A 71270-nucleotide genomic window follows, 5' to 3' on the forward strand; every position below is an offset into this window, starting at 1 on the left:
TCAAACTAGGAAGTAATAGTAAAGGCTAATCCAAGCCCAAAGACCAGGTCAACATTTTGTTGTTGTTGTTGAGGGTGATTTTGGTTGGTTTTATTTAAAGAGCAGGGGGGAACATATGGTGCTCCCTGATTTGCTCAGTCCCCAGACATATGGATGCCTTCCAGCCACCCCAGTGGCAGAGTGGGCTGGGAACAGGCTTGGTGCCAATGCCATAGGCACACTTGAATTCACAGACTCCCCTCTGCTCTGGGGGGATCCCTGTGGGGTACCCAGGTCAGCACTTCCAACAAAAGGTGTCTTGAGGAGCCCCCCAGAAGACAGCAGAGAAGTGTCCAAAAGATTAGATGTTATATATGTAAATATTTGTTGCTGTCACCTTCTGTAGATTTTTGTCCTTAAGCTGAAAGGTTTTGGCAAGCTGTGTGATCAGTGTTAAACTCTGACTCTGAGTAACCAATAATGAACTATTTGCTGTCACCAAAGATTAATTTATAAGTGTAATAATAGTTATATGCTTACTATTAAATATTTCTAAATGGAACCTGCACATATGGAACAAAGTCAATTTTGTGGCATCTCTTAACTCTGGTCCAGTTTCATTAACTTTTATTTTCTTCACCTGTTTTTCCTCTGTCATTACTGTCAGCCTTGGGGCAGGCATTTTTGAAACATTCATTTTAATTACAGCACAATAAGAATGAAGCCCCTTGTGATATTTATCAGCAGAATTCTCAAGAAATTTTTAATATATTGAAAATAAATCGTGTTTATAGCACACTGCTTTGCCAACTGTAGAAGATTTTAACGGTTCATATATCATCCATTTACCACCTTTTTAACATTTAAACAGAGCCTGGAATTTATACCCTTTGATGACTCACCAGTCCGTGCTGCTCAGATGTAATCCTCATTCAATAAGGAGTGGAAGTCCTGAGTGAACACAACTTATGCTGCAGTGCTGACTGGGGTGGCAGAGCTCAGCAAAGTGGGTTAATAAATTCCAGCATGATCTATTCCTAGCAACAGACATGGTCTCTCCAGAACCAGCTGTATCTGATCAATACATACACAAGGCCAGATAATAGAGAAAGTGGCACTGCTGGGTGCTGAGTGAAAAAGCTCATTGCAAAAGTTTATGGTAGACTTTTAATGGGCCCTTAACGCTTGAGAAATGCAACTTTTATTCAGTGAATGATTAACCATTTGCTGGGAGCTTGGGGAAATGGAACAAATTATTTGTAGAACCTGCATGAGTAGGCTTTGGCACAGAGGACCATCTCTGGCTGGCTAACTGTACCTTATTAAAGTAGGAAATCCCTCCCAGATCCATTAGCAAGGAGGTGTTCACGGAAAAGACTAACTCCTCACTTCTGGGAGCTATTAGCACATAACACTACTAGCCTTTTCCTCTGACATGTGGAAGGGTTGAATATCACAGCCAAATCCTTGGCCTCACAGCTCTGCAGTCGATGTTTTTTGCAGTTAAGCAGAGGGGCTGATTGTTTGTGGGCCTTAGCTGTCACTGAGATCAGGCTGCATCTTGGTATTTCACTGACCTCGTGGGCATCTCCAGTATCTCCTTTACTGTTCTGTGTGATCCCACTGCTTTGGCACTCACAGTGTGTCACAGTTGATGTGTTTAGGAGGTGTGAGCTGGTGTGGTAGCAATAGGCTGTAGGTTGCTGAAAGGATTCCCACTATTGTCTGTTGCCAGCCAATCTGGCATTGGGGGTGTCTGCAAATCCCCCCAGCTTGCCTGGAGGCAATTGTGTGACTCCTTGCACTCATGAAACTCAGCTGCTCAGAGTTACTGGCACTGAGATATATAACTGGTGCAGCTTAAGGGACCCAATTTCAGCAAGGTTATACCGATTTATCCCTCTTTATGATCTGACCATACATATTTATTTAAAATTCTGTCAGATTCAAGGTATCTTATATGCCTGTGTGGCCTATATTGCCTTTAGGATGAAATAGTGTATCAAGTGACACAAACCTCAGTGCTTGGTACATGGTATTTATGTGGGGTGTTGTCTCCCTCAAATGGATGCCTGGCAAGTGAAGCAAGGTGGCTCAGGGATGAAAAAGTTTTTTAGGAACCATAAAATTGTAACATATCATCTTCTCAAGGCCTCACACTGCCTAGGTGTCTTCAAGCTGGGATGTGAATCAAAGCCTATCAATGGCAGAGGCCCCTCCGCAGGCTGTAGAAAGGCAAGAAAGGGGAAGATGCCAGTTGGCCATAGTCAGAACTTCTTCCTCCAAATCCCACTCCAGGGCTACTCAGTGGTGCCAATGTAGGATCACAGAATTTATTTAATGTGTATATTTACACACACACACACACACACACACACACAGATATATACATACACACACGCGAGCATGTGTCACTGTATTCTGTTTTCCATTCCCCTGCCCACAGCCTTGTCTGTTTTAACACAGCCTTGTTGGGTCCAGGGCTCTCAGCATGCAGCCATGTACATGCCGTGAGCTCACAAAATAGATTTCTAATCTCAGATGGCTCTTAAGCTTAAACTGCCACAAATATCAACACATGACTTCAGCTAATAGATATCAATTAGTGCCAAGGCCTCAATTTTTAACTCTGAACACTTTACTTGCCTGAAAGACCAATTTGTGATAACAGACAGATTGAAGTATGGAGTGCTGTAAACTCCTGGAAAACCCTTGTGTTTATTTGTGAAAGCAATTTTTTAGAAAGGCTCCAGGACAACATATAGAGTTGCAACTATGGGAATATGCTGCAAGTAAATAACTTTTCTTAGCTATTCTAGTTAGGATTCACATAATCAAAAAAATTAGGAACATAGTCTGTGGTGATCATTTGTATTCTCTCCATAGAAAGCAAAGACAGACAGACATTCTCAGAGGCTGATTCACCTTAGGTGTCAAAGACCCCCTAACAGATGGCTCCACAGATCTGCTCTCCAGACAGTTCAGAAAACTGAATCCTTTCCTTAGTAAAAACATTCCTTGAAAGAGAAAATAAACTACTCTTTCAGGAACAACTTCTGTTCTCTTCTCCTACAAACCAATACAAGATCTACCTGTGTCACTTCCATATCTGTGTTCCACATTCCTTTGCACTTTATTCTGTCTCACACCATTAGAAGACTGCAGTAAAGATTATTGCTACCTCTGTTAGAATTGAAAACCAGTAAGACACACATCCTCTACATATCATAGATTTTAAAAATGCTAACACAGTAGCATTTGTTTTCAGTACTTGCTCGTTAGCCCACAGACCCACTCTCAAGCCTTAAAAGTTGCTCTTTCTGCAGGTCCATGTTGTGGTAACCTGCAGGATACCCAAGTGCTGGCCATCCTACTTGAAGTCAAAAGGAGCTGAAACTTGTAAGAGAGCAATCACATTGAATCTGTATATTAAATTATTTTAAATCTTTTTGACTGTGTTTTTTTATTATCAGTTAGCTATTCCGGTTAAAATATTTTTTATTGCCTTCTGCTGGAGACAATTATCAGTGTGCAAAGAGCAAGCAATGCATTTTTTCAGATTAAACAGAGAAAGCAGAACGAATCACTGCTTCAAACAGTCTTTTATTTATTTTTTGAAGGAGAGCCAGGAGAGACATTGATTTAAAGAGTTAAGTAATTGGCACTTTGAGTTTTGATCTCACATACAGGAAAAAAAAGTTCAAGAGAACAGAATATTAATCAGAATTGATCCAGAGTGAAAAGGTACAGCAGAACTTCTGAAAAGCCATGTAAAATAAAGGTTAATAAAAAATTTTACCCTGCCAAACTAAACCAGATCCTGCCTCTGGAAGAAATGAAAAAAAAAGGAGTTTGGTTGTTTTTTTTTTTTTTATTGATTTGGTTTTGTAGTCTGGGGTTTAGGTTTTTTTGTTTTTTATTTTTTTTTTCTGATTGTTTTTCCTGTTTATTTGTTTTCCATTTTATTCAGGTTAAAAAGAAGTTGGGCACACTGGATGAAATTTACCTGAGAAACTTCCTTGTGTAGTACAGGCTTTACCTTTGCAAAGTTTGCACTTACATTAACCTGCAGGAAAAGGTCCAGATTGGTTCATTGTAACAAGCGTCTTTGTTTTATTCAAATGTGGTTGGATCAGGTACAAGCAGGCCAATTTCTAGGATTGAAGGCTCTGCTGTGCTAGCAATTGCTGACCTTCAAGATGTGCTAAAACAGCACAACATCTGTTTACCAGGCTCCATGAAGATGGAGGAAGCATTTCAGTCATGAAACAAACTAAATGCAAATAAAGCATGCCAACAAATTTTCTGCATCTTAAAAAAAAAAAAAAAAAAAAAAAAAGGGAAGGGAGAGAGTGTCAATAGCAGTGGAGTCTCTCCACAAAAGCAGAGCAAGAAATAGTATGGAATGGTTTACATTAGGAAGGAAATTGTAGCTTCTTAAGGTGAGAAATGCTTTTTTTTTCCTAGGTTTTTTATTGATCATATTCAATTGAACCAACCAGCTAAGAAATTGGTTGTAAAGATTCAACCTGGCAGTTCTGTTCTTGGCTGCTGAGCTGTGGTATTGCTCACACCTCTGAACTTAGTTGGATAAGACCTTTGTTATCAGAGCTATGCCAAGATTGCATTTGTTACTTTCCTCTTTTCATAACTTTATTTTTGCCTTTGTAATCCAAGACTTAACTTTTTCCTTGGGGGAGTAAATATGCAAGGCGGCTGCTGAAAGCTTATCTTCGGTGAGGATGAAATTTTACAATAATGAAACACCCTGCTCCTCCAGTGGCCACCAGTCGTGTACCATGGCTGTGAAGACACCCCACTCCAGAGGCAGAGAACAAAGGAACACCAGCACAGAAACTCTGCCACCCCCACAGATTAGCTCCACAGCCATCACTGTGCCAGGGAAGAGGCAAAAATGCAAAATCCTCACTTCTGATACCAATATACACACATATTTATTTTTGGGAAACAGATAGATTACTATTTCAGATGGGAATAGGGAAATATATATATTTTTATTCCTTTAGTAAAGGAGTGAGTTACTTAATATCAACAAAGATAACTCAGACCACTGGCTGTAGGTGTATAAACTGATGAGATTGTAAAAACACTGTTTTCAAAGCAGGATACTGGATAAATCCTCTGAGATATGGTGACTGTCCAAAAGATTGAACAGAGAAGACAGGAAATAAATTTTTCAATGTTTCTAAAGGATAATGTGCTGAAAAACTAACTTTAGGTCTGTCAATTTAATGCTTACCCAGGGCAAAATCTTAGGAAAGCAAAAGAGGATGTGCTCAATAAAGAATTAAGGGTGAACAGCATAATTAATACCAGACAACACGGCTTAATGAAAGATTAAAGTTTGAATAGGTAGGAGTTGCATTTATGGTGGGATTTCCAGTCTGACAAAATGTGCATTTTTTAAAAGAGAAGAGTTATACAAGGCCATATGACTTTCTTATATAAAAATAAAGAACTACTCAAACTTCAAAGTCTAGATAAGAAAATTGAGAATTTGCTAGAGAGACTTCAAAATAAAATACTAAATGGAAATCATCGTCAAAAATAACATTTCTGTTAGGGTTTCTTACCCAAATATAGTTCAAGGGAGTTCATGGATTGGGAGGGAAGGAAAGAGAAATTGGTGGTAAAGACTGTGGTTGGTGCTAACTGAATGAGAGATAAAGAGAGCTCCTAGAGAGAGGTCCAGGCAGCAGGAAAAGCTGGCTTGCCTTCTTTTAATTAAGGAGCTAAGTGCAAAGATCAAACAGCTAGGAACAGGGAATGGGGGCTCAAAGTGAAATAAAAAAAATGAATTAAAGTTGGCAAGAAATAAACCCACTCTTTTTAATGAGAGTAGATCAGAGAGAGTTCAGAATGAAATCCCTAGAATGGTTTGAAATTTGGAAAGTCTTTAATGCGAGACTGAAGAACTTCAGGTGAATTTTCTCATTTCAAGCTTCCATTTCTACCCAGTGACAGCCACAGTGAAAGCTCTCACCTCTACTAACAGTGTCAGCATCAGCTGAATGCTGCCCATGGCTGCTACAGCATCCAGTCCTGCTCAGAGCAGGGTCACTGATGGCAGGTTGCTCAGGACAGTCCAGGGATGTGAACTCAGCGGCCTCTCTGGGCAACCTGTGACACTGCCTGATAAGCCATTAAAAAAAAAAAAAAAAAAAAAAAAAAAAAAAAAAAAAGGCTTGTGTGTTTAAATAGAATTTTCTGTATTTTAACTTGTGCCCATTGTCCTGTTGTTGGGCACCTGAATTAATGTCCTTCACCACTCCCCCCCAATATTTACTCACATGTATGAGACCCCTCTGAGCCTTGCACTCTGCAGGCTGAACAGTCACAGCTCTCTCAGTCTGCTCTCTTATCAAAGATGCTCCTGCCCCCTCACCACCTTCATAGCCCTTTGCTGGATTCACTCCAGTGTGTCCACATTTTTCTCGTCCTGGGGAGCCAAGCACTGGACCCAGCACTCCTGATGTGTCTCACTGGGCTGACCAGAAGGGAATTATCACATCCCTTGACCCACTGGCAATGCTCTTCCTAATGCAGCTCCATGCCAAGATGGAAAAGGATGGGACAAATAGGGGACATGGACAGGAGATAAGAAAACACATTGGTCTGTCAGACAGGAAAGAGAAATGATTGCAAAAGCATAAATGTTACATTGAAGCAGCAAATAGTATTGTTCCCATTTTTAATTCCAGAGGATATAGCAGATAAATAGGCTGTTAAAGCAGTCAAGGGTACTAAGGAAGAACCCATGGATAACAAGAAAAGGGAAATGATTGGAGGCAATGAGGAATAATACCTAGAGAGGGAGCAGAAGGGATTTCTGCCAGACAGTTTGTATTCCAGGAGCAAAAGTAGAGAAAACAAGTATCTGGAGGTGTGAAGGAGTCAATGTGAGTGAGCCACTAGGATCATAGAGCCATGGAATGGTTTGGGTTGGAAGGGACCCTAAAGATCATCAGTTCCCAACACTTGCCATGAGCAGGGACACCTTGCATTAGACCAGGTTGCTCAGAGCTCCAAAGACTGTGATGGGGAGCAGAGCCATGGCATGGCCCACAGCAGTGACATCCAGCTCCTGGAACAGATAAAGCCACGTTGCCTTCTCATTTCACATGAATTTCTATTCTTTTGCATAAAGCAGAAGAGTCAACATAGCCTGGGTGCTGAGAACTGCTCTAAAGAACCCGGTAGTTAAGATGTTCTCCAAGACAGGAGACAGGGATTTGAATTTCTTGATGCAGAGCCGTGAACTGAACATGGATGAATACCATAAAATGTAAGCTATGGATTAACTCCCTTTCTAGTAGCTTATAATACTCTGCCTTAGTGTCTGAGTAGTGGGGCACATACCAAAAGGAAGATACAGTTACACCAAATCCCATTGCATCAAAGTCTTTCTTCAAATATGGATTATTTTTAGAATAAAAACTAAACAAAACCTGTAAATTGAATTAAGCAGTCAAAATTCTGCACTTTAAGAAAAAGAAGAGTCTCAGGAGCAGAAACCCATAATTTACCAAGTAAATGCTTAAAAAAATTCATTAACAGTTTTATGAAACTTGGCAAATTTACACTAGGAGTCAGGAAGGTATTTTTAAAAGTAGGAATAGATAAACCATTGGAACAACATAACAGAGAATCAGGTTTGTAAGTCCTTAAATAAATGCTACATTTCTTCATAGGAAGGTACTTTCTGATTTAGACAGACCATAAAATCTAAACATAGGACTCTTGCTGTCAAGTTATATTGGAATTCAGAATAGCTGATCATAATGGTTCAGTCAGTTTGTTAAAATGAATTTGACTCAGCAATGGAAAAGCAAGGGGATTTCCTCTTGCAACTTCCAGACACACGCAATTCCGTGCTGGAAGGTTTTTTTCTAAAATAAACAAGGAGATCATCAGTACAAATTATATTGTTATCAACAACAATTTAAAAACAAAACAAAACAAAACCCCAAAACTCTCCATTTACTGTTATGCAGAAATAAAATCTGGTATTATGCAACAGTACAAAGATAATTAGTTTGGTTTGTGTAAGTTGTAACTAGAGAAACTACTTGAGTTTGAAAATCTTTATCAAATGTTTACTCTAATAAGCAAATAGAAAAGATGCCCAGCTACCCCTTCCTAACTCTCAACAAACCTGAAGCTGTTTTCCCCCTCTACCACCACTTTATTTCATTATAATGCCTTTAAAGACATGTCATAACATCCCTTTGCTCTCAGCCTTACAGTTTGGGCAGGGTATGTGTGTATGGAGGCGGTAATTCTGAGGTACTGGAAGCTTTCCAACAGGATAAGCACTGCTTTTTCCAGACATCCTGCTAACATCAATTTGTGGATGGATGTATCTTCTTATCATCTCCATTGCAGGGCATGGCTGTCAAAGACACTTCCTGGACCACTGTTCATATAGATTTGTTTGTTCTGTTCAGAAAGATAGGGGAGGGAAAATTCTGATATTTCTCCATTAAAAGGGCTGGAATAGTTAATGTCAGAAATAGTTTGTAGACAGCATTTCAAAAAAGAGATTGAAATGCTGGATAAGAGGAAGCACTGTGAAGACAGCCAAAAGAAAGCAAAAAAGCTTAATGGAAGAGGTTATTCAAGGTGACCTGCCATCACTGCTCCTGAATGTGAAAGTAGCAGGTTAATAAAAAGCTCTTTTTCATGTATTGAAACATAGCAACACAGACTGAATTTCAGCTTGTTGGGGACAATGGTGACTTCCCCTCCCACTCAGCCTTTGGGTTCACTGCTTCAAAAAGACCACCTACAAATATGAGTCCCATTAGAGTACAATACCAGGGTCTGACTGCAGCAAAGACATTTCCATTGAAATATATCTATATGCATGTATATATTGCTCACTCTGCAGATGTTTAGTCCCCGCCCTAAAATCTACCAAAGAAGGCCATGTGAGGGATTTCTTGGAGGCAGAGGTAAATTTAATTTCCAAAGAAGTCCAATGACACAGCCAAATACTACTTGTTATACAGTACCACTGTGTAGGTATGGAAAAGTCTTCCCAAGGAATCTTCCCAGAAATTTTTACCTAAAAAAAGGCTAAACCAGAAAATATTGCCAAATCTCCAGCATTCCCTATGAACATCAGCTAGCTAGCAGCATGAGAGATTGGAGTAATAGTTTGAGCCAAAGACAGCTACAGAGTGTCCCACAAGGGACAGCAAACATCGCAACATCCGTGGCTCAAAAAAACCTTCAGGTGACTCATTATGAAGTTTCCATATTGCAAGGGTGATGGAAAAATATCATGCCTGCATGCTGAACAAAATTGTTCTGGAGACCTTTAACTCAGCCTAAGACAAAATTGCAAATGCCACAGATACTTTTTCTTTTCTGCGTGGTTTATGTAATATGCACTGTGAACCCTTCTTTTATACTAGAAGTACCTTGGTCATATATGATGACTTTTGAAAAGCATTAAAAAGTTGTCATCTGTCTCAGAGACAGGGAGACACAAATTAAATTCCACTGGACTAGAGGGACAAAGAAAAACAGGAAACTGAAGCTAACGCTGGAGTAGTGCTCCCCACTCCTGTAATAGATGTTACCATGGTAAAACAGACAAAGAGAAAAGACACCACATTGTACCACAAAAGATGTGAAGAGATCAAATACATTTCAGTTTTATTTCAAACTTTATTTCTTTCTTTCATGTTATGTATTTTTCTAAGAACCTATTTAAAAGATACTGTCTACAATGCACATTTTTCTTCTTGCGTGTCTGCTATTGAGTACAAAGTAAAATAATTTCACAAAACTTCCACAAGAACAAACAGAAAACAAACAAACAAACAAAACCCCAGCAACATTTCTCCTTCTCTTCCCAAAAAATCCCTCTTTACCTGCTTTTTAAGATTGTCTCTGAAATGTTTTGGTTTTTTTGTTTTGTTTTTTTCTGGGTAAAGAGCAGCAAGTAAACACATATATTACTGCAGTTTCTGCAGTCACTTTGTCTTCTTTTCCAGAGATCATGAAGACTGGGATAATTACATTCTCCATGAGGCAAAACAATTTATGAAAAAAAAAATTATACATATTCTTATTAAAAATTAAATAGGACTTTCATAATCAGCTGTTTCAAATATGTATGCATGAATAATGACAGCTAGAAACCAGTCTCTGCAGATTGCTCATGAAGACAGTGTGCAGCTGAAGTCAGGGTAAGAAAAGAATCACAATAAAGAGCAGTTTCTTGGAGCTTTTACAAAGTCATTTGGCCTAGGCCAGATAAAAGTGAATATTTCTGCAATACCCTGTAACAAGAGGGAGAAAAAAGAATTAAAATTTATCTTTTACAACAAAAACAAAATTCAAAGTCAACTTCTCAAGGATTAATTCCACTGGAAAATAGTGTTCCCTTTCTTCCAACAGGTTTTAGCTTTTAATTATGTAAAGCCTTCATGAAGGGATTTCTATCTTTTTGTAAATTTAATTCACAAAATGTTCTAATTATCTGCAGACATATTAGTAACTCTTTGAACAACATATTGACATAGCAGGCTGAAATGTGTTTTGAAAACAACAGAAAAACAAGGCTTAAAAATACACCCATCCATATTTCTTGTACAGTTCACATGTAAATACGTTATTGGTATTATACCAATAACAAAGGATTCAATGTGTTGAAGTCCTTCAGCTGTCCACAGCTTACAAAACATAGTAGAACCGTGGACTGCAAAAGATAGCCATTTCTGCCCCTCCAGGGAATTGTCTTTATCTACACATTGCCATTTCCTGAGTGAATTTGAGTAACTTTTTAATAAAAATTTTACTTCTCAAAAAACTGAAAAGACAACTCATGGGAAGCCAACAATATAATTTAGATACTGTCTTCAGAATAAAGCCCTGCTGTAAAAGGACTAACATAACTGTTGGAGTAGCAAATGATGAAGAAAGTCTCAAATCTAGATTTGTGGGGGAAGGGTTGGAAGCAACGGACTTTTAAAAGTTTGATTACTTTAAATTCCTTTTCATAAAATGCAAGGTCTCAAAAAAACCCCCCAAAAAACCGAGTTATGTCAAACCTAACTGCTAAGGAACAAATAATCTTTGTCAGTTCCCGAACTTGCTTCAAAAGTTCCAACCCTGTAAGTACAGGCTCTGCAGACATAGTTGTATCTGAATTGAGGATTAGAGTAGGGAACCCCTTTCAGAAAGGAACACAGATGCAGTGAGTCTTAAGAAAAGGACATCTTAAAGCAGAGGGCCTGATTTCTCTGATTCAGTAGTGGTGTTTTACTGACAGCCTCCACTGATATGCAGTTTCCCTTTTTGTTCATGAGCAATGGTTGGAAGAACACAGCCCACAACAGTATCCCTTTCACTTAAGAACACTGAAAGTTTACTAAGTCACCTCCTGCACTCCCAGCCACATTCAGCTTTATCTAGGCAGAGTCTATGATGCAGAGAACATGGCTGTAGTGAAGTTTTAGCCTAAATATCAAGGCACTCCCAGAAGATGCCATCAATGCCATCATCAGCTTTTCTTACCTGCAATTCTTCACAAAAATCATGTTTCAGATTAGATATGTGCCATTGCAGGACTCCCAAACACAGAGTTGGAATGCATTTCTTTTAAGATCCCTTCTCATATTGTTTCAAAATTAAACTACAAAAATTGTCATAATGAAATGTCAAATTCAAAACTAAATTATTACTGACATTGGTTCTAAAAAAAACAAATTATTCTTACCTTGCTCCTCCTTTATTCCAAGTAGTTTGACTCTTGGATAAAAATAAAAAATGCATTAGTACAGTACAATGTACAATGTGCAATACAATTGCATATTCATGCAAGGAATTATGGTTATCTAGTTGTGTGGTGCTTTCTTGATTATTTGAAGTCATTTTGAAACTCCACTTAAAATAACAAGCAAACTCTTCTCCAAGATTCCAGTCCTAGAACAAAACATCTTTGATTTGACTTCTAAATAAATAGCAGGATGTATTGACTCAAGAGATAAACATATCTTGCTTCTGCTAGGAGAAAAAAAGATAAATCTAGAAGTATTTCAAATATCTTCAGATTCTTAACCTCACACAATTTGAAAGAGTGAGAAGCTTCTTCTGTTCCTGCCCAGACTGCCACTATTCTCATGTAGGATTCTCAAAGCAAAGAATGACTGAGCTCAAGATCAAGGCAGGGGAAACACATCTGCATACGATGTCTGACAGCCTTGCCAGAGCTAAGTCACTAAACTGAGCTACAGCCTGCCTGGACCTACTCATCTGAGGTCCCTTTATTGATGCTGATACTTCTGCTAAGTAGTTTCTATATTTTCTGCCAGGAAAGACAGGTAAGTTACTTTCAGTAAAAAGAAAAAACCCAACAAGCAAGAAAACAACCATTTTTAGGTAGTTAACTAATAACCTTTTCAACTCAGATTGTACATAGACTAACCAAGTTAAAGCTAAGTTAGCAAATCACATTATTCATTTAAACAAATGTAACCATTGTGGATTGCATTCTGGAACCTTCTTATATAAATATTCTTTTCTCAATATTCCCATGTTAAGTAAAAGCCTTTTCTTCGTTCTGGGAAAGCAGCATTTTTAGTGCAACTTGATCCTTCTGAAAGTATATTGAAGACAGATTGTTTAGAAAAACCTGTGACATGCATGCTGGCCTTGTGACTTCAGGGGCCTTTGAGCTGGGGCTCCTTTTGCTGTGCAACAGTAAACTTCATGACTTTTTCCCTCTTCAACTGGTCACAAACAGCATAAATCAAGTGCTGGCTGAGACTCCAAAGAAACTTTCCCATGGGTCATGCTGCAAGAACTAAACAAAGTGCAAACCCACAAACCATGTTTATTCAAAATAGTTTTATCCGTAAATCATATTTCCTCAAAACAAATTTATCCAGCATCTTATTCAGTTCCTGTTCTGCACATGGGAAAGGAAGAGAATGGGGTTTCCTGTCCCACTACACCTGTGTATTCAGGGCATAGCTGCTTTGCACAGCAAGTATCTAGTATTATGCATCCACTGAAAGAGCAGAGTCAGCGCTCGAGGGAGCATTTCTCATTCTTATGCATCACACTGGATATAATGGAGACATGAGACAGGAGGATGTAATATGTCACCTCGCCTTCTAGATTCTGGGTTTGCTATGGCTCAGAGAGTTTCAGCAAGACAACTAGTATTTAATTGAAGAAGAGCAGACCTATAAATTTCATACGTTCACAATGTGACCTCTCTCCATTTACAGAATAAACAAAAGGGTACTTGACAGTGACCCATTTTCATGCAAAAAATTAACAAGGTCTCTGTTACAGGCTTGTCATGCATTAGCTTTTGGTCTCTGCAAATCCCTACATACTTGGATATGGGCAAATCCCATGAGGCATTGAATAACAAAATGCGCAACTGTTTAAAAGTTATTCTTTTGTAACAACAAAAGTGCTTTACTGATCATTTGTGCCAAAACAGTGAACAAATACTGTCTCAGTTCTAAGTCCCAGATGAATCATGATTAAATTAGGAAGAAATTCTTTACTGTGAGGGTGGTGAAATACTGCAGCGGGTTGCCCAGAGAAGCTGTGGATGCCCCATCCCTGGAAATGCTGAAGGCCAAGTTTTCTGGAGCTCTGAGCAGCCTGATCTCGTGGAAGGTGTCCTTGCCCATAGCAGGCAGGTTGGAACTAGATGATCTTTAAAGTCCCATCCAACCCAAACCATTCTATGATTCCATTATATGATCTTATTTATTAAACTTGGATTTTGAAAGGACTATGGTAATTTTCTTATTCTCCTATCTTGAAAGGTTTATCTTTATGCCAAAGGCAGTGCAAAGGGCATTAAAACTTTCTTGATAGCATACAGCAAGACTCGGGGCTTTCTCAAGGGTGCAGTAGCTCACAGATAGAAGTGGAACTTCATTATGTTGTTTCCCCATTAAAAATGGAAACTACAAAGCCACCCAGAGAGTGCCCTGGCATTTATAATCAAAAAGGCAGGAGAAATTACAGTCATGAAGATCCTTCTTGATAGAACAGCTTATAAATATTCCTAATAAAACACAAAATGTCTGGAGGGGATTTGAATTAATGAAAACTCATTTCCTATTGCTTAGGGGACAATTGGACACTGTAACTGCTCTCCTGCTCTCTTCTCAGACGTACACAATATATTCAGCCTCCTCCCTTTTTCTCCATGTCATTTGTGATATCATGTCCCTTTCTGAATCCCCTAGCCCCCAGGACATCAGGGCAGAGCTGCAGCTGCTCTTGAGCTGTGCCCACGCTGATCTGCCAGAGGGCTGCAGTCAAACAATGCAGAGAATGCACCACCCCTCAGAGTGGGCACTGTTTTAGGCTGTCTCCTATGCTAGTCACTGCTTTTCACAAAACACACAGAAATTTAATTATCTCTGAGACTTATAATCCCTTTCAAATTTGGCTAAGATTGGCCAGCAGCTGGGAAATCTTATTACATGCACACAGACAGCGTGATCGTACAAACTTCATTTCTTTAGGAAACCAGGCTAATAGAACCAACAGTGAAAAATAGAGTCGATACATCAACAATAGAGCACAACATTCAGTTTCTGTTAAGTGTGAAGTTGTTGTGACTGTAAAGAGTTCAAACAGGGGAAAAAAAATACAAGAGGGAAAGAGAACAAATGGCACCCTTTGGTGCCATTGTACAGATGGAAGAGGCTCAAAAATTACCTTCATGTCTTTACTTTGGGAATTTTTTTACTTTCTCTTAATCTTAGTATATAGTCGGACCTGTTTCAGTTAGCTTCCTTGTAATGTAAAATGCCTGGCTGCAGACTACATGACTTGTAAGCCCTGCCTGGAGTTCAGCTCTTTTTTTTTTAAATCCCAAAGGAAAGGAGAAAAATCTCGGTATAATCAAAGACACTAAGATTGCTGCCTCCAGCCTATCTTTTGAGAGATTATTTTTCTTTCTTGTACTTGTTACCAATACCCATTTTTTAATTCCTATCCATTATGACATATTCTTTCATATTTTAATCTTTTCCTTCTCAGTTTAGTCTTCAAATCTCACGTTATAGCATAAAGGAAAAATAGATCTAGCATTACCCAGCAGAAGGCATGCTCTTTGGGAGTCACTCAGTAAATAACAGAGTAGGACATCTATCACTTCCATACACAGGGTTTTATTGCATTTGTATTGATGCATTAATTCAATTTACATATTAAAAAAGCCCTCACATAGTCATCTGTTGTTAAAACTGTGCCTAGGCTGAGCACACTCATTTGTGCTCAGTGATACAGACTGTGAAAGAGGGTGTGTGCATCTGACTAAAGGCAAAGCCCTGCCACCTCTGCAGACAATGGCAAGGTTTCCAGGGGTGAAGGCAGGTGCTCTGATGGAGATGCTTGAGAAAGATGTTGGGGATCTTGGCTGTGTCACACATTTTCCTTGGAGTTTATCAGGAAACAGTACACTAATGGGGATAAAATACACAAAGTGCCCTCGTTGCCTTTGTTAACCAGACACCCTCTATCAGACTTCATCTTTTGCACTTTCCCTGTATCAGGTGGCTGTGTCCTGCCTGCAGTCTCTAATTCTGCTATCTGCAGACATGCTGTCCTTCAGGAGGTGGCTCAGGCCTGCTATACACTGTGCTCTCTTAATCACACCCTTTAACTAGCCTGGACATCTGTAACTTGGCTTCCATCAGCTTCTGCACTGCCTGATGTGCTTGGTGTTTCAGATCAGTAAAGCTGCTGATGTCTGCCCACAGACCTGATGGGAGCTTGAGCTGGCATGTCCTGTCTCCTCTCACCAAGACCAAGAACCTCCTGAGCCCAGGGCTTGCCCAAGGCTTGTAGTGATGAAGACACCCTTTTCCCACTTCCAGTACATGGAAAATCCAGTGGCAAGAATATCTGCTTTTTAACCATGCCTTGACTTTGGAGATGCTTGAACTGAACTCTTTCTGGTATTCACTGGCTAACATACACATCCTGACCAACTAATCCAATTCAAGCTGTTATATTTTATCAACTAAACACCTTCCTCTACACTGTCACACACACTAAATTCTCTTAGACTCTCATCATTTTGCTTCTCAGTCTTCCTAACTCTTCAATTCCCATACTAGGGTCCTTTCATCAATAGAATTTCAGCCTAATGAAAAATTCCATGATGGGGAATACATATATTTACCTTTTTTTTATACTGAAAATTCTAAACAACAATAACATTAATGTCTCATTAGGACAGTTGAAAAAATGAATGGATATTTAATAGTATTCAGCCTTCTTTGTCATAATTTTATATAGGTAAAAAATGAATAGCTGTACCTGGAAAGATATAGGTAGACAGATAGATACAGATATAGAGATGGGATTTTTTCCCTCCAACTTCAATACCATATTAAAATATTTATAGCATATCTGAGCATCTTTAATTTAAAGACTTTAAAAAATCCCTAATGATTTCACTACCCTTGTTCTGAACTTAAGGAAGTACCTTGGATGTGGCTCCTTGCAGTGAGTACCTCACACACAAGGCCACTGAGTTCTGCTGCAAGAGCAGCTGTTCCTCTCTCCTTCCATTTGAAAAGCTTATATTTTAGACAGAATTTCTTCTTGAAAGGTATTCAAGAATTTCTCCTTGAAAGGTACTAAGGACAGCCAGCCGGGGCTGTAAGTTCTGTCAGGCAGACTAAAGACAGACACACAATAGTGTCTGGAGAAAAATTCAATATTTGAACAATCTCATTGCTTCTCCATTCTGTACCAAAAAACTTACCAAGGTGCCATTATTGAGGTAGTCCATTATATCCAGGGTGGTAGATGTTATTAGGCTGTGTTCTGTTCTGAAGTCGGTCCAGGAAAGCATTATTTACCCTTAAAGTACAATAAAAAATGAATAATGATGGAAGGCAGCTGAGAAGTTCACAAACTACTGATATTAAACATTCTGTGAGTGGCTCTCCCTTCCCATCTGTTCAGTGCCCATCTTCCTGTGTTTTTCAAGCAGCATAACCATGGATGGGCATGAGATCAGGTGGACTTAATTTTCAATTCACCAGATGCACCCTTATCCTGGGATCAGCCTGTTGGGAGTAAGAGGCATACCTTGGCTGCTGTTCATAATGCACCAAAATTCTCCATAGAAAGATGACCTGTGTACCACCACCCACCTTTTTAGGGAGGTTACATATTTTGACAAGTCACCTTAGGTAATCTTTCAGCTTTCAGTGCTCAAGGAAAATTTCTAGAAGTACTGATTTCGTAATAAAAAATGGAAGAACACACTTAAGCTTGTTACTAAGAGAGACAATTTATGCAGCTGACAACTTTTCCTTCCATCCAGCTGTGAAATTCTAGCATTTTCTTGCACTACTCTACCAATCTGGAAAGCATGGACAAATACACAGTTTTCCTCAATCTGTTTTAAATATTTTCACATTGGGACTGTTCAGCATGCAGAGGAGAAGCCTGTGGGGTGACCTTACAGCAGCCTTTCAGTATTTAAAGTGGGCTACAAGAGAGATGGAGGGGGACTTTTTACAAGGGCATGTGATAAAGGGCAAGGGAGAATGGCTTTAGACTGAAAGGGGGTAGACTCAGATTGGATATTAGGAGGCTGGCACTGAGGCACTGGCACAGGTTGCCCAGAGAAGCTGTGCATGCCCCATCCCTGGCAGTGCTCCAGGCCAGGCTGGATGGGGCTCTGAGCAGCCTGGTGGAGTGGAAGGTGTCCCTGCCCACAGCAGGGGGTTGGAGCTAGATGACCTTTAAGGTCCCTTCCAACCCAAACCATTCTGTGATTCTCTGGAAAACTGTGTCTTTTTCTCCTTGATTACTGCTTAGGACTGACACACGCTTAGACATGGCTGTTGTTTTAATGTTCTACAATGGTGTTGGTAAGAATGAGATAAAAAGGAAAATACTGGGTTATTTCTCTCTATGCTTATGAGATGGACTGAATCAAAAATCCTTCATTAACTTCTATGGGTAATTATTTCAATCTCTGCTAGAGAAAAAAAAGAAATGAAAGCAGTCTGAAGAGTGGTTGTCTACAGAAGTAGGCATTTTTTAAAATATTACATAATGATTTAAAAAAAAGAAACAAACATTGTTTTTACTTTGGAGCCTGAGCATTGTTTCTTTTTACCAGTAGAACACAAAGCTGAGAATAAAGCTGTGCTTCAGGATAATGAAAAGTCCTTTAAGTGACAGAAGTGGAAGATGAGAAGTGTGGAGCACAGAGAGGTCACAGCGACGGGGCAGAGCCTGGGGCACAAAGAAATGCAGCTGCAGAAGGCCTTGCTGCACTGCAGGTTCCATCTGAATCAATACCAAAACCCAGGTTTAGCTCTGCCTGCTAACCTCAGAGACAGTCCGCCACAAGATGCAGCATGGACAAAGTAGACCGTTCTAAAAGAAATAAAAATATAGATATAAAAATATATAGATATCTAGGTTCATATACAGATACACAGATAAAGTGTGTGTCCTCCATAAAACTATTAATTGCTTCTACTCTATGCTGTGTCCTATGCTGATAGGACGAAAAAAGTGAGAAAGGCACTCTGGGTCATTCTGCATGCAGTGAACAGCTGTAATAATGGATATTAGTGGCTCATAGTGGAAAGCAAAGCTAAACCAGAGATGAGGTCAGGGATCCTCATTGCAATAGTCTTCTGAAACATGAGTGCCTGTATTTTGAGACCCTTTCCACGTGGAAATTCAATTCCAGTGTATTTTGCATTTTTTTTGCATCTTACCTCCTCTGTTCATTTTTTAGTGTTCTTGTCCTGGTTTCCTCTTCCTGCTTTTGTTTAAATTCCAATAATTCAGCCTGGCAATGATAAAAATAAAAAACAAACAAATAAATAAATAAATAAACTAACTTACTTTTAATTAACTTATGCTGCAAACCTTATTAATTCTACATGATGTTAACCTCAGTTACAGTCAGAACTTCTCTCAGCTGCATTTTCCTTAGTGCAACAGCACTATGTTAAAAACTGAGCTGGTTTTTCTGTTCAGCATGTGGATAGTTTTTTGTTTGTGCCTTGAAAAGTGGGAAGTTACAGGATTCAGACATTTAGAGTCCTACATTTAAAGGGGCATGCCAGACACCAGTCTGCTTCCCCATGTCCCAAAACACAGATTTGAATTTCCCAGTGGGTCAAAGGGGGATGAAAGCCAAAGTGAGGAGCAGACACAGCTGTCATGCCCACAGAGGAAGAAGGAGCCATGTCCTTCACCTCCTGCCTCTGCAGAGTGCAAGCGGAAGATGAGATCTGGGCTATGTGACATGGTGTGTCACCTCCAGCTCCCTGGGGCTCCCTTCAGGGTGAGGAGGGAAAATGGAGCTTGGTGAAAATGGTGTGCTGGGAACATACACAAGCCCCCAGCATTGCAGCCTTACGTGGTATTAAGGTGTATAAACAGTGTCAAAGGGAATTGGAGGAGAGTTTGCTCATGCAATTTTAGCCAAAACTGTGAAGGAAACATAACTGGCATGACTGTGGTGTGTATGTGTGCTTGTTTGTCCAGCTCCTTCTGCCTGCAATGCACCCAAGAGATTACAGATCTTTGTGCAAAGGAGATTTGGGCTTGCAGGGCAAGGGGGAAGGCATAGGAACAGACCTATCCTTCATATTTTCCATAGCAACTGCACAGCAGTAGGAATAGAAACTAAAATAAAATGATGTACTTAGATAAAAGCTTCAATAACTGAATGGAACCACATGACTGGGTTTTTTTTAAAATCAATTTAAGTGGAACATTAAGTAAAAACTATGCAATAAATGTATGGAGAAAATCAATAACTGAGAATGTGTTGTGTATCAATATTTGTCTAGCCCTAAAAGAAGAAACAGGATTAAGAAATAAAAAAGCCAACCTCAATTTTCACTATTTTAAATAACTATTCAACCTGAAAATTAAAACTCAGTATCTGACTTTCCAATATGCCGACTCCTCTCTCAGAGTAATGTTCTGAAATATATTGTGTGTATATGATGCGGTGTTCAAAGTGTACTGAAAATTTCTAAATCAAGCAATACATACTAAAACCTGTTCTGAAGAAAAAAAGGGAACTGACAATACCTACACATTTTATAGCTACACTGTGCTAGGAGGTACACACAAGACAGAATTCACAATTACTTTAATAAATATTAGTTTGAAGTAGAAACGAGCCAACATATATCTGAGGGACAATTATTGGAGCCCTTAAAATCCATATTATTTACAGTGGGTTTGTAAGTAGTGCATTACTCTGCACAATAGGTAGCAGCAACTGTGAAGGCAAGGAGACCTTAGAACCACATAACAAACAAGAGCAGCCTTAGAAGCAGCCAACACCTCCTTAGAAACCCATGGAAATTGCTGAAGAGTCTACAGCTCTACACAAGTCCCTTAAACCAAACCCATAAATTAGGGGTGTGCTAATTTACATCTATAGTCATTTTCTCTTTGGAAGGATCCATGTACAGACTACAACAGGAACCAGCCTTAGACCCATCCAGGCTGGTTTTCAAAAATTTTTCCTATGTATAGGTTCTGAGAGCAAGTATATACCTGATGGGATAGCAATGAAGAGACTCTCTTGTGCTCCACTTTTTTTCCCCAGTACTATAGTTATTAGAATACTGTGAAATGAGGACACATCCCCAACATGTAAAGAAAGATATCAGTGACAGGGAATAAGTAACTTCTCCAGTTCTAGAAGTTATGGAATTTGTTGTATGGTGTATGGAATTTGTTGTGCTAAAATTCTCCCACTGGGGAAGAAGCTTAACATTAATTTGGATGTTAGTAACAGCAGAGGCACAGCAAGTGGCTCAGGACTTGCTCACATATTTTCAAATTATTTGCTAGATTTTCAAGTGCTGCCCTCCCTGTACTTTCACAGTCAAACCCAGAGCCAAGACAGGTAACTTTGCAGAGTGTCATCACCTTTGGTAGATGGACTTTATCTGGATACGGTACCCACATCTATACCAGAGGGACTACACATTTCAGGCAATGCATGATGCATACACAGAATATGGAGTTCAAAGTTGCACTTATGGAATGCCTGCTTTTTAGACAATTCAAAACTCTTTAGTTAGGTAGTCAGAAAGGGCACAGAGAGGCATACTATAGTTAACAGGAAATCTGAGCATTTCCACATCCCCATTTGAAAAAGCAGGGTCCATGGCCCTCAATTCTCTAGAAAGAGACAATTCAGAAAGATCATCCTAAATTCCTCAGTAAGACGACTTCTGCCTGCAAGAGAGTAAGCTGGTTTCCTTAGCCTATGAAATCGGTTGCCGTGGTCAAAAAGCCCTCTGCACAATTATTCAAGTGAAGAGGTGAAAAGGAGCTCATTTTCCAGATGCAAACAGCCTTGAACTCAGAAGATAATTGTCCTGTCCCTGTTCAAATTTTACAGCTTGACTCATCTCTCTCACAATATTTGAAAACAGTGACTGAATCACTTTTACTAAAGGGAAGCTCTGTGCGTAGGCTACAAGTAATCAGTGTATTTAATTGGTTTCACAGCATGCAAAAATGATACAATATGTAAACTGTTAATGTATAATTACCTTCCTCTGTTGTTCTTGCTTCATTTCCTCTAATCTTCTGTTTTCATCCTCTCGAAGAGCTTGCTTATAAGCATGGCTTCTTTTCTATTGTTCAGCAGAAAATAAAAATATATTAGTGTGGTGAGAGCAGGGCCAAACTCCCAAACCTTATTCTCAAATTGTTATATGGGTAATTAACAAACACAAATGGTTGAATGATTCCAGTTACTTAAGAAACAGATTAGTCTCAAGACTAGAATTTAAACAAGAACTGGCCTAGAGCCTCTCAGTCATTCAGTTTGGTTGAATGTCCACCTGTGCGTCACACCCAGGTAGTTACAGCAAGTGCTATTCTGTGTCCCAGTGACAACCATAAACATATCCTGAGCAGTCAGAAAACACAGTCAGGATACATGCTAATGAGATGGGGTATTCTGGGAAGAAAGAAAAGTAATGAAAATATAACCAAGATAAAAAAGCAGAATGGAAGCCTTGTAACAGAGGGAACACGGGACTTTTTTTGTGGAGGTAGGGCAACAGGAGAGATCAAACCTGCTATTATTTGTGAAGCATTAAGAAAATTGAAAATGTGAACTACACATCATGAATAATGTAATAACTGTGCAACAGGTTTTCATTACAATAACTAGCCCTGGTCTTTCACAAGTTGTAATTGTTTGCAAAAAGCCAACCGACAATTAGGGTCTTAGAGGATCCTTAGGATATTGTACACTGGAACTTCTACTGTAAAGTCTTTGAGCAGAGATGTAGGGTAGCACACTAAAAAATGAGCCAGTATAATTTAATACAAGAATTGTGCAGTTTGACATAAGTGAGGGATTTGTTACAGGTCTACAGACTATTTCCAAAATTTGATATATGCATGCAGAACGACACCATTAAAACAACACGCACATAATTTGCTAAAAAACTGAATAGAGAAAGCAATTATTAATAGCTCAATTTTGAGCTGGGAGAAGCTGCTACATGTGTCCAGGGAGACTCATTCTGGGTCCGATATTATTCATTACTCTCTGTAATGGTTTGGAGAATTGTGTGGAGAATATGTTAATCAAGTTGGAAGACAATAAAAATCTACACAGGATTGGTCACACTTTGAAAGACAGGATTAAAATTAATTATGAGCTTGAGTAAATAAGCAGGCCCAAAAAGTCATCAATGACAGAGACTCTCAAAAGAAGTCAAATTTGTTCATCAATGTGAAGTAACATTTGGCAAGGATAGTTGATCTAGGTGTGCTAAATTAACATCACTATCCAAGAAATGATGTGAGGGGAAAAAAACTCTGATCTGCATCACATTGTCCCAGACTGTTTTCAGAACAAGTTTTTCAAATTTAAAAAAATCACAAACATGTATGTATATTCCCCCTTTTAGCATGCATTTTAGGCACGTCATAAGTTTATCACACTTCACTATTTCAAATACATTGTTCCTGAATCTTTTAATTACTTCAGACAAAGGACATGTTCAAGGTAACATCCAAATTAGAGTCCTAGTTTTCCTACTGGTTTAGCACTTTGGTGCTATGCCAAGTTTATTTAGATAAGAACTCACGGGTTACATCCTTTGGATTCCTGGCTCAGAGGCTGTGCCTATACCTATAGACTGGACCTCATCCAAGGTGATTGGGAAGACTTGGCTAACGGCATTGCTGCATTATGATTCACAAAGCTACAGAAATGCAGCCACAAAAAAGACAAGTATCATGTCAGCTACTACTAAAGAACAGTACAGATAAATGATGTATTTTATCTGCTAGGACACTAGCAGAGTGAAAGATGAACTGTGGGATGTAATTTGACACAACTCTTTGAGAAACCTGTCAAAACATGGGATAAGAAAGCCACACATAGGTAGGCGAAGCAGAGGGCCAAGGCTAAAAGTAGGACCTGTACAACTGAAACAGTTCAGCGCTCCTTCAGCCATCCACCCACTTTGGTGTGGATGTGAAGACAGCACACCAAAATACTGAAATCCAAGTCAGTCACGGGGACATGAGCTCACTCGTCTTCCCAGTTCAGTGCTCATATCGTACGAAAGCTGCAGAGCTAGGCCTTCCCTACCAAAGAGCTAACTCCCACTGTTTGAAGTGTTGGATGCTCCAAGAGGGAGGTAGAAGTAGTTTCAAGACATCTTTTGTCCCTTTCCATATCCCTTCATCTTGGTTGTTCACCCAGGACTACCAAATACATTCTGAAAGCCACTCTCCTATGATTGACATTCTGTCCAACAGTGCTGGGCAGAAATTGGCACTTTCTAGCTACATACCTGCCCACACTTGCTAAAATGTCCTTAGGGTTTTCAGAGACACAAGATACCCTGAAGAATTAAAGGGGAATGAGACCTATTTTCAATATCAGCTTCCTTTTCCTGAAATGAAAACCAGGAAGAAATACTAGAGGCAAGACAAATGTGTCATATATCCTGTTGGCATCCATTTCTATAAAGGGACAATTTTTTTTCCATTTCTAAGTCATCTGAAGAAATATGGAGGCAAATCTTCCCTTCCTGTTACCCAACAGTTGGTGCTCAAGACTGTATACAACAGAGGGCTGCCCAAATACTTCCATACTTCTGCTCAGTTGCTTCCAATGTTAATTTCCGTCTGCTTGGCTCCCTGTTCTCTATGCTTCCCCAATTACAAACCTCCCTACAGGAGAAATACTTCTCTTTCAGGGTTAATACTCCTCACTGAAACATTCTACATTAGTAGGAAAGCTTGGTTTAGACATGAAGAGACTAATTATATGTGGAAAAGCCTCTTAGAGTCAATAAGAATAATGAAATTGAAGCAATACTTTATCTATTTCCCAATCACACTAATACTTACCAGACTACTTCAGACTGGGACAAAGACCCCAAGCAGTGTATGGAATCACTTTTAGGATGCAGTGAGAAACAAGCTTCTCTTTTGACTGAATTTTTAATGCAGTAAAGCATCTGCTGACATTAACTTATTGAGATTTCATAAAAGCTTACCACCAGTGGATGGGTACAGGGCATACTTAAGATTCCCAGCTAACTTTAGAATATAAATCTGGTTCTCATTTATCAGAAGGAGATCTGTGAGTAGTCCTCTACTATGTGGAATACCCTGCCAGTGTGGAAGAGACAAGGTAGGCAGACTCATTCACCCAGAAAGGCTCCTTGGTACTCACTGAGTTAGGTCTCAGCAATTAAGCTCAATTAGGATATTTTAACATTACACTATTGACAGCACCTGGAAAGCTGATAGAAAATACAGCACACACTATGATTTTGCTTACCCATGCTGTAGATTCTGGGCCAGGATTAGCAATCTGACAGGAATCACTCTTTGGCAAACCCATGTCCAATCTGTTCAGTAATTCATTGGTTTTGCTATGAAGAAATTCAATCCAAATAGAATTGTTAGTGCCTCCATAAAAATAAACACAGCTTTTTATTCCACCCTTGGAATCTAGCCTAGACATTTTATCATGTGTCTGCTGAAAAACATCACAGGTAGAAAAAAAAAGGTTATGGAAACAGACAAATGGGACAGAGGATACAGAACGCACACTGTGGATAAGACATTTGCTGGGATGATTTTTTAAACAAACAATTATGGTCATTTGCATATTTGGGTTGTACAAGGGCTATGCTTTCCTCATTGTAAAGCTTCTGTACAACAGACTCACATATCACTGGACTTCATGAGGATGCCAACTGCTTCACGGAATTGTTGCAAATCCTTCTACGAGATCTATAAATCTCAGCTAAGTACTTTAAAAGATTATTTTCAGGCATTTTCCTTCACAGTTAATACAATGCAGCCTTACAACAGATTACTTTATCAAGCAGAAAGGCTTTCAAGCATTTTGTTACAAGAAAAAAAATGCTTGTCTTTAGTTAATGCACAACATTTTCATTTCTTATTCTGGCAAGGGCGATTATCTTTTTCCAGCTGCATGCCTAACGAACCCAGAGTTTTTAAGTAGCATCACATTGCTCACAGTTCTACCAAGTACAATTAAACTAGGTCACAAACAAAAACAAAGGATGGGAGTTTGTGTGCTGTGGTGAGGAATCAGTTTCTTAACCTGCACACCCAGGCACGTATATTGAAGCCTTTTCTCACTCAAAGGAACAGAGTTAGAGTAAAGAGGCAATTTTATTTCTGTGTACAGCTTTGGAAAACATGAAAGCACTGAAGTGAGAGCAGAAAAAGTGCTTCAACAGACATTGAAAGCAAAGATTTACTCTTCTCACAGGGCACCCAGCTAGCTCTGTGCAGGGGAAGATGCCACTACCAAAGACTTAAACGTAGAGAAAAAGCATTGGCTGCTGAAGACTGATTTTGATTAACAGCTGAAACAGACTACCAAGTGGGTTTTATATTTCACTCCATGATCTAAAACTGTGAGTAAATACTTTATTGGTAAAATGTCCTGCTGGTCAGTGAGGAGTGATATATTGAGAAGTTGGGAAAAGGAACAAGAAACCACAAGCTCTTCTCTGCTACTCTACACAATACAAAACCATGTTACCACTTCAGGTACAAAGTACTTGCTCAAATTCTAGCAAGTCAGGCTTTTAGAGTCTCACCACTCCCAGTTCACTCCCTTTCCTCCATTACCTGGGTAGTTAACAGACCTTGGACAATGCACAATAAGGAAAGAACCAGATGAAACACTGTTTTCCCTGATCTACAAAGTACTTGTACTTAAAGGTTGAACAAATTAATAGTCTTCTTATACAAGTGTTAAGCACTCATTTTTTTTATCCATGAAAGATGAGTTATTAAGTGGTAAGATTGCACAGAGTAATTTTGGGAACATGAAGATTTAAATTGCAGATTTTGTGTTTCTCTACCTATGGTAAAACTGATCAAATAACTATTTCTATACCAGGAAGACTAAGAACTCCTACAAAAAATCTGGAGTATATTTGAAAAGGTTGAAGCTCTGTGAAAAAATATGGGGCAACTTGGTGCTATACCTAGTTGCTCTAATTCCTTATTGATGACAAGAGAATTAAATGGAGTATGTGGAATTTCTCATTATTTGCATAAAAATGTGGTGGAGGCCATTGAATTTCACAGATCAGCAGACTGACAGGTGAAAAGCTTACTCAGTTTTAGTATCAGAAAAGACGATTACAAGAGTGGAAGCAAATAAAGTTCCTCAACAAGACTGTGCATTGCCTTTGAATAGAGAAACACCTGATTTCATCAAATAAAGTAATACATTACTGAAGTGTTCCTATCACAAGAAAGGAACTCAGATTTCTGAATTTTCTGATGGAAGACAAGTGAGGTTATATATGTTATATATGATAATCTGTTGTGTGTCATCTCTGTGGAAGCCTAGCAATGCACCTAGGGTTGCCAGACAAAATCTGAATAGTATTTTTCATAATACTAAACCTGCAGTCATAACAATGCAGAGTGTAGCTTAAACCAGGCTCCACGAAAAGAGAGAATTCAGGGAGAGGACTGTTCAATTCATGTTCTAGAAAGGAAAGCAGTATCTCCAGAGGGAAACCAGCATATCAGTACACAGACAGCTGGAGCAACATCTCATTCACTTGTAAAAACTTCAAGGTCTAATCAAAAATGCTAAAAAGTGTTCCTCTAAACTTAGTAACATTAAGGAAAGAATAGCATGAGATGAAGAAATTTACTTGAATACAGCAGAATCCTGATACCCTTCAAACACAGCTAGGCAAAAGGAGATACAAGGTTTAGACTAACCAAGAAGGCACCCTCCTAACAGGCTGCTAGCCTGAGGTCTGACTACCCCTAAGCATCAGTCTGAAAAGCAGAGAACCACTGATACTATGGTTAAGCTGGAGTGATCTTATGAGGGTATCTTGTCTTGGTAGCCCTGTCTCCCATTACAACATTGGGAAAAATACCTTTTGCTGTGCTAATTAAAACAGCTTCCTCCCATACTGGTGTGCTTAATAGCACCAAGCACTACTCTTAGCATGGCAACTCAGCATCTACAGTTTGGTAACTATTCCTGGAATAGTTTTGACCTGTCCCAAACAGCACTTTTGCAAATAACTCCTGGGTTCTGTCCAGGAATGAATATCAACTGCAGCTCCCAATAGGCATCTTAGATGCTACCACACCATTTTGGGAGGTAAAGAAGTTTTCTAGCAATGGAAGCAGGCACTCTCAGGCCTGTTGGCCTCAGAAATGACAGTGATTGACAGTGTTAAATTTATCAGTACAGATACAGAGGTGGGGGAATGAAGCACAATACTGGATTTGAGGTCTGAATAACTCTTAAGAGCTGTCAGGGAAAAATACTAACTCTGCTGCCAGGGCCATTGAGTAACGTGCTAGAAAGGGCTGGTGAGGACCAGTGGAAATCAGTCCATGGTGCAGATGCTCTCTGTGGGTCCTTGAATATACAGCTTTACATTCCACAGCTACTCTTCAGGCAGAGGCCTAAAAAAAAAAAAAAAAAAAAAAAAAAAAAAAAAAAAAGGCAGCTATGCAAAACCCTTTATTTGAAGCTCAACAAGTACGTGTAAAGTGCAGAACCCTGAATTTGCTAGGTGTTCCACTGAGAAAGGTGTAATTCAGGCAGCCTGCACTCACAAGCTCTTTGTGAGCCCACATACATTTTTTCCTGTTTGGGACTAATTGCTGCCCACATTCCCAGTAGGATGAGATGAGGGGATGGTTATGAAAGCCAGAGTGGACTAAGGTTCCTCTGGCCTGTGTAGGAGTTCACATGATCCAACAGGATCACCAGCCCTGACAGCTGAGAAGCAGACAACTCCACAATTGATTCCAGAATGCAAATGCGAAAGATCTGAAGACCCACAATGATCTTTTTGCAAGATCCAAGGTCTAAATTCCTCTGCAGAATAAGGTCTTCAATTTTGTGTGTCTATTGCTTTTAACTACTGTCACATGCACAAGGATAACAAAAGTCTTGAAAAGGATTCATTCTTAGGGACATGAATGAGGATATGGACTCGGGCACCGGAATTTTCCTCCATCCAGGAGTCGCACAGCACCACTTGCTAAGCTTTTCATTTGAGACTGTATTCCTCTCAGAACAAAGACAGAAAGAAAATAATTTTTCTGCCTACAAATAAAGTTCTCAGCTTTAAGTCTGTTTTACAGACTAACATTAAAAATGCATTAATTAAAATGGTTCTTGTAATCTTCATTAATTTTCCCCAATGGAACCAGTGGCAGTTAATTCTTTTGCTTTAATTGATGGATATTGAAATGCCAGTATACCAAAAAATATACTGGCTTTTATGCCAGTATATTTGGGAAAAAAAAAGGCAGCACAATACTTTTTTATGTATCATAAATCTATTTATTTCTCTTGACAATTTGTAAAATATAATGGCCAATTCTTACTACTACTGAAAACAAGACAGCTCATGAACATCTTGTTTGCTCAAGCTGCAGGATCTCCACCACTACAATTCTGCTCTAATGAACATCCACAAGTATGCTAAGAACATTCAAAAATAGTAATAAAAAAAATCAAAATAAAGAACTCCAAAGCAGGTAAATCATCATAGCTATTGCAAAGAGTAGACAACTTGAGTAGCCACTAAGACCACAGAAGAAGCATTTAGTGCTGAATGTCTTGGACTCATAAGTTTCCAAAATAATTGCCTGTAAGTAATTCTTCACCATTTTCTTCCAACTCATCTAGAAAACTAAGAAGCTGGCATACTGCATATATAATGCTAATTTCACACATCTACCCAGAATTTTCATGATAATTTTTAAAAATAACAGGACTTGCCCTCTCTGAAAATAAAAACAATCCAACAACAAAAATTCAACCCCAAATTTAATTCAAGACATCTTTCTGCAGCACCAGCAATTATATCTACAACTTCTCACTCCAACATACTTAATTGGCTAAGTATACCAACTTCCTCAACTTTTGCAGAAATTAAGAGCAGTTGCATAATCATGCAAAGGCTTACCCAGAAGAAATGCTGCCCTTCATTTCAGTAAGGTCCATGGTGGCTGTGTTTTCACTGGTGCCTTTGTTCCTTCCCCAGTGAGAGCTTTGCCTTGTGCATGGCCATGTGCATCTTGGTCAGGCATTTGCTGTCACCCACAAAGTAGGCTGGCTGGTTACCAGGGCCACTGGCCTAACAAAACCAAATGTGAAAATAGGAGAAGCTCTCCAACACTTTCTTGGTTGGAAGACGGAGAAAGAGAAAGTCCCTCCAAAGGGAGGTGTAGTTGGGACTTTTGCTACTGAAAATAATTTGGTAAAGTGGGAACGAAGCTGGGGGCCAATAATAGTGTTTGTGAAAATAATCCCACCAAAGACAAATGACTTTTGCTAGTACACAGTTACACATGCTTCCTCTCACTTCCCCTCCTCCTTGCAGAGGTGCACCACAGCCAGTTTACTCAGTTTAAATAAATTCAGAAGGTTCCAAGCAACTGCCCTGTTTCCCATAGCTGAACCATGATAAGGGACAAGGTAGTAAAAACATTTCTGTTTGTCAGTGAAAAACATGCCTTCAACTCCACAGGGATCATGGTTCTCCTGTACCTCAATTCTTATCCTGAGCTGTAGGACAGAGTCCACTTTTTGGGTAAGAATAATAAGCAAACATCAGCCATGTCCAAAATTGCCAGTGTGAACTAATGTTCATTTCTGGAGTGTGTGTAGGTGGGGGACTCACCTTTTGTTGGAGGCTACATGGTAAAAAAATTACATGAAGTTTTTAAGACATCAAATTCAAGTATGATGTTGATGGCTCTTCTGCAATGCCCTTTACTATGAAGAAAGGCCATTCTCTAGATATTTAGTCCACCTATTTGCCAACAGAAATCCTCTCAGTAGCCACATACCAAACTTAATACAGTATTCACAGACTTCACTGGCAGTAATGCAAGATCATTGTACAGATGACTTGGACAAACCTAATGATAGTTATCAAACACTGCTGTCTTTGGCTAGGAGGATTTCTTGTCTGCAAGCTCTTGAGCATCTGTTCCTGAGTTTGAGGATAAGAACAAAAAAAAGTGGCACTAGTTCATCTTAGGTATAAGGCTTCAAGAAAGTATAAAAATAGGTTGTTTAAAGAAAAATAAAAAGCAACTTTCTCAGCAAAATTATTTTCATCATTTTCTACCCACACTCAAAACTAATCTATCCTCTCAACCCACCTGCTTTTTTTGTTTCCCTGACTGGATGAAATAACACAGCTTGGCTGTTCGTTCCTCCCACCAAGTCATCCAGTATTCCTGGATGTTATTTTAGATGTAAGCTTAGTTTATTATCTGAAGTAATAAGCATAAATCCAGTTTTAAGGAAAATGCAGTTTCGTATAAGTCTATTGCATTCCATTCTGCGTGCTCCATCTGCATGTGCAATCTGCTTCTATATTTTCAGCCAGCTTGCATGGGCAGATTAATGCGCACAATTAGAAGGCAACCTCACAGGCGTTCAATAAACTGCTTTCATTATTACACTCAAGAGAGCCCCTTTGGATGTCTATAAAAGCCTAGTTTTCTGCCTGTTAGCTAAATAATTGACAACGCTTAAAATAATCAGGAGCAAATGAACAAAATGAAGACAATTGTGGCAAAAAGAAGCAAACAAAGGATTCTCAAGGCTGCAAATGCTTTTTGTGCGAGCCCTCTTTCATTCTCTTTAGCAACCTGTATTAAAAGTCTGGTCAGGTTTACACTTGCACTTCTGTGGGGAAAATTTGTTGCCAGCCTGCTGTTTGAATCACACATCATAGGGGACTGAAAACTGGCAAGGACACTAGCATTTATCCTGTAAAAATTGATAAATAAATAAAAATTCTGTTTTGATTCAGGTTTTATTCTCCTGCATTTTATGACTTTTGAGAAAGCTGCTTTGGCAGGCAAGTGTATATCAGCTTGGTTTGGTGAACCTCCTGCATTGTGTTTGGAATATGCACTCAGAGACACTCTGGCAAATTCTGTTCCCAGTTCCAAATTCTGAGCAGAATATATTGAGTGTGCACATGTACCCAAGTGCAGCTGTGCCAGGAATTTTTACAGGAATACAACCTTCACAAAAACAGAGGCATGAATATGTAGCAAAGTAGTAGTAGAAAGTAATCCTATTTTTTAGACTACTTTTTCCATTACATAAATAGGTAGACGGCTATTAGAAAAACAGTGTAGATGGCTATTAGAAAAACAGTGGACTCCATCCAACACTATAATTTCTGGGAAGTTGAATACAAATATAATAAAAGCATCTAACTAGAGATCTGGGCCAAAACAGCATGGTAAGACACCCTACAGCTCAGACACAGATCCACACAGCCTGCACAGCAAGCCTCTGAAACAGCCAGTCATTACATATCCATCCTCATTACTGTTTAAATGACAAATGTTGTGTACTAACTAAAGAGAGAATGTCCTGAAAAATTCTGTTCCTTGTGTCCTTTAGGAAAGATGTGCACTTAGTTGTTCCCTCCCATGGATTAGTTATTGCAAAGTATGGACTACATGAGCCTCCATTACCTTCTAATGCACTCTGACAGAAACACAATCAGGCCAATAATGCAAAATGCATCCAGGATACCCTGACTCAGAAGGAAGAAGTCCATTTTATGTGTACGTAGTTTCTGATAAAAAGTCAACACATACTCCCCATTTTTTAAATCTGGTATCTGCAGGGACAGAATCACAGCAACACTGTCACCAACAAATCTCTAATGTGCTTCTCTTCTGTACAGTAATCATGCTATGCAGCAACTTCTCCACCCCAAAGTCTGCTCCTGTGTGCTCTTAAGGCTTTTAATACACAGCTATTTCAGGAGACACCTTGTGAGTTTTTTCTGTTTTAGTCACTGAACAAAGACTGAGTCCATCAGGGTCAGAGGAGGGGCTGATCCCAAAATTGTGAGGCTTGCAGACTTTTTCATGGCAGTCTGCATGCCTGTCTGGACTACATTCTCACAAGACACAAACACATATTCAAGCAACTGTGGTAACAGATCCAGCTGACTTTCAAGGACCTGTTGCACACAAAGAAGCTATCAAGGCTTTCAAGAGATGGGAAATGACTATATTCTGTAAGCAGCACGAAAGGTTACAGACAATCTTTCTTTTTAGCACTCACTTCATGTTAGATGCTTTGAAAGACGATTTCTGTGGGAAGTTCTTGTTTTTAATAGTGACAGGAATTTAATCAGAAAAATGAAATTCTGGGCAGCATCATACTTTATTGTCAGAGCATGTTAATGACATGAGAATCTTAAGTGCCTTTCCTTATCAAATAGAAGCGGCACTTCATGCAGGAGAGGTACTGATTGGGCTGTACCCCTTGGAGGCTGATACAGCTGGAGGTGGTGATCAATTTTAAAAGGTTTCCCAGTTAATGAGACTGCTGGTAGGCATTGATCTCCTCAGGAAAATTGTGATGTTGCAGCTACAGATCTTACAGAGGACAGACTAACAAGGGAGCTTATCTTTTGAAATGGCTCTATAGGCCAGGACTTTGCAGAGGTCACTGCTTTATATGCAGCACATGACCTTCCTTCCCTCCATTCCCAGCAAGCAAAGGAGATCAAAATACCCTAGCAGAGACAGTGAGGAAAGGGGCACAACCTCATATTTGTTCTCTTTGCCTCTAGATGAAGGGCCTTAGAGGAGGGAAGTAATGAGTCACTCATTTTTGCATGGCAGGCAAAAGCACATCTCTAAATACCAAGCACTTCTATGCGAACATGTCACTAATAACCAGCAGTACTTCAATGGAGTTACTTCACAAAATCTGAAATGTCACACAGCTTTTGATTACTTTTGGATGCTGGGCTCCTCAATGCCAACATCTCTTAGCAATGCATGCTCAACAACCTCCAGTGGTACACCCTCCTCACCCTCCTCTTCCCGTGCCCACCAGAGAATTCCTTTAGGCCAGGGAAGGCAGTAGTGTCATTGTGTCTGCAGAGGAATACATTCTGCACAGCTAGCTCAGTGTCCAGCTGAGGTTGAGCCCTGGGAGGCTGGAGACTGAGGCCCAGGCAGGGCCTTGGGGACCTGTCACTTGGTCAGGGGAATGGACAGTAGGAAAAATGACAGAAATTGCCAACCCCCAGGCTTCCCTGTGCTTAGCCTGTGAGGGGATAAAAGCCCAGGGGTTCCTTTGTTTAGGGTGCCTCCTTGGAAGCACCAGCTCAAGCTGCTACTTTATTATTTAGTTATTGCACCGTGATTAAATTATTTAAGTATCTGGATGTCTGAGAGTCTGCAGTGGGAAAACTGGGGTTGAACTGTAGGGAAACCTGGTCTGAATGTGATGTGATGGTGTGAGTGTGGGGAGTGTGGCTGCAAAGGGGCCTCAGTCCCAGTTCAGGTGGAATGACTGACAGACTGGCCCCTGGATGGTCTGACAGGAAAGTTTTCTTAACACTGCACCATGCAAGGGCCTTGCTTTACCAAAACTGCATTCACTGGAGGTATGTTTTCAGCTCACTTCCTCCAGGTGAAGGATCCACAGGGCCCTCCTGGTGCATGTTCAATACATAGTACACACAAATAATGTTCTGATAGTTAAACTCAAGCAATGGAGCTTGAGGCACTGTAGTGATGAGCCCATCTTCACTTTCAGTCGCATCAGAGATGACACCAGCTGAATGCTCACAAGGCTTTCCTTAATCAGTGGGCAGAATGGCTGCCACAAAGTGCCCAGGCAGCCAGAGCTCCTGCACCACCTGGGGACTACCTGGCTGGCCACACAGGAACATTTGGGTTGGAAAAGGCCTCTATGATCATCAAGTGCAGCCATTAACGCAGCACTGCCAAGTCCAGCACTCAACCATTACCCTAAGCAACCATTCCCTGAGTACAGGTTTTTAAATACCACCAGGGGTGATGACTCAACCACTTCCCTGGGCTGCCTGTTCTGATGCTTGGCCACCCTTTTGGTGAAGGAATTTTTCACTTGTGGCCATTTTCTGTTTTCCTGTGTTTCAGAGGGTTTGGGCCTGCTTTTGCAGAACCAAATTTACTTTTAACGGAAAAGGGCACTCAACAGCAGAATTCATTTCACTCTAAGCAAAAAAAAGGTACAGGCATGGAAGGGGAAGGGAGGGAAGAGATATGTATCATTTGTAGCTCATTATGCCACAAGATAAAAAATCAGATTAAATGGGTAGACAAGAACCCTGACAATCCCCTGAGGAAAAGCAAGACCCATAACTGAGGACCTTGCACTGCAAAGATCTGATGCTTCTGCTGTTGATTTAGGCTCAAAGAGAATCAAAGGGTCTAGTCTGTCAGAAACAGGCAGAGATCTAAAGTTGTGCAGTCTTCAGAATTCCTGAGGAATCAAGGTGTATGTGTGTTGGCATCCACACCAGAACAAACAGCAAGCCAAACAGCAATATCTAGAGACAAATACTGGCAACATATTAAGGGAAAGAGCTATGCCTAAAGCCAAAGGAAAAATACAAGAAAAGCTAGAGTCAGTGACAAAGCACTAAAATGTCTGTACCTCAGAGAACAGAGTCTGGGCAAATGATGAAGGAACTGGAGCCACTAGCATGGGACAGAAGTGACTTCTTCAAAGGTCACAGAGGAGGAAAAAGCAATCAATCAGGCTAAGAATACAGGTGAGTAATTTCAGAAGCCAAAGATAAAAAGGGGAAAGGTGACTAAATAGCATTGTGTGTTAATTATGTGATAGAATCAGTTTGGATCAGTTAAAAACAAATAAATGGGGTGGAGTGAATGGGCAAGGCAGGAACTTCACTGCCAGTGGAATTAATTATATCAGGACTAGGCAGTATCTAAATCTGATATTAGGGAGGTATTCTTGGGAAATAGGTCTTTACAACATATCTCCACATTTAAGTAGGACTGTGCTAAATAGAGGAAGTCCTCATTATTTACATGTGGGATAAACCTCTGTACTAATCAACAAAATAAATGGGTGGAGATGTAATTTGGATATTGTTTTGATAATTAGTCTTGGATTGAATGATTGCATATTGATTCAGTTAGAGAACAAAAGCACAAAGTCATTTTATAATTCACAACTTTCATTTCAAAGTGTATGTTTTAGGAAGCTAAGAGAGGTATACAGAACAAAATTTCTGATAGAATAAGGTGTGGAGGGGGCTTGATTATTTCACAGAATCATAAAATCATTGAGGTTGCTGGATGTCATCTTGTCCTACCCTCTGCTCAAATGGGGCCACCTTGAGACAGCTGCCCAGAACTTTTGAATATGTTCAAAGAGGGAGAATCCACAACCTGCCTGGGTAACCTGTGCTCATGTTCAGCCACTTTCAGAGTAAAAAAAGTGTTCAGTAGGAACCTCCCGTGGTCCAGTTTGTGCCCATTTTCTTGAAATGGCAAGTTTCAAGTCAAAAATTGAAAAAAATAGCTACAGAAGCCAAATCCAATATTAAATAAAAATTAAAAACCCAAACAAGCAAAACAAAAGGACAAGTAGATAAGGAATCTTAGGTAATAGATTTCAAATTTTACTTACTACTTTTGATCTTCAAGAAACATCTCTCTTCTTTGCATTTCTTCTTGTCTTTTTTTAACTTCAAGTCTCTCTGCCTAGAGCAGGAAAAAATACTCGAGGTTTCCAAAAAAGCAAAACCAAACATCAATTATTTCAATTCAAATATTTCAATATTTTTGTTTTTAAAAGATCTATAGAAGTTGGGTACAGAAGTGACCCAATCTTAAATTTAAAGGTATTCACTCATGAACAAACATCTCCTAGCCAAGAGACCTGTTTAAACCAGAAAATGACATGGTGCTCCTAGTACCCATCTACCCAAAGGGCCTTGTGAGCCTTCACAGCCATCATGTCACAGCCCTGCTGGGGGACATCTCAGGGTGCAGCTGATGCAATCTTGGTCCTCACAAAAAGGCAGAAGCCCTAAACCACTGCACCAAAGCAGATGATAGTCCTGTGGCACTGACAGTGCAGCGATGTGAGCACATGTAGCTCACAGAGCTGACCTGCAGGAGAGTTAGGTACTGGCCAGCTGAATACGTGCGAATACAAATGAAAATGGGAGACATTTGTACTTAACCAGCATTCTTCTGCCTCAGATACCATATCTGGTGCAAGAGCCAACCAAATCCTTGACACGTAAAACTCCTCCATAAATCTGGATACCACACAAATTGTTAAGTCCCTCAATATAAAATTGCACATAATTTCCAGTGGAAGTATCATCTAAGCTGCCCAAATCCCAAATTCAAGTAGAATAATACAGTAAAATAAAGCAAAACTAAAGAACTTGCTGCAACAGCAGCAACATGCAATTCAAACTAAATTCCAATGGAAAGGAGGCCAGCCAAATTTTTGTTTTGGCTCACAGGATGCAGTTAGGTCCAGTGGGAAGAACAGTTAAAAGGCAGTTCAGTGTATGAAAAGCACAAATTAGAAGTTCCAGCCTGAGATTTAATCCTGCTGTATTTTGAACTCCCACACTGAAGCTGGTGGGGGGATGCTCCAGTAAGAGCTCCCAAGAAATGATCACAACAACCCTCATGTGGAGCAAAATACATTCTCGGACTGTCACTCTGCTCACTGCCCACCCTCAAAAGGAAAAAAGGTAATTGCTTGGTAACCCAGCAACCAGACATTGCTCTGAACAAAGTGCCCTGGAAATTTCAGACAATACCTTGCAGAGATGGGAAGGGGGGTGTAGGTGAAAATGGCCCCTGTGGCCAGAGCCCCAAATCAGGGAGAGAACAGTGCCTAAGCACAGGTACTGTGCAAGGCCAGGGAGAACAAGGAAGGGGAAACATCTAAGTGGGTAACGGGTGTTAAGAACAGGGCTGAAATCCCCAGTTCCATAATCTTCTTTCTGTCCTGCAAGGAAAAGCATTTCAGAAAAATTACAATTCTGCTGGCAGTTACTCAATCACTTTGCCTTTGGCAATTTCAGGATGCATATTTTTTAATTGGATAAAGAATGACTGTCTGAAAGAGATTTGCAAAACAAGTGCAAATTCCTCCTTTGCATGCACAGGATTAAGAAAAAAATCCTTTCAGATGTCTGCAGATAGGAAAAGAGCCACTATGTTGTGCAATGATAAAAACTGCTGGAAGGCAAAAGACTTAGAAGCTGTTATTTGGAAAAAGGCAGTGAGAAATAAACAAAAGGAGGAAGGGGAATCTCTGAATAAGATGTCCTGCTCACTCATTTGACATGCAGAGACAGTGATAGAATGTATGACATACTGATGCAATTGAAATAATTTAACCAAACTGTAGCAAGGAACATCACTACACAGTATGGATGATTTTAGTGTTCAGGGCATATATTGTTTGCCCCTAACCTAGACAGAGATGATGTGTTAGGCAAAAAAACTCCCACTCATTTATGCAGCTTCACAGTTTACAGGAAAAGAAAGGAAAGAGGCAGAAAAGAAATCTTATGGCTTGTGTTATTGTCAAAGGTGATGCTGATACCCTTGAGACACCAGCCGTAGCTCCCAGGCTTTTTCCCCAACACTGCCCAACACCACAAGCTGATGCCATCACTGCTCAAAAAGCACTGGATGTGGAATCCACCATCATATTGCAAGGCTCCTGAAAGTTCAAAAAGAGAAATTCAAAAAGTTCCAAAAAAATCCAAATCTCAGAGGACTTGTTGTGGTCTAGCTCCTAGCTAGTAACATCTGGAGAACAGTGATATTAACTTTGATAAATACAAACCTTCAGTACCAACCCTGTCTCCCACTAGATGAAAAAATAAAGGAATATCCTACAGCTATTCTACCACCAGAATGGTACTTGAAGAAAACTCCAGTATCTTGAAATTACACACTTGTGCCTGGTGTGACTATTTTTTACTCTGGAAGTTTACCCTAGGACACCTGCTTAGGGATGCATGCAAGTGACAGGCGACAGGACGGGCACATTCTCCAACTAATGACAATCTATCAATAGACATTGCCAAAGCACTCCACATTTGGCACCATGTTCAAAAAGCCAAGAGTGGAACAGCTGTGATATTGAAGGTAAACACATTGAAAAATATTAGCAGAAGGTCTGTAAAGTGCCCAGTTTTAAAAAATTCCTGAAAAAAGGCCACTCATGCTGATTAACACAGTCAAATTAAAGAGCACATGATTTGATAAAGAATAAAACAAAATTACAGCTTATCCTAAATAAGACAGTTTCTGAAGATGGCAGGTCTGTTTACTGCATTATGTAAGAGAAAAAAACATTGCCTTCAGTGTAATCACACTGAGCTTTATCGTTTCAAGTTGTTTGAATCTTCTAATAATCAGTCAAGACCTAAACTATAAAAGGAAATGCTAAAGGAAGGGTAACAGCAACAGAGATTTAGTGACAGGAAACAGAAATATCCATTGCACTGAAATCATCCAATTTTACATGCAACATAAATGAGAAAAGTTTAAAAAACAAGAAGCCAAGTATCAGCTTGCCTAATATAAGCTGCTTACTTATTTTTTGCGTAATTTGACAAAATTTGGGTAATTTCACAAAATTTGACAGTCCTTTCATCCAATAGACACAAAGGAAATTATGATCCAGTCTGGTCAAACACTGTGATGTGAAGGGCTGCACAAAAAATACCAACTCTGGACATCTACTACTAAGGAGAAAATAATAAAAAAACTACCTGTCATGTACTTAAACACTTTCTGTGGATTAGACACACATCTCAGCATCTGGGAAAAATACAGAAAAAGGGAATTCCCTGCTCATGTTACAAACTCTTTTCCGAATTATTTAACTGAGCACCAATCATTAGCTTCCCATACCCAAACTCAGGCAGCCCCTGGTTACCGCATGAACAAACCCCAACAGTCCCAGGACAAGCAGTCTGTCTTGAAGTGCACGGGAAACCTGAGTATTTGCTCACACAAGGTGGCCCTGTGGAGCGCAGAATGAAGACTCTTTCCTCTCTCTGGAAGCTAGAGAGAGACAAGGTAGATGCCAAGCTGGTCTTCCAGCAGCTAATAACCCCATGGTTAATTAAAGAATGACAGAGAGAGGCAGGTGGATTCGCACAGATAGTGAGGCAAACCTTCCATATTTGTGTATTGCTTTGGCGGACTCACAGTTTTTGCTTGTTCACAAAGATAATGGGAGAGGGAATGCTGCTTTTCTCTGCAAAACCAGCATTAAAACACTAACATAAACAGATCCTAAGTTCACGAGCAGCACTGGCTTACAGTACATCATCCTTACAATCAAGGAAGAACTGAGCTGAGTGTCAGCACCCGTTCTAGTCATCACACATTAGTCTATAAGGCTTCACCATTCATGTCTGTTGGCAAAGAAGCTTTCCAGCTGTGAAAGTTCCAGGGCTCCTGCTGATAAAGCTGGCTAGCTATTATCTCCTCTCAGACTGTCACACAATTTGTTTTTTATTGAATGAATAATAAGCTTGAGCAAAAGAAGGGCTGGCCAGCAAGGAAAGACAGCCTGTGAACTTGCAGAAAGACATGCTCTCAGCCAATGCCCTACAGGTGCAGCTGAATACAAATTTATCACTTCAAATAAAAAGCTCCTTTCCTTTGGTAAACAGAGCCCAACGCTGGTTGTACAGCACCAGTAGGATCTGTGTCATTCTCCGGTCTTGGGAGCCTTTAATCTGTAGACAGGGTGAGATAGTCAAATTGGCACTTTCCAGTTGCTTTTCAGCATGCTCTTATTAAAAGGTTAAATATTTAATACCTAATCATCTTCCAAGAAGAAATCTCCATCGGCTCAATCACTATTGTGGAAGACAATCTGAATAAAAAAATTTAAACTAAGACTTCCCTTTCACACACCTCTGTTTTGTGTGATTGCTTTGTGGGTATATGTTTATTTAGTCAAATTAGTCTGTTTGGCAAAGATGTTTGCTGCAATGTTACATCCTCCTTCAGCAAAAACAGATACTTACGGTTTTACTATCTACAACATCTATAAAGATTTTATAATCTGTGGGAGTGAAGGTAAGGAAATTAAAGAGCATGAAAACAAACCTGATACATCAATATATTTTCCAGGTGTAACTAGAAATTATAGCAGTCTTGTAACATTTTTCTTGTCCAATGCCCACGGGCAAACAACATATATTAAATAATTAATCTACTCTCTTCAACTGCTATCATCACTGTGTCTGGAGCTGTACAAGAGATGGTAACAGCTAACAACATTTTCAGGAGATAGTATTTATTGCCCCTGTAAGCTACTGTATATGGGCTTATGCCCAAAGTATAATACTAACCACTGAGAGACCAGGAACAGTCTAACCCTCACCTAGAAGCAAATACAGTTATTTTTGTTTATGCATGCCCTTGCATGCCAACCAGTATCGACGACTTTTTAATTAACTCTCAACATTCAGTTTCTGCACTGAAAATCATTTTTACTGTTGTGGAGACAAAATGTGCAAACCTGAAATCTCCCTTTCTCTCCTTGTTAATGAGCACATCAGTATCATGCTCCCTCTCCTTTCATTTTTCATTTAAATTCCACACTGCATTCTCAAGCCAGTAGCACTCGGTTGCCACCAAGGAGACACAAATGAACTTTTACAAAGGGTTGTACAGCACAAAGAAGGAGATGCTTTATGAGAATAACTGCAGAAAGCAAAAAAATTAAAAATAATAAAAGAAAATTTTTGAGTGAGCTATCATTGGTGTCAATATATGGAGAATATTAGAAGGAAGAGTGATCTGGCCTATTAACAAGACACCTGTGTGTGCTGGCTGTAAAAGGGCTGGAGGGGCAGTTGAATTTCAGGGTGCTCTCATCACAACGCAGGTAGACTACACTGACTGTTCCATGATTTGGATATCTTTTCCATCCGACAGGCTGGAATTTCTTGTATTCTTCCCAGGCAATTATGGATTTCTATAAGGTCTTTGTGCCAACTGCTACAGTCCAATCTTAGAGAGGGAGCTCATCCCAAAGTGAACCATATAACCTGCACACAATTTACTTCTGACCTCCCTTTCTGCTAACTCTGCCAGATAGATGCAACAGAAAGGCTGGAGTTTCTGATGAGCCAAAGGAACACTCAAGCCCCCAAAAACCCTGGGCAGGCATCCTTCAGTCAGCTATGAAGAGAAGGAAGACTACATTTCCTAATTCCTCAATACCATCCAGGGCTACCACTGAATTTAATTAGCCAGCTCCCTGTAGCTGAGCAAAATCAAACATCAAGACATGAACTGTTATATGGCTTCAAGTCTGCAGTAACCAGACTTACCTTTTCTCTCTGAATTGCCTTCTTTTTCAGGATTTCAGCTTCTTCAGCTGCCTTTTTTGCTTTTACGTACTCTTCTCTTTTGTGCTGTGTGACATAAACAGAGGAAGTTTATGTATACAAGGAACACATAAGGTAACTTGACTCCTACAGTGCACATCTTTCAAATCTAAAATGTGTTAGGGGAAAGTTTCTGGATTTTTTTTCACTTAAAATAAGACACTGAATTATGAAGGCCGTGCAACAGCTACTGCAATATTGGCTTTAGAAGACTGAAAAATCTAGGACTGATAAATGGGCATCCATGCAAGGACTCACACAGCTGACTGATAACTTGCAAGCATTTATACCTCTTGTAACAGGAACAACATTTCCACATAAGCACGGGACAGGGTGGTACATTGATCAATTAGTCCAAGCATAAGCAGCATGCTGGAAGATACAGTATGGCATTTAAGTGGCTTTACAACTGTTCTGGTTGTTATTTGAGATATCATCTGTGATACAGATTGCTACATATTTATGGAAAGATTTCTCATTTTCTTTGGTGCAGAACATTAGTTTCTGATTTTCTGCTCCTTCCTTCAGGTTTCATGACTTTCTCCTGTCAAGCAGCTGTGAGTTCATTTTATAGTCATACAAAACACTACAGAAAAAGCTTTCTTTTGAGTTCTAAAAATAAACAAACACATTTATTCTTACTGACCTTTTTCTGGTATTTAGATTGCATGAGAATCATTTGTTGGTTTTGTCGTACTTGAGCCTCTGATTCATTTCCACCTTAAAAAAAACCAAAAATATAAATGGTACTTTGTATGAGCATTTTAACTGCAAATGCCGGTCATTTCAGAATACAGCACTATAACAGACTGGATGTATGCATATACAGGAATTTTTTCATAATTACAGTAGCTTTCTGATATTAAAGAGAACAGATAGGAGATCTTTTTGATCATTTTTTTCATCCATCAAAAGCACTTGCCTATTATTTACAGAGCACTCACTGTATCATCCACTCTACCAACAAATATGTCCCTACAATACATGATCAGTTTACTGAGGAACTATTCCATTTTCAGAAAATCAGTCATGCTTTGCAGGTGAGTTTTCATTTTCACATTCAGCTATCCCCACCTTCGCTCAGTTTTTCACACACATACAGTCAGAAATTCTATTGCTAAAAGTTTATCTTTTATCAAATTTAGGATCTTGGACTCTGCCAGCTCCAATGGGATGCTATCATGTTAATATTTTCTAAGTAATGTCTTGGGGCTCAGGGAAGAGCCCCCTTTCTGAAATGGAAGTAAAAGCCTTTCTCACAGACCTAACATTCATATCCAGGTAGTAGAAAGCATCCTTTTCCAAAGCCATGGATTCTCTTTTGTGAACATCTAAAGCTCTGGCCATAATGTTCAGCCTTCAGTAAAAAGAAACAAAATCCCCACAAACAAAGAAGCCAACCACACAAGGAAAGTGATACTAGGTCTCAAGGGATTGAGGCAGTGACTTTAATTCTATTACTCTGCTTTATTTTCCAAAGTATTTTCTTTCTGTAGGAAGGGAAATAATTTATTCCCTTCAGTTGTTGCAAAAAATAACGACAGCCCCTACTCCATTCTGAGGATGGGGGCTGTATTTCCCCAATTTATTGTTTTCATGAGAAATTCCCCTCCTTGTGCCTCCTAATTCTACAGAAGCAGCTGGACCAATCTGTGCTACTTTAGGTGCCTGATATCCTGGGTTGTATCAAAAGCAGCAGGGGCAGCCAGTTGAGGGAATGTGATTCTGCCCCTCTGCTCTGCTCTGGTGAGACCCCACCTGCAGTGCTGCATCCAGCTCTGGAGTCCCCAACAGAAGAAGGACATGGACCTGCTGGATGGAGCCCATGGGAAGGCCTCAAAAATGATCAGAGGGCTAGAGTACCTCTCCTGTGAAGAAAGACTGAGAGAGCCAGGACTGCTCCCCCAGGAGAGGAGAAGGCTCCAGGGAGACCTCCTAGCAGCCCTTCAGTACCTGAGAGGGCTTGGAAGATAGCTGGAGAGGGAATTTTTGCAAGAGTATATAGTGATAGGACAAGGAGGAATGGCTTTAAACTGAAAGAGGAGAGATTTACATTGAATATAATAACGGCATATTTCACTGTGAGGTGCTGAGGCACTGGCACAGACTGCCCAGAGAAGCTGTGGATGTCCCATCTCTGGAAGTGTTCAAGGCCAGGCTGGATTGTGCCTTGAGCAACCTGGTCTAGTGGAAGGCATCCCTGCCCATGGCAGGGCAGTTAAAACTGAATGATATTTAGGTTGCCTTCAGACACAAACCATTCTATGAATTGCAAGACCTTTCAGAAATGTAAAAATTACTAGGAGGGATCACTCTTGTCTAAAGGTAGCTCTCTCCATTTACTAATGGAAGGTAACTAATCTTTAGGAGCTTTTGTGACATTCAGTGAATGGGAGATCAATACCCTAAGCGTGGCAACATTTCTATGGACGCAAATAAATCCCTAGGATAAGTTCTCCAGAGAGAATGGCCATACAGTATACAAGCAATAAGCTTAAAGTAGCAATAAGCATACAGCTGGCATTGTAGAGTGTCTCTTCCCCAGGTCTAGAAAATAAAACCCTGCTAAACAGGTTTTGAAACCTCTTAAATGTCTAATCTTTCTCTTTTTTTTTTAGCGTTTTAATAGCAAAATTTCTTTTTACACTGTAGATTTTTTGCTGGTACTAGTGGATGCTGTCTTGGAACAAATATTTTTCTGATCATTATTAGAAATTGCCTATAGCCTTTCAGCCAGGTTTAATTCATTCAAGTTGCCTTAGCTGTAATGTGTCAAATGCTTCACTAAAGTCAGAGGGTGTTGTGATCATATATAATAATACCAGAAAAGCGATTGTTGCATTTATCAGGCATGATTTGTTGCTCCACTTGTTGCTTACAGAGGAGAGTAGGACTTGCATCCTTCATTGCTCTCATCTCTCCATGATGCCTGAAAGTTTTCCAGTCAAATATTACAGAGTTGAAAGCCAGAATACTTATTTCCCTGTGGAAACCACAAGTGTTAAAAAACTTTAAGAAACTTCAACTTTATTTAGTGATTTTATTTAGTGATTTGGACTAGATGTGCAGTCCCTTAAAATCACTCTGAGAAAATAACACATGATACTTTCTTCTCCTAATGAGTACCTACAGGGGTGAAATTAGAGATGCCATTTCAGCTCCAAATTTGTTCCTGTGGGAGTGATATGTTCTAATAATCTTTGCACCTCAGTTCTTTTCAGAGGCGCTGAACACAGTACCTGTGTCTCAGCCTCCAGGAGTCTTAGTGGCAGCTAGAGAGTGACTAATGACATCATATTTTCTTACTTTATTTTTTTTTCCTCTGAAGTTTCTTCTTTGCCCAGAAGGATTCTAAATGCAGTGGGGCCAGAAGTTAGGACTCCTTACACTCAGTCCCTGCAGCTTTAAGGACACTCTCAGTCACGTAGCCAGCTTGCACACACCAAATATGTCAAATTTCTTTTTCCAGACTTCACATTCTTCAGCAAAAAGCTCTATGGTCTTTTTGTGACAGAAGTACGTCTTCTAAAAACTACCCATAAGCAAGAAGCAGATGTTACATGTGAACTCACAAAGACTGTGTCTGGCCACACAACTGCACATGATTTGAATACAGGGCATTGCCACCACTGCAAACAACTGTGACTCAGCTGCAGGGCAGAACATGTAGGATCAGGATCACCTTGAGCCAAAAATCTGCTCTGGGTTGGAGTCAGCTCAAATTCCTCTATCTTCCACCTGCTGTACATTTTTATACACTGGACACCACCACAAACTTATCTTGTGTAGCCTGGCAAAGAAAGAACTTAATTTGCAGGTCAAAGCAGACCATATCCTGCACTGTGCACCCCAAATTCTCCTACAAAAGCCAAGGTAAGGAGGGGCAGCTCTTCTTTTCTAAAACTTTTTAAAACTAAGCCAGAAATATCACTAAATTCAGTACTTTATAGTGGTTACAATTTAAGAAATCTCCTACACTTCTCCTCACCCATCTAGAAAACATCTTATCTTAGCAACCACATCAGTTATGTTCAGGGTGTCTTAAGTTCTTGCAGCTTTTTACCATGTTTTTCATTTACTTGTCTGTTATCTTCAAAAAACTGGTAGTACAGGGCTTCACACACATTTAGCCTGCAAACGATGAAGCTGCAGGGATCACTTTTGCCTCTTCAAGAACCAACAGCCAGGAAAGCACACAGAGGAGTTTTCTTATGGGTACCTGGAGGCTCTCCAACATGCTGTCCATCTGCACACTAATGACAAGTGTGTGCCCCCTCAGAGACATCAACCACAGACAGTGTAAACAGCAGGAGGGTTAATCCACCTGTTTTCCCCAAATGGTAGTACAGATTTTCTACCCTGCCCTTGACAGATTTCTTGAGTGACAATCTGTGCTGTTTTGTTTCAGAAACATCTTCCTTGCCATGATCATCAAGAAGCACAGAGCACATACAATAGACTTATGTCAGCCCTTATTGAAAATGCATCTCTTTTAATAAGTAGAGAGGAAAAGTTAAAATGTCTCATGTCTTGGAAAATTAAATTTTGCAATTCTCAATTGCTGATTTCCATGTCTTACCCAGTCTCTGTGGCACCAACGTAATTGGCCCTGGCCTGTGTTCTTTCTTCCATTGCTCCAGGTCATCGAGCTCTTTCTTAGCAACTGAGCAGGTATAAAAAGAAATAAATATATGGAAGTTAGAGGAATACTAACAAGCAGCCATTACAGCTAATTGCATGTAATCCTGAAGACCATCCAGGAACCAGCTTGCTTCTCAAGAGATGCAGACACGGCCACAAGAGGCTACAGAGTCACTGCAATAATTAGCTAATGAGGCAAACATTTTTCCTAACTTGATACTGTAATGGTGAGCAACCCTAGGACTCAACCCCAAAAGTAAAGCCAAAACCAGCTAGGATACTGCTAATAGACTGCTTTTTACCCCCTGGGAACCTATAGGTAAGTGCCACAGTATTTATTCCTTCAGGTAAAGCAGAAGTTGTTACGATGAAGATGTTATTACTGCATAGAGGGAAATCCTTGTGGTGTAATGCTCCCCAGCAGGGAAAAGAAAAGTAATTTTCCCTCCCAACCACATGCTCCCTAAATAAAAACAGGAGGAATGCATGAATCAGCTTCAAATTAAGACACTTCAACATAGGCACCCACATGTGAGATGGGCAGCAAGCTCCCAGCGTAGTCAGTGCAAGTCAATACAGCCGGGGTGCAGCCATATGCTCCAGAATGGCTGATTTAACTTCTCTCTTTGTTGACTGACAGAGAGAAAAGCACAACAATTCCTTAAAATAGCAAGGCAACAAAGCCTGTGGAAAGAGGAGCTGTGTTTTACACTAGCACTTCAGTTGCTCTAGAAACTTATTTCACTCAAACTAACTGTGCATCCTAATGGCTGGCTATGGCTATTGGAGGCTAACACCAGCCCTCCTCTAAGAGCATAAAGCCAGTATTTGGGTAAACCTCTAAAGAGACCCAAAAGACAGAGAACAGCTTTTTTATTTCACCTTTAAAACAAGCATTTAAGTAGAGACTGCATCCAGTGAGCTCCTATTTCTGCCAGCGTCCAAGACAGAAATACTTGACATGCTTCAGACCTTCCACACTGGCACCACAAAGTGCAAACAGATCTTTATTAGAGCAGCAGCACCTCTGCTGTTAACATGATAGTCAGGTCTAAGATGATATGCTGCTATTCTTCCTTCACAAAGATATAGTTTGGTTCATGATAAATCCATTTTCTTTCTTGCATCCAAAGGAAACCCAACCCACACCAGCCTGCTGGTGAAGCATTTCAGCCAAATTCACACGTTTGAGAAGAAAGGATTTGATTGTACTGTTTCCTCGAGGACTCAAGACATGAGAAGTGCTGACTCACACTCCTTCAGCTTTCATGTCTTGCATAAATCAATGCCCAGGTGTGTAGAACTGCTGTGCCCAGTCAGTCACCACTGTATACAGAATTTATTTCACATCTGACTCTGGCTGTAACTTTGCCAATAAAAGACTTCAACATAGGCCTGATCTTTCTGGTAGAGATTCCGCCTGCTCCTGCTTAGCTACTTTCACCAGCAAGACTCAAAGCTAAGCAAAAGTGAATATATATCCACAAATACTTTCCACCTAAAATTACTTTTATCAGTTTCAGTAGAAGAACCGCTTAACTCAAAGGCATGTTCAAGAACCAATAGTGTCTGCAGTCGCTTTTGTTTCCACATGGGAGTATTTCCAAAAATATTTCTTATTTATATTTTTATTCTTCCTCCTCCTAATCCTGAGACTGTTCAAAGTTCCCAAATATGAATTAAATCCTGTAAAAGTTGGATAGAGCTAATTCTAGCATAGTTTTGCAGAAGCCATCTTGAACAACTCCTGCACTGAAACTACCAAAACCCTTCTGACGAGATTTATTCTGCGTGAAGTGAAGCCAGATGATGAGTAACTCTTAAGAAAAGCTACATCATCATGGAGAATGCTCATGGCATTGGCATTACTGTCATATCTGTACATATAAAAGCATTGTAAAAATGAGGATAAAAATTGCAAGAGCAATAAAATGCTAAAATCCCAAAGTTATTCAAGTCAAAATAGTGTATTATGATATTAGACAACTCAACTTACTTTGCTGCAACTGTTTTCTTCTGGTTTCATTTGGAGTTACCAAGACATATGGACCAACACTAAAATGAAAGAATACGCTCTTATTTTTCCTGTTCACACAAAATCAGAACTAGAAAGTGTTCCTTCATCACCAAAGTCAGTTTTCTGCTGTTGTAGCAAACAACTTCACAGAAAAACCAGTATTTATTCTGATTCAGCTCTTTAGGAATTTTTGGTAAGTACGAGTACTTGCTATATTTGTAATTTGCAGCAGATACCAAGGATAATATTTTCAGGAATTTTTAGCATAGCCTTTGCTGTTCTTATTCAAGTCTTACTCTAGACTGCTGACCTCAGACCTCATGCATTTCAAATCAAATCACATCCTTGAATCACAATGTTCCATGTGGAAGACCACTGTCTGCTGGGAAGAACACTGGTGCTGGCAGTCCCACCCCTTACCTTGTGGGCACCAAGTGCGTTGTGGACTTAAGCAGTCTGCCCAAAAGTTGTCCAGGGAGTGTGCAAAGTCACACTGTGATGGACCCAGGTGACTTACTCTCAGCCTGAGCCTCAGTTTCCTTGCCAGCCTTTCATTTTCAGGCACCAGGAATTCCTTGGGCATATCCATCTTGCTGTCACACCAAAGGTGCGACTCACTGAATCAGGACAAGGGGCCTGTTTTGCCAGACTTAATTCAAAATGCAGTTGCTGTCTCAAGGAGCTATCAATCTAATGTGACAGCAAGAGGCAAGCCAGGGTTCAGAGTGTATTAAGAGACTCAAGGTGATCAAAAGAGTGATGAAAACTTGTCAGTTCCACTTGGAGAAGACAAAGGGCTTTATCTCCATGGTGTATTGTGTGAGTAGGAGTTTACACAGCTCCCACTTATCAGAAGTTGTGCTATGGGGGTGCAGGTTTACCAGAAATGCACTAAGAAAGTTGGCCCCACACATCAGAGTCTTGGCAGGGTTTTATATGCATGTGTGGGCACAAATATTTCATCTGGCTTCATTGCAGGAAAAGCACAAGGAGAAGAACAGCTAGCAAAGAATAATTAGGGGTGAAGGCTGAGCCTCTTCAGGAAGGGCCACAAGGAGTGGCTAGAGGACAAACTAGTAAGCAGAGAGAGAAGTTGGCACTGGAAAAGTAATGAAACAGTAAGGCCCAAGACTAAGGCTTAAAAGGGGAATGAAAATCAAGCAAAGAGATCAAAGTGCCCAAAGCTGCCTGCTGCCGTATCACTGTAATTCAGGATTTGGTAAGAGAGTATTTATATCCAATTACCTCTTTCTCTTTGAAGACTTATTCTAGGAGGATGTGGATTAATTTATGAGATTAAACTAGTAAAGATAGAGCCGTGAGCTTTAATGGTGCCATTTAATATGATCTTTTCCCTTTCTGCCAGCATACTCTGGTGCCCCTGAGACAGTGAGACTGTTCTGCACATCTCCACCGAACCCCAGACCCTCCAAGGCTGGAATGAAGAGGGCAGCAACACCCCAGTGGCACTCACCACACAACTGCAAACATTACTTAAAAGAAGCTTTGACAACACATCTCACTTATAGCATAACACTCCCAATCAATGATGTTGTTTCAGGTTTTTCTCTATTTGATTGAGTGGTAGCACTTCCAATTTATCCCAAAGTGCCTTTAACAAGCTGTTACACAATGTATCTGTTTCAAGACGTTTTTATAGCTTTTGTTTTTGTTTCAGATATTAAGATCATATTTCTCTCAAGTTCATACACAAAAATTATTAAGTACCTTTTAAACTCCCCTCCTCTCCCTTTGGCAGTGATAAAAGTTGCTGAAATTGTATGTTGCAATGCTACATATCTTCCTCCTCCAAAAATTGATCAGTGCATCTAGATATCACGCTGCTTCACAGCACTAGAGGGCAGACGAGTTTTTATACCATGTACTTTGATGACTTCAAACAGCATTTGTCTGGTTGATTTGTTTTAAATTATAATCAATTTTTTTTAAAAAGACCTTGGCTTGTCTGGACATGTATGAGAAATCACGGTATCAAATCTAGCCCTTTTGCCATGAATCATTTCCTTCATCTGCTTCTGCTTTTTGGCTGGAAGGCTCACATCCTAGGAAGCCAGGTGGGGGCCACTCTTCTGGTACCTGACCATGGCCTCATCTTCAGCACCTTAGAAGGACTGCACATGAAATTCAGCAAAGATCAATCAGCTTACCAAAGAGGTAGAGGCAACAGTACATTTACCATCTGTTTTCCAGAGAGCAGATTAAGAGTTGTTGTGTTTAAAACAGTGTTTATTTGAAAGCAAAATTCATTTCAATTTTACTGAAATAAAGGCAAAGAAAGTGAGGATGCCAAGTCTTCAGTGGGGGAGAGAAGGGGAGAACAGGACACCAACTTTTCTTTGTCTTTTATCTAATGCTTTGTTTTACTTATTATTAGAAATAATAAGGAAAAAAAAAAGGCAGGGGGGAGCATTATTGAGTTTATCTAACTTTTAGTATTCACCTTGGTCTCTGGAAAAAAATGCCAGAGTGTGGGTTTGGGTACTGGGATCAGGAATGGCCTTAAGCTGAAGGAGGGCAGGTTTAGGTCAGATACTAGGAAGAAATTCTTTACTGGCAGGGTGGTGAAGCACTGGCACAAGCTGCCCAGAGATGTTGTGGATTCCCTGTACTTAAGGTGTTTAACAACAGCCTGGTCTAGTGGAAGGATTCCTGCCCATGGCACGGGTGTTGGAACTAGATGACTTTTAAGGTTTCTTAAAGAATCATTCCATGATTCTCTGATCAGGGAGAAGGAGGAGTAAGTACATGGTAAATTTCTTGTGTGAGGGGGAAAGTCAGGGTCCAAACTGGTTCCTTGCCTTTTACCCCTACAAGAGAGGAAGCCAAATGAGCTGTTGCCTGAGAAACTCTACCTGCCCTACCAGTTCTAAAATCTGCACCTAATATTCCTTCTTTTCTTGGGATTCTCTTTTTGAAGGAAAGGAAGTTAATGCAAAAACCCACCACCAGCTTCCACCTTGTGTTTCTATCCAGTTTGCAGGATATTTTATGTCATTTCTTTGTTCAGGCAAAACCTCTGATCCAGTTCAGCCTATAAAACCTGCTACAGCCTGTCAATTTAATATTCCAGTCAGTTTCTGGGTTGCCACAGTAGCCATAAGTCTGGAGCAAATTATCCTACTTACCTGGGGAGCAATTAAGGAAATGTGAAGATTTGAAGCTATCAGTGGTCTGCAGAATTTTGTGCTTTATACCAAAGCACACTTTATGAAGTGCTTCAAAATCCACAGACAGAAAAGATTATAAAGAATTTAAATTTACAGTTTCCCTAATAATGATTCTAATTGTTATAAGACTTAAGCCTATCTTTGAGGTAGAGTTGTTTTATAAATACAAATACAGAAGTCACTGGAAGGGGGAGAAAGAACATCTTACCCCAGTTTTAGCTCTTCAAAAAAGACAAATCATCTTCTGCCTTTATGGATCATATTAATCTTGATGAGTGTTTTTTGTTTTATTTTCTCTGCAGAAAATGGGAATGTATTGACTCATTACACAGACTGAACAGATATTAATGAGAGTAAGAAAGTTGTAACCCAATAAGAGAATGTATCTATATTTAAATAAAAAAAAGGAACCTCCTATGATTTTTCAAGCAGATACACATAATATACCACAGTTGTGGGATTCTAAATGCCTATATATAATTGTGGTTTAACCCCAGTCAGCAACTAGGCACCACATGGCTGCTCGCTCACTCTGTGATGGGATCTCGGCTCACCCATGGGATAGGAGGGAGAATTAAAAGGGTTAAAGTGAGAAAAATCATGGGTTGAGATAAAGACAGTTTAACGGGTAAAGCAAAAGGTGCACACACAAGCAAAGCAGGAATGGATTCATCACTTCCCATGGTCAGGCAGGTATTCAGCCATCCCCAGGAAAGCAGGGCTCCACCACATGTAACAGTGATTTGGGAAGGCAAACTCCATCACTTTGTACATCTCTCCTTCTCCTTTTCCTTCTCCCAGTTATGTATGCTGAGCCTGATGCCATTTGTTATGGGATACACCTCTGCCAGCTGGGTCAGCTGTCCCACAGCTCTCACAACTCCCTGTGCACCCCAGCCCTCTCTCTGGTGGGGTGAGGCAGAAAAGGCCCCAACTCAGCGTCAGCCCTGCTCAGCAATAACAAAACATCTCTGTGTTACCAACACACTTTTGGCCACAAATCCAAACCATAGCCTCACAGCAGCTACTATGAAGAAAATAAGCTCTACTCCAGCCAAAACCAGCACATACAGAGAGAGATACAAAACATTTCAATAAGGAGAAACATGCAATCATGTCATAGATAATCTCTAACGATAGTTTACACTTTGAGTGATCAGTAACACCATGTCTGAAAACCTAAATTTTGAATCATATGTGTAAGTCTACTCTTCTAACTAGCTCAAGGACACCTCTTCAGTGCTTTAAAGGCATTGATGATAACAATTTTTGTTCTACTTTCTTTCAGGTTTGTATAAAATAGTTTATTTCTAAAATTGAAAAAACCCATGGGGACTGCTGCTCACTGGTAATAGGTTTTGCAGAGCTGTGCTCTTCAGTTTTTCCTCAGGTCCACTCCGGCCATCTACCACAGGAGAGATATTCAAATGAAGTGTGAAATAGTTTAAAGAGTTAGAAAAGGAATGGGTGTTATAAACTGTACCCAATTCCCCTGTGTTTTATACTGTGGGTGCAGTGGTACATGAATGTCACAGAGCTGAAAGCCAAATATCTTGCTCTGTTGGGCAGAGTAGTCTGCATAACAGACAGAAACTAAGGAGAATGAAGTTGGAGAGCAACAAAAATGACTAAAGGGAAGGAGGCATGGGCAGATTCAGTCAGAGGAGTGAGATACTGCATTAGATCGTATGTTAAGACTGAATTTAAAAGAGATCAGACTGCCAAAGCCAGCTCTTGAATTTCCTTCAAAGATACACTAAGCTGAACTTTGCATTCATTTATCAGGAATTGTTTTAAGAGCTGTCAAGTCCACACCACCACAAAGTATTGTTTTCACCAAAGCTCCCATGCCTGATGGAGCAGCCACATGCTGCTGAGCAGCACAGAAGCTGCCAAATTAAAGGGCTACAAGATGCCAAATCTCAGCAAGCAGATAACTGTCCTGTAGGTATCCCTATTTTGCAATGCTCACACAGCCAGATGCTAATGATAATTGACAGCCACAATTCTAGACCTCAGCTGAGCAATATGCTCTGTGTCCCAGCAGTGCCATAAGCAGATCTCTGGGAGAGTGTACAAACCTTACATGCAGGCCTGGGGCTCTGGCTTTCCATCTTTATCAGTGGCATCATCTTACCAGTTTGCAGCTCAGAGACAAAAGTGATTTACTGGGGCTTAGCATTACACACTGTCTGACTTATTCTCACTGCACATGTGCTTTTAACACAACAGGCAGAAAATTCATTACATTAGCAGAAAATGTTCATCACCAAAAATCTACCTCCATAGATTTTGTCCTGTGTTTGCCACAGGCCAGGAATGCACTTAATTAACACAGTTCAAAAGATGTCTGGAAGATTATTAAACGAGGGTAACTCACTTCTGTATTTGGTCCTTTTCATTAAGAACAGACAACATTTTTGGCATTGTGAGGATGAAAGCAAAGAGTTACATCCTGAAGAAGCGAACTTGCAAGGGGGAAGAGTGAGAAGGGAGAGGGCAGCAGAGAGCAGTCCAGGAGAAAGTAAGAGTCAGAAATCTGCAGGAAAGAAATGGACTTGAAGTTCTGCTTTTACCCACATGCTTGCAGAGAAATTCCTGAAGTTAAAATTTAGTCAAAAGACTAAAACTGAAACTTGGAACTGAATTTCCAACAGTTCAGATGAGGCTCAGACTCAGCAGCTTGTTTTGGACTTAGCACATCAGAAAGAAGAGCAGGTGCTTCAGCCGTACTCTGTTTTGGACAATCTCAACCAACTTCTGAAGATCCAAGGAAATTGCCACCCTGAGGGATCAAATCAGGGAGCCAAGGGGTAGCTCTCAGCCCAAACTTGGCTCACAGCACAGCTTTCTCTCCTCTGGAAACACTAACATGCCATTAGTCAGATAACACCAAAGGGGCAGAGCTCACTGTGGCAGGGCAGATCAGCAGCAGACCCATCAAAGTCTAGAAAAGTCAGACATGGCCATGCTCGTGCCATCCCCACGTGCTAGAGCAGCTCAGTTCCCTCAGTGTGGCACAGTGTCAGGGATGTAGGGAGAGGGATGTAGGCATGTAGGGAGCATGCCAGAGCCAGCTGGAGCGCCTGGTAATCCCTGGCCCTGAGGAGCACGGAGCATCATACGTGGGCAGGCCAGGCACTGGGCTTGGCAGCACCGAGTGCTGAGCCGAGCTCTCCCCTGCAGGGCCATGCATGTGCTGCATGTCAGGCTTGCCAGCGTGCCTGCAGAGCTCAGCAGGTCACATGCTGTAGCACATGAACGCTGAGATTTGAGCTAGTGCCATGTTCATCTCTGCTTCCCCACTTTTTCTCTTTTCAACAATGTATTTCCCCGTCCACTGTCTCTGCAACAGAGAATTTGTCCTTTCATTGCCCCTGACCAAATGCAACATCCTCCCATACATTCCTTATTCATCACTTTGCCACAGGTCCTCATCAAGCTATGCATCAAGAGAACACGTCAGAGCTTGTACAAAGCAAGCTCTTCCAAAAAAGCCTTCTAATACAGAATATGGAAAGACTTCCTTCCCTGCCCCAAACATTATATGGCACAGCAACCCCTCCATCCAGACTGACAGTACAGTTACTGTCTTACAGAGACCCTGCCACCAATCCTGTGCCTGGAGAAAAGGCTGGCTACTGACCATGGCAAAGCTGGGCATCTCTGAAGCGCTCCACTGGGCTGTAAACATTAGTACATCAGCCTGAAAGACAGAGAGTTGCGAGGCTTCTCCTGTGTAGCAAGTGGAGAGCTAAACTCTGAACAGATTTTCCATAATTCAAATTACCTGTCTTGCATTCCCACCAGTAGCTGGGCAGTGGGCAAAACAAGTATTTTGCTAAAAATCCGCAGTTTTGTAGACTTTCCTAGGTTACAATATAAAGATGTATTCTATTCCCATCCTCTAGACCTGCTGAAAACAAGAGGAGCATTGTTTTTCCTCATCTCCTGTTAATGGGCCCATCAATGCCTTGCTGTATGACTCGGAGATTACTCCCTCCAGCAGCCATTTCTCTTTAATGGACCCACCACGGGACTCACAGAATGACATCAGCTCATTGTGAGATGCCTTGCCCAGGGGGAGGAGCTAAGTATTCCCACCTGGATATAATCTGGTGTTGGGACAGGACAAGCCTTTTCTACTGGATCTTTGGAGGAAGGCTACACCCTTTCTACAGGATCACTGCTCCAAGAGAACTGCATTTGCTACTCCAGGAGGACTGCAGCCACCAATCCAATTGGACTGCTATCAACACCCTGACCAACAGGGTGTCAGGTTGTATTCTGACTACGTCAGGGTTTTTTCTTTTTGTATTATTGCATATATTTTGTTTGTTTGTTTGTTTTCTTTTTCCTTTTCATAAAAAGTTGTATTTCTGACTTGGAGTGTCTCACTGGTTTTGCTTTCAAACCAGAACATAGACTAACTATTGTTTTATTTTAAGGAAACTTTAGTTCATGAAAGAACTACTAACTATAGCCTGTCAGCAATAGGATGAGGGGTCTTATAACACCATAGGTATTTTGGTTTTGTTTTTGTTGGTTTGGTTTTTTTAAATTCAGGATTAAGATTGGAAAAGAAAGGAAAGAAACCTCTGATAGATTTGGCTCCAGTGTCAAAGAATACAATTTCTTGAGTCAAGCATTCTAGCAAGTCCGCTCTCCTTTCAAACAAAATGATGAGGGATCTTACCAGCTGTGCAGCAGTATATCTTCAGGCTTTATTATTTTGAATTTCAGTTTTTAATGGATTTTACCAGAACCAATATTATTCTTGGCAGCTTTAAAGGTGCTAAAGGCAGACTGCTGAATGGGGGCAGCAGTTTCTTTTTCAGGCACTAGCTATAGTTCACCCTCTAATTTCCCCACTTTCCTCCACCTTTCTTCTGTACAGACTTTTGTTTCTGAATAGGTATGAACAGGGGCAATTTGGGAATTTGCTTTCTACAAGTTAATTTCATGGCACTTAGCAGACAAAGTGAAGCCACTTAAATGCAAGCTTATTATTATAAGCAGTTTCAAGGTCTTGTCATCCTGGTGACTTTTTTCTCCATGGCCTGAAACCACATTCTATGTATAACTGGGTGGGGATGTACAAAGTGTGACTTCAATTTTGCATTTGAACAAGTACTTTTCTTAATTAGGACCATTTTATTGTCACTTCTTGCCCTTGCCATATCATATAAGGGCTTTTCCAAACCAAAACTATCTAAACTCTAATACCAGCTGCCCACCTTGTATTTTTAATAGTCTGGTTTGAATATTCAGTGCTGAACAGGACTGCAACATGCTACATCCCACACATATTTCCTGTGTCCAATCTAAACAAAAGGTTACCTAATATGACCCAGAGATGTTCCTGAGATGTTTTCCCACTCCAAATTTTTCTCACAGCCTGAGACAGAGAGTTTGCATTGAAACAATTCACACATAGCCTTCAAAAGAGACTCCAACTACTGCTTTGCTGGCAGCAAAACTATACCCCTGTCTGTTTTCAAAAAATAGCAAGCAGAAGCTGGAATAGAGACACTACTTGGCACAGAGGTATCCTGTTTGGGCCCCTCATGTTCCCTCTGCTATGCATATTCCAGAAATCCTTTAGTAATGTTAGTCTGAGCTTTTTTCTCCTACTGTCACCCTGTAACTGCAGCTCTCCAGCTGCTCTTGTTACCCCAGAACCTGAAAACCAGAACCTGAGGGTGTTCCAATATTTTAGTTTTAAAGGTCATATTAAGAGATGTCACTGGCTAAAAAGCTGAGTCAGCTTTATCAGCAGTAAAATGATATTTTAATCTGAAATCATTCTTTAAATGTAGCTTGAGAAAAATGAAGAAAGTAATAATAATTGAAACTTTTTTTTCTTTAAGAATAAAGATCCCTACTGTTCTGTTTCAGTATTTCAGATGCTATCTTATCCTTTAATCTGTATTAGTTAAGGAAATTGCAGTTTAAGTGGCTTCATCCCATTCAAACTGCCAGGTAGCATCCCCTTTCTAAAGGGAAGGATGCAAGCCCCCCTCTAATTCACTTCATTTTTTTATTAGACTATTAGTTTCCCACTCATATTACATGGTTTCTACTCCAAACTGCCTTTCCTTCATCCCTCTTCTCATTAACTGAATACTAATGCAGAGTTTAATTTGTACATCTAAGATTTAGGAATTAATTCTTTGTTAGTACTTTATGAAGACACAGAGAATATTTTCACACAGCAGAAAATAGTGCTCAGTGTTTGCAATGGATGCACAACAGCTTTATGTCTGCAAGAATCATGGAAGATGAAAGAGGGAACAGGGATTTGTGTGATTATATGTGCTCTGGCCTTAAATTCTGCAGGGAGCTCTGGCAAACCAATTGATTAATTATTCACCTAACCTTTACCAGGGGTTTGTATGCCAGACAAACTGGGTAAACATGTTCATGCCAATGGGAAAGCTCCCACTGGCCCTGCTGCCCCCTCCTCCCCCTGAGAAACAACCCAAACAGCAACAAAATGCACATATTACAGCTACATAAACAAACTGGGGCTGTCCTTGCTCTACTGTGGATATTTGGCACTGTGAGAGCAGGCAAGACAGAGAATTTTTCATATTTGGAAGTGGCAGAAAATAAACAGACAGCAACTAAAGAATTGTTGTTTGCTCTCCTGAAAGTCAATCATTAAAGTGCTGATGGATTTTAAAGGGACTCAGCTTTTAGTAGTCCCTGTATCATTGCTACCCAATAGAGAATCATTCACAGGTTTCAGTGGAAAGCTGCTGATCTCTGCTCACCATCAGCTGCCTGCCACCTCCTCCAGAGATGGCTCCACCTTCTTCACCCAGAAAGAAGGGAAAGGAAACTGGAAGTGTTTGCAGTTTTGCCAGCTGCCCTTTGAAAGACGGAAGAAAAAGAAGCAAGCTAAGCAAAATCAGCACATAATAATAATCTTAGCATTACATGCACTGTTATAAGAACTCAGAAAAAGCACATATGGTGAAAAGGAATAAACACTTGGCTATGGTCATCTAAGTATATTTACATTAAACATACGTGCATAAAACATTAACACAGAACTTTCAGTTTCTATTCTGCATTATATCTGCAAGACAGAGCTTATGTAAGTTATCTCAGGATTGTCAGTGGAAAGCAAGAGAGGGACTAAGCAGAGATTCCAATAAAGCACCAAACGCTGAAGCTTTAGTTTTAGTTTTGTGAGCATGAAGTTCCTGGAAGCTGTTCTGTGTCCTTGACTGCATTCAGAGCAGTGCTGGAATGCAGCCTATATCCATCTCTTACGCCAAAGTAAGTATTTTTAGACTTTCCAGGATGAAATATTAGGAGGCACAGAAAACAGGGAGCTAGAACCAGATTTGAAATTTCACTTTGAAAAAAGATGCCAGACACCATGTATGCCAGTATCCAAGGTACAGAACTGGCCGCTGCTATGGCACAGGGTGTAAGCTATGCTGTCAAGAAGCTTTCCAGAACAACTTAGGTCCCATGTAGGAAGCTCCAAGGAGATGGCAGCATGCTGCTTGTATGCTCAGCAACATTCAGGCTTTCTGTAAAATATTTTCACCTTTAACAGTGTACACCTCGAGTAAGCTGGAGAACAGGCACCCAGTGCAGGTAGTAATCTGCATTAGTAATCTCAGTCAGGCTCCTTGTTACTTACTACTGCTTTCGCTGTTGTTGGTGCGCTGATGCTTGGCCTCCTTGTTTCTCTTCAGATGCTGTCAGCTTCTGGGTGTTTTCACCCTTCTCTGTTTCCTTGTTGCCACGAGGGTTACCCTGAGAGGAAGATGGCATATTGAAGGCAGTAGCTGTCCTGTACCCGCTGCCTTCCCTCCATCCTCCAGCCCCAGACATGGTTTTGCAAGTACCTTGCCTTGGCAGAAACCAGTATTGCTGCTATAGCTAGGGGAACACTCAAATTTTGGAGGGGCCAGAAATCAGTTTCAATTCCTGCTAAACTCCTCCCCTTCCTGAACTTTGGGCTGTCAGGCGTGCCAATACATGTTCTGGTTTCTGAGGCATCCACCAGCTGAAGCTCAAGTTTCATCATCTCAATCACAGCACCCAGGCAGACAGAGGTCACAGGGTGACAGCAAAGCTGATCTGCACTAATAAACCAGGTGACAACAGTGTGCAGAAGCGTGGGGAGATCTGACATTTTTCTGATAATTTCTGACATATATTTCTGATCTATTTCTGACATTTTTTTAACCCAGCACTTCCCTGTGACAGAGGGAATAACTCTTGGGAGTGTTATTACCTGCCCCTGAAGGTGAAAGTAATGAAGGTTCTTGTTAATGAATCTCTAGGGGCAAATTAGAGTGAAAAAACTCTTTTCATATAATTTTCAGAGTTTACATATATATATATATGAACAATTTGGTTGCAATGGAAAGCACCTATATAGCCATTTTGGTTGTTATTATCTATAGCAATATGCCAGTATGAAAGCATAAAGATATCACTTAAAATGTGCGAGGGGAAAAAAAGGAAGAAAGAGAAAGAAAGGATAAGAGTAAGATACACAACTACCACCCCTTGATTCACAATGAGACTTGAGTGTTGCTGTTGGTTGAAGTGATGATTGAAGGTCTTGATCAATCTGCGGGGGGTGTGTGTAAGAGCAGGTAATTTGGCATGGTGGAAAGCACCACCCTGTTTCCACAAGATCTGCCTCTTATCAGCCTCAAAGCCCAGCTTGTAGTCTCTGGCAGTTATAAGTTCGTCCCTTCTGTCTTTTGCAGACCAGAGATTTTTCATTACACACCCAAAATCTCATCTCATTCTTGGTGAGTTGCAAACCTGGTCTCAGCAAAGCACCCTGGTGCCTTCACAAATGGGCAATTACTTTGAGTCATAGTCAGTCTCTCACAAAGGGGGTTTTGGTTTCTATTTTGCATGAGTGTACAAGGAAAGATGAAGCTAAAAACTAACCTTCAGATAAATCTTAAGGCAATGGTCCTGAAAAATTCCAATTCGGCTTTTCAGTTCTGCTCAATCAGAAAACTTCTTTGACTTTCCTAATTCTACCTGAATAGAGGATGAATACTTACTGAAAATGGAGACCCTTTGAGTGATCACATCTAACCAGTGGTGGTAGCTATGGGATCTGCAGGGCTGGAGATCACCAGCAACATTTTTAATATCATTAGTGAATAAAAGATGTTTGTCAACTTCTAACCCAAGCAAAAAAGCACTAGCAATGCTACTCCAGGTTAATGCAGCAGAACTAAGGAGATCCAGCTCCACTCATGCAGATCTCATCACTCTTTGTCCTCAGCTGGGCAAGCTACACTAGAAACACACCTCTGGCCAGGTTTCCTGACTGCCTGGACCACCTAGGTCTCACAGCACTCTCCACACATGCAGGGGAAGGAGTAAAGTAAAATGCCATATGGAAAGCCACAGGCTGCCTGGTGGTTGTAGTGCTCCTTGGGACGCTGCCACCAGCAGCTCACCTCCCAGAGCTTCCATATCCACAGGGACCCATCTCCTAGGGCTGCCCCAAGAAGGCAGCGCCAATGGTCTCTCCTCCCCCCGTCCCTCCTAACATGCTCTGCAGCAGAGATGATCTCCATTGGTACACAAATAATTCTGCAGACTTTAGAGTGCAAGGGCAGTGTGTTGTAAAGGGATGAACTGGTGCATGGTCCCTTGCACCACTTCCCTTCACAAATATATATATATATCTATTTAATGTACAAGGTGGTGGCAAATGAAAGCAAGCACAAAGCTTACTCCCTTCCATAGAACTGGAGGGTTGATACAGGAGATGCACGAGCACTAGAAGTAGCACAGAAATTATAGCCAAAATAATGTCTGAGGACTGCAAAGATTTGTGGGATAACAGCTGTGCCTACAGACACTCTATCTGGTAAAAATCCAGCTTTGACATCTGGAGTCTTCTTATCCACGCAGATTGATGTCTTAATAACCCATATTTAATTACAAGATTTGATTATAATTAATGTGGCCACTGCTGCTGTGTCTTCAATCCTATAATGTTATGTAAAATTCAGATCTAGTGTCATTTTCCTGTTGAAATTTAGTAACTTTTGGCTGAAAACAGTAACTGTAGAATCTAAATATTTATATCTATATTGCTCAAAAAAGAGGGATGTGAAATGAACCCAAGCTCTAAAAGCTTGATCGCTTTTGTTGCTTCCATGCTCATTTATTTCGTAGCTCTGTTGTGGACAATCCAAACCAACTCTATCCAGGACAACATCCAGGTCTGGCTCTAAGGATGGTTCATGCCAGACATGACCCCCAGAAAGTCGATACTGACTAGTGTACCAGATTTACCTTGTCCACCCCAAACATCTCTTCATCACTATCCCAGCAATCTCAGACTCACCCCACAGCCTCTGTGTGATACTCCAGCGTGTCATTCATCAGCCCTTCAGTTTCATGCTGCTAAAACACAACATTTGACAGGCTGCAACCCAGCTCTTACACTGCTTCAGACACATTGGGCTGAAATATCCCCAAAATAATAATCAAGCTCCAGCATCATGGCAGTACCACCCAAGGCTCTCAGGATGCTTGGAGTTTGGTAAGGACATGCATATTGCCTCCACTAGGATCCACCCAGCCCCTTAGCTACTTCTAGCTTAGTCTTGGGCAGCATATGTATGAGTCTGTACTAGCTGTCATTAGGAAAAAGGATCAGCCTCCAGCCCTGTTTTATTTAGTGTCATAGATGTTAAACAGACGCTAAAACATCAGAATGCCAATGCATTCAGTCTCCTGAAACACCACCAAATCTCAACCTTCCCAAATCCTACATAAGGATTTTAATTCAGTACTTGTAATTTTCTAGACCCACCAAATACTGACTGCCAATTCTGTCTAGGGGCTATATTTATAGTTGCTGCACATCCCTAACTGGATCTGAGGCTGCGATGCACTGGCCCTTGCTATCAAGTGAGCACTCACAGTTGGTGGCTCTTTCCCTCCCTACCAGTAGGATAGGGGAGAAAACAGGAAAAGGAGTGAGGAAATCCGTTTGTCAAAATAAAGCTTTTTTTGTCTGTAAAGCTCTGTTGCCTCCAGCTATTAAAAACAATTTTTTAAATTTTAGTCTTTGGGAGACAGACAGAAAATGATCTTTCTTTTGCTCTGAGAAAATTCCTCAGTGGACATGTGAAATATTAAGAATCGTCATATTCCCTCCCTCACCTGTGTTTTTCATGAAATTGCAATAATAAAAGAAAATAACTTCTCTGGAGGAACATTTTGCACTGAACCTTTATTTTCAACTCTGCAGCATCATGAACTATACCAAAAATGAGAGGTATCAAAGACCTTTTCTCACTATAAAGGATCTGGGTCAGCCAAGTCATCATTTCTTTGGGAATGTTAGATAGGATAAAACTCTCTTCTATGAAAGAAATAGTATTAAAACCCCCATAAAATTAAAACAATGTAATGTTCTCTATCTTTCCTTCCCTGAAGACAACTGTTCGTTCTTCATTATTTTACTGTTGGTTCACGGCGTTTTAAGGTTTTGGATTTTTAAGAGTTTTTTTTTTCCACAACCACAGACACATTTCATTAAAAACTAAGATTTTTATTTAATCCAAGAATACTAGAAGCCTAAAGCCTGAAGAAAAACATTAAAATGAAGGAGACCTTTGAAAGGACAGCCAGGTGAGCTTTTATACCACCCACTTTCTATTTTTCTCAGAAGTCAGGAAATGGTATCAGAAGGCCTTGATTGCTGGAGAAATGTCTCTTCCTTTGTCATCAGCATTAAAACACAGTCCTGCAGCTGAATATGAAGCTCAAGGGTTCCCATACAAAGCTTTTTTCCCTGGATATTTTAGCTAAGTAGGTAAGACACACAGCTGAATATACTACAGAGCATATTAAGTAATTGATAATTGGGAACATATCTCTATATTTTAGAGCAATGGCAAATGATGGCAAATATCCCCAGAGGAATATCTACAATTAGAAATGCCTATTTAGTTGTTATACCATGATGGCAAAATAAGAATTGAATTTTCAGAGGTGCATTTTACTTTACCAATGTTTTTTCTGGCTGAGTACTCTACTTTCCTCTACAATTAGGTTGATTGCTTTCTGCAGGGTTGATAGAACTAATTGTTACAGCTGAAGACGCTGGAGAAGAGAATTTTCTATGATCTCTGGAGAGGAGCCCCAAGAGGAGGGTAAAATGTCAACATTTGGTTAAGATTTATTCTTGTTTAGATTGAGGACTGGAATTTGTCAGGTTCAGCAGAAAGAATGCCATTAGCTTTGACAAGTACGTGTGTGTGGATGTGTTGGGTAATCTATTTAGGAGATGTAAAATGCTGCACACACTTCCCATTTTATTGCAAAAAGCTGAAATTGACGGTACCTGTCAAAAAGTATCATCTTCCACCCTCTAAAAGAAAATTGACCCTTGCTTTCTCTACAGTATTACAGCAGGTTCACCTCTCCTTTAGCTAATACTGCTTCAGCAAATGGAAGTGGGCATTGAAAATATAATTAACCTGGGGTCCAGAATTTGCTGTGTTGAGGTCTGGTGCCTGAAGATTATTGCTACATTTTAGAAGCAGCTCTTTAGCCTGGAGGATGCTATGCATATCTTTATTGCTATATAAATAACACTAAATAATAAAGCAGGGCTGTTTTAAAGGTCTGATGTTATAAAAGCAATCAGGACTACAAATGAATGATTTATATAATTAAAAATGCCTTCAAAAATCTATTGGAAAAGGCAAAATTAAGTGGTAAACTGTGCAAGTGGTATCAGAAACAAAGATGTCTAAGAGCTATTGCTCCAGCTCTGTGTCCAGAATGAAAGTCCTTGAGAAGCCTGGCAGTATTAAAATAGTATTTGCTGTATTCTTGAATAGATCTTTTTTCTTAACAGCCTTTAAAGCATAGATTTACTTATTCACAAAAGATACATGGGCTTTTTGGCATATATACTATCTTCTACAAGGAATAATTATACTCTTTGAATTCCTAAAGGCCATGATTAGTTCCAGCTTAGGATTTTATATAATATACTACCTTGTGGTACCTAGTCAACCAAAGGTGTCATACAGACAATTATAGTGTCTAGAAAGAACATGACATTCTTTATTGTATTATGTTTGCAAATACATTACCTAAATAAATTAGTAGAAGTCCACAGCTCATGGTTTTTTTTTTTTACTTTTATAGTATATTGTGGTAATTAAATATACAAATGCTTGTAGGAGAATTAACTCTTACAACTTCTAATCCTGGCTGAGAGGATTTATTCTTCATTCATTTGTATGCTCATGACAATTCAGCAAGGCTCAAGTACTGACTTTTCCAGTTTTATATGATATGCCTCATGATTTCCTTGATAACTTTCAATTATACTCTCTTCTCTGCCTGACCTCAGAAACTTTTAATCTTTAGGATGAAACTTTGGTCACAGCCATTCTAATTTCACTGATCGGGTGCTACATTTACAGATTCTTTGGAAATTCTCAGTGGTAAAAATCCCAAATACTCGCAGGACCCTTTTTATCAATTTCACAATATTTAACCTGGTTTAACCATTTCCAGATTCTCCTTCATTCCTGACAGAGACTCTTTCCAGCATGGATCCTGACTGCAACATGGAACACTGCAGCACAGACTGGTTAGGGAAATAATTTATAGGAAAAGTATGCAGACAATTAACTTCAATGGCATAACAAATCTGGACAACATTGCTACACATTAATAGTGACAATATGCTGGAACACACCAGTGTTTAGGATTGAATTAAATAGTAATGGACAGATTGTCTCCACCAGCACCATCCTGTGCATAAAGTAGCACACAGCTGTGCCACGCTGAGAGGAGCTTCGGGAGAGAACCATAACCACAGACCCAGCTGCTTTCATCCCTCCCCTCCCGCTTCCAAGGAAAACAAACTACTCTCACTCCTGGCAGAAGATACATTTTCCTCATGTTGATTATCTGGTTTGCTCCGTGTAATCGATACGCTTCCTGCAGCTCTCTGTCCAGAATCAGCAGCAGTGGTGTGGCTGGTGGTGTGAAAAAGATGTTTTGAGCACTGTTCTCCATCTCAGAGTGTGCCTGGATGCATTTGTATGAACCAAAGACCCAGTGTCTTCAAGAGTCCAATTTTGCTTGGGCCCTTACAATGACATAAAATATTTCCTGTGTTCATAGATTATAATTTCCTTCCAAACGTGATCAAGCACCTGACAGGGGCAGATGCTAGTCTGGATTTGATACTTGCAAAGGAGGAAGAATTTGGCTGCTGTGACGAGGAGACAGTAGTATTTGAGCAAAATAGCTTTGGATTAATGAGAACAGAATCTGTCCTGTTAAGGGGTCTCAGAGATCAGCTTGGAAAACTAAGGAAGAGACCCTAATTTAGGTCTCTCTTCCTTAGAGATCCTAAGTCCCAAAACTTTCAATTTATTGATTTTTTAAGCTGGGTTTGCTAACCAAGAAAATAGTAAGTGACATACTATTCTGCATCAGTTCTTTGCAAATGAATAAAAAAAGATTAGTTGGGGAGATTTCTATTGTTTCTAAGACAAGTTTTAAGTTTCTAAAAAATCCAATTCCACTGAAGGTTTAAATAATTAATCATACATGATTATATGTTATATGTCCAATGGAGAAGTAAAAATGAATGCATTTCTTGACGAACGCATCATCTTGCAACTTCCAATGACTTCTGTTCAGCAGAAAGTTAAATTTATACATTTCTCTAAGGTTAATGAAATGCTGTATGTGGTCAGCTCTCCTCTGCGGTACTTTACAAAGATACTTAAGAGATGCTCAGAGGAGCAATCGCCGTTTGAAATAGGAGCTAAGGAGAGCCATTCTTTTTGTCCAGGCACACCACTTAGCAAGCCGCAGGTGATCCCATTCCATCGCCAGCGCTACCAGGCAGGAGGGAAGGAAAAGCAGCACAAGGGAAGAGCGGCTTCACTGCTGTACGGACACAGGGCAGAGCATTTCACTGATTGTGCTGTGGGACAATAGGCAGTGCACAACTTCTGCTCAGGGAGGCATCGGGTGAGGGGCGCTTCCAGAAGGGTGAGCTACGATCCAAACTGGCAGCTTTTGCAGGGAATCGAAGTATAAAGACAGTGAAACATACACAGACATCAACTGAGGTGCAAGCCAGCATGTAAATTTTAAAACGCATTTTAGCGGGGTTTTTTCCAGATAAATTACGCTTTATTCTTTCCTTTACATATATACCCCCGGCCCCTCTTTCTAAAATCCTGTATTCTGAAGATGGGCAGAAATAATTTCCGTGTGGCCTGAATGTTTTTCCCGCTCCTGATCCCATTTGTTGATGCGCTGATTATCCCTGATGCCCGCATTGATTATCCCATATCGCTCCGGTTCCCGCTTCTCCCGGGCTGCGACGAGCCGGCCTTGGCAGCGCCGGAGGAGGCGTTTCGCGCTCCGTCCTGCCGCTCTGTTTGTCCCTCCGGCTCACCCGTAGCGTTCGCTCCTCCTCGCGCCATCATGGAGGGCGCCGCGGCCTCTGCCGAGGGCCTGCGCTACGCCGAGTACGCCCGGGCCCCTACGGGCGCCGGCAAGGGCCAAGCCGAGCTGGACCGGGGGCTGGTGAGCGCAGGGCGGGACCCCCACCCCCGGGGCCGTGAGGCGGCTGCTGCCTCGTCCGCAGCCCCGGCCTTCACACGTGTGAAGGGTGACGGGTGTGAGCGGGGCGGGGGCCGGGGCTGCGGGCCAGGCGTGCTGCGCTCCCCTCGGGCCGGGCAGGTGGCCGGGGGCCGGGGCAGAGGGGCCTGGGCCGGTGCCGCGGGTGCAGCTGCAGCGTGGGCAGCGGGCATGGCTTCCCAGCCCTGAGGGGAGGGAACACCCGGGGTTCCGGAGTGCTCGTGGTCCCGGGGAACGACGGAAGGCAGAGGGTCCTCAATCGGAAAGTTTTATTAGAGTGTTACACGGTCGGTGTGGAAATGTTGGCTCTGGCCTACTGTGTAAGCACACGGATGCGGGTTTTGGATACAGGGTGGGTGGTGAAAGGGGAGAGAGAAAAGAAGATGTGAATTAAAGAAAACTAGAAAGAGGAAAAGAAAGAGAGGGAAAGTGAGAGAGTAAAGGTCCTGGTTCCAGCCTCGGTCCAACTGATGAAATGTTCTGGGGGTGCCTGGGGACACTTTTCTATGGATAGGTTTTCCCTGCCAAGAAGACAGGTTTCTCTCTTTCTGCGCAGTTCTGAAAACCGGCTGGAGGGCTTGGGGGGTCCTTGGTGATCTTGATCCCCTCTCCATAGTCCGTGCCCAGTGAACAAGGCACATCTTGTTCTTTCCCACGGCCAACAGTCCTTGGTTATTCCCAGCAGTTCTTGTCTGTCACCACCGAGAGTCCTTGGTTGTCTCCACAGCCAGTGTGTGTTTGGAACATGCACATTAGTCCCTTATCTGCTGGGATTCCACAGCAGGGTACATGGGAACGCCTCAGCCCCAGCACTCACAAACAAGGCCAAAAATTTCATTCCCTGGCGTGAAAAGGTGATACCTGACGTGTTTTCACCCACTGTGCAAATGTTATTACCACAGGCAGGTTTGAGTGTTAAAGGTTTTGTAGAGCTCTGTTTCAGAAAAGTAATTCTCATCTGGTACTTTGTGCTGTGGGAAAGGCTGGGTGGAAGCAGTGTCTCCAAAGTTTCCTGTGCTCTATCGTGCTCTAGAGGAAAGGATACTGGGATTTCTTCATTCCTGTCACTTCAACTAGTTCAAGGAACAGTGAGTTCCCATTTGAAAAGAGAATTGGGAAGAGCACACGGCTTAAAGCCCCAGATGGTGAAGTTTTCACATTTTTTAAATGGCTTAAAAGTCTTACTTGCCTAGCCTAATTGTGTGTGCGAAGTTGTCTCTACAATATTTCTACTTTTTTAAAACACAGTTTTAAAAATCACAGTTCTCTAAGTTATTTATTCATTGTTACTACAGTCTATGACTTTTTTTTTCCCCACAGAAGAGTCTTCCTGTGTATTTAACAGCAAGCGTGTAATCTTAAGAAGCTGGCTCTGAAACTCATTATTGTCATGGCCATTCTCCCTGTGGAATGCTGGCAGGGAATTTCTAGAATTTTGTTGAGTCTTTGGGCCTTGTTCCCCATCAGAGATAAAAGTTGCATTTGGAGTTAGCATGGCTTGCTTTGTTGTTGTGTGTATTGTCATGTTCTTACTGAGAGGTCTGGAGACTGAAGTGGGTCTTTAGAGGACTGAAATCTGGATGTCTACAGTTTTCTGTTGGAATTTATTCCTTTGTCCAGGGTATTAGCTGAAAGTCACTTGATCACAACTACATTTGTTATTGCAGTTGTTTTTCAAAAGCGTTTGGAGCAATGGAAGAGCAGCAGTGGAAGCATGAGGGGTCTCTGCTGAAAGATCACCCACAGGAGCCTTTGTTAATTAGTGCATACTCAAGAAGATTGATTTGAATACCTTATGGTAATTGTTCTATTAGTGAATCTTGCTCTGGTTCCATTTCCTATGAGAAACCATCCAGAACTGTAGTTGTAGCTTTATATACAAACCAAAAAGTTTGCTGGAAATTAAAGGACGCAAAATGACATGAGAATTGTCAGTATGGAGAACACCATCTAGCTGAAATTACTTTCAATTCACTGTTGAAAAACAAATTTCATAGGAGGGTTAAGACTAGAGGGAGAATACTAGATTATGAAATAAAATTGGGTGCATAGGGTTTATGATATAATCCCACTTCACAATGGCTCTGCCTCCATATAGTGTTAGAAAGGTGGTTTGCTCTAGACCAGTATTCTGATAAACTGTAGCTACTCTTCTGAGGGATAGAAGCCTTATTCTGTCTTCCATACCAAACAATCATTTATATTTCCAGTCAAAATTTAAGGGAATGTTTGTTTTCAGAAATATTTTTGTACACTTAGTTAATATACTTTTGTATCCTACTTCTTAGCAGTGTATAGAACTAAAAAAACCCCACAACAAACAAACCAAACCTTGAAAATATTTAGTTAAGCAATTTATACTTGTCTGTGTTTAGTTGAATGTGGGTAGCTACTTCCGTATTTTGCTGGTCCACGATTAAGCATGAATTAATTGCAAAATGCCATTCAACCCATGGAAACAAATTATTATTTTCTCTGTGCTTTTTATTCTGTTCTTCTCACTGTAGGTTTCTGAGGCAAAAGACTGTAGGACTCCTGCTGTGTGTGTGGAACTTAGTACTGAGAAGAGCAAAATATTTTTCATTTGACTGAGAAGGGTGTTCCACTAGTTGTAGTAAAGAACCAGTATAAAATCCAAATCGTATGCAGGCAGATAGGTTTTAATATTTGGGAAGCATTTACATTTGCAGCCTGTTGTCAGATGTAAGAGTGTTGTGCTGAAGTTTTAAAATGATGCATTTGAAATTCTCCTTTTGTTTATAAATTTAACTTTTTTCTACTTCATAGAAGAAGAAGCTCTAATGCTAAGAACTCCATATGTAATTATATTTTTTGAGTATATTTAAGTTAGAAGGGCACCATGGATTGGAGATTTGCAAAAATATCTCATCCTTCCCTTCTGCTAAAAATTTAAGACTACTGGAGAATTAAATATTAAAGGAATAGGCAGAAATTCCCTGTTTTCTAACATACTGTGTGTTAATTAATATGCTTGATGGTCTTTTGTTTGCCAAATGCTTAGGTGAATCAGGTCTTGGCAGTTGCCTTTCTAATGGTTGCGTTTTCTTATAGTGACTTCTGAAAAGGATTAAGAAAATTCAAGTTTTACAGATTTAGCATAACTTTTTCATTAGTTTCCTTTAGCAGGGTTTCTTACTGAAGACTGAATTACATTGTAAAATTAAAATACTGAGATCAGCAGAATAGCATGGGGTTGATGACTAACCTTTGGGAGCTGATTCATTGAATAAAGAAAGGGACAGGTGTTAGTTTTTAATATTTTATTTCTTGATTTTTCCCTCTTGGATTGTAACATAATGATTTCATTTAAAATCCACATCTTGGAAGTATCTTAACAGCATTTTTGGAGGGGGGAGAAGGTCAATTCTGTCATAATTGAAAGTCAGTGTGTATGTATTTATTTCTTTATCCCTTATGAAATGCAATTTCAAGCAATAGGAGACAAAAATGGTCATGGTAGTAGTTGGATTAGCATGCTGTAAATGAACTGCTGTGAACTGCTGCCTTCCACAGAGAGAGCGAGTTGCTTTCATTTAATATTGACGTGAAAGGAGTGCATTTAATTAAAGCTTTGGACTTTACATTTCAAAGCACCAGGCTGACCTTGACTGATTCTTTTAAATATTCAACTGAGTTAAGAGAGCACGGAAAAGGAAACTGAGTCAAGTTGGACTTGAAGAATTTACTGGTTAGTACTTGAAGTTGCCACTGCTTTTATGATAGTGTGTCAAGAAAAAGGCCAAACTTGCAGTCTCACACTGATCCAAATTCCGTCTTTATCACGTGTGTATAGTTAGGATACATTCACACCATAACATTCACCATGCTTTGGTGCCTCAAGTTATCACTTCTTTGCTAATATGTGGCAAGTGACTCTTCTCTAACGTGCTCATAATGCAAATAAGGTGAGTTACCATAAACCAGTATTTCTCAGATTTTCTGGTGCCTGTA

The 71270-nt window shown here is 40.4% G+C and overlaps 2 protein-coding genes across 2 annotated transcripts in view; one reads left to right on the top strand and one right to left on the bottom strand.

Annotated features, from left to right (window-relative positions):
* Positions 1-9737: 9737 nt before the first annotated feature.
* Positions 9738-59537, bottom strand: EPSTI1 (epithelial stromal interaction 1). Its single transcript, XM_058018426.1, has 12 exons — positions 59308-59537; positions 48439-48497; positions 46381-46464; positions 42448-42521; positions 41745-41828; positions 36029-36102; positions 24839-24932; positions 21570-21653; positions 18753-18826; positions 16769-16866; positions 11732-11763; positions 9738-10292 (listed from the first exon to the last, which is right to left on the bottom strand). Exons 1-10 carry the CDS (start codon positions 59499-59501, stop codon positions 16779-16781), a joined length of 909 nt encoding a protein of 302 aa, XP_057874409.1. The 5' UTR covers positions 59502-59537; the 3' UTR covers positions 9738-10292; positions 11732-11763; positions 16769-16778.
* Positions 59538-67132: 7595 nt separating this feature from the next.
* Positions 67133-71270, top strand: part of DNAJC15 (DnaJ heat shock protein family (Hsp40) member C15) — a 20164-nt gene continuing 16026 nt past the window's right edge. Inside the window, exon 1 of the mRNA XM_058045643.1 lies at positions 67133-67244. Within this exon, the coding sequence (XP_057901626.1) occupies positions 67143-67244 (102 nt within the window). The 5' untranslated portion in view covers positions 67133-67142. The remainder of the gene's footprint in view (positions 67245-71270) is intronic.

The sequence above is a fragment of the Melospiza georgiana genome, chromosome 2, assembly GCF_028018845.1.
Source record: "Melospiza georgiana isolate bMelGeo1 chromosome 2, bMelGeo1.pri, whole genome shotgun sequence".
Lineage (NCBI taxonomy): Eukaryota > Metazoa > Chordata > Aves > Passeriformes > Passerellidae > Melospiza > Melospiza georgiana.

Bases quoted from the DNA above. Each gene is read 5' to 3' on its own strand.
- EPSTI1 (XM_058018426.1), bottom strand. From the start codon at position 59,501: ATGTCTGGGGCTGGAGGATGGAGGGAAGGCAGCGGGTACAGGACAGCT. The intron at 48,498-59,307 runs GTAAGTAACAAG...CTTTCATTTTAG, and splicing joins CAACAACAGCGAAAGCAGTA to TGTTGGTCCATATGTCTTGG. The intron at 18,827-21,569 runs GTAATTATACAT...TATCATTGCCAG, and splicing joins AGCAAGAACAACAGAGGAAG to GCTGAATTATTGGAATTTAA.